The sequence below is a fragment of the Oryza brachyantha genome, chromosome 4 (assembly GCF_000231095.2).
Source record: "Oryza brachyantha chromosome 4, ObraRS2, whole genome shotgun sequence".
NCBI classification, from domain to species: Eukaryota; Viridiplantae; Streptophyta; class Magnoliopsida; order Poales; family Poaceae; genus Oryza; species Oryza brachyantha.
Genome location: NC_023166.2, coordinates 1,131,488 through 1,190,421, shown reverse-complemented (window position 1 = coordinate 1,190,421; position 58,934 = coordinate 1,131,488). Strand labels below are relative to the sequence as shown.

Below are 58,934 nucleotides of genomic sequence, written 5' to 3'. Positions count from 1 at the left end.
CTTTCTGGCTCAAAGCGGGGGTGTTACACCATCGGCTCCTCATGTCCTAGGGGATCTCTCATATCCCTGTGGAGCTAATACCTGGACCTCTCCCCTCCTGGAAAGTAGGTCGGTCCCCTCTGCTGTGAATCCTGGTTGGGGGCACCATCGGTGACTTGCCTGATTAGCCCCGACAGCGTGTTTACCAATACCCCTGACTGGTTGATCAGTGCATGGTGGACTGCCAAATTGACCATGTCTTGTAGATTCGGCGGGATCTCAGGGGGGTGGGTTGCTGGCCTGCCCCGGCTCTAAGGTTGGCGTTGGGAGCCGGGCTTTCTGCACGGGGCTGCCCCTGGTCATACTGAATGACTCGAGGCACAACTTCTCGCAATCATTCACATTTCCAAACTTGGGCACTTCTCGCAATCACTCACATTTCCGTCCCTGACCTCTCACGATCCCTCATACTCCCTTTCTCGCCGAATCAAGCCCTCGCTCGAGATCAACCCCTCATCGAGGATCGCCCCTACTCGGCATCGAAGGACTTCACCGCCTCAGAGCTTCATCGTGTCCTCCGTCGACTCCATCCTTGCACCAAGCTTTGACCGGCGGCAATGGCTTCACCAGTTTCTTCACCCGACACCCCCTACGAGATTCCTGAGGTAAGCTCTTGCCCTCCTTTATTTTCTCTTTTTGCCATTGCATGCCCTGTTCCATCGCCTAGGGTTTATCGCTGCAACTTTTCCGCCCGATTTCCTCTTTTCGTATTAACTTGATATACCACCTCGTTCCATCGGCCTGATAACTGATTTGTTCTAAAGACAGAGAGATCATTGGAGTTAAATGGGTTTACAAGACAAACTTAAATCCAGATAGCTCAGTACAAGAATACAAAGCAAGACTCGTGGCAAAATGTTTTAAGTAAAAGCCTAGCATTGATTACTATGAGACATATGCTCCTGTTGCAAGGCTAGAGACAATTTGTACAATAATTGCTCTAGTAGACCAAAAGAGATGGAAGATTTATCAGCTTGATGTTAAATCAACTTTTCTCAATGGCTATCTTGAAGAAGAAATTTATGTTGAATAACTAGAAGTTTTCTCAGTTCAAGGGGGAGAAAATAAAATATACAGACTGAAGGAAGCATTATATGGATTAAAACAAACACCAAGAGCATGGTACAATCAAATTGACAAATACTTTATTTAGAAAGGATTTGCCAAGAGCATAAGTGAGCCCACTCTCTATGTCAAGAAATCAGGTACGAGTATTTTAATTATCTCACTATACGTTGATGATTTAATTTATACTAGCAATAGTGAGAAGATGATGAAAGAATTAAAAATAGACATGATGAATACAAATGAAATGAGTGATTTAGGCTTACTGCACTATTTATTGGGCATGGAAGTATATCAAAGTGATGAGAAAATATTTATATCACAAAATAAATATGCTGAAAATATTTTAAAGAAAATTAAAATGGAGAGTTGCAAATCAGTCGCAACCCCTTTGTTGCCAAATGAAAAGCAAATGGCAAAAGATGGAGCTAAAAAGGCAGATCCATCAATTTATTGAAGCTTAGTTGAATGTTTATTATATTTCAACACGGCCAGATATTATGTTTGTCGCCAGCTTATTATCAAGATATATGTCTAGCCCAAGTCAGTTAAATTCCACCGCTACAAAAAGATTTTTACGGTATATCAATGGGACCGCATATTATGGTATATGGTATAAGCCAGTCAAAGAATCAAAATTAATTGGTTATACCGACATTGATTGGGTTGGATGTCTTGATGATATGACGAGCACATCAGGTTATGCTTTCTTACTTGGCTCATGTATGTGCTCCAGGTCTACAAAGAAATAAAATATTGTTGCTTTATCTTCCGCAGAAGCAGAATATGTAGCGGCATCAAAAGTTGTCTCACAAGCTATCTGGCTAAGAAGAATTATGGAAGATCTAACCGATAAGCAAAATGAGCCCATAATAATTTATTGTGATAGTAAGTCTGCTATCGCGATTAGTAAAAATCCGATCAGTCATGACAGGATGAAACATATTGCTATCAAGTATCACTATATCAGGGAAGCCATTAATCATCGAAAAGTTAAACTAGAATTCTATCGAACTGATCAAAAATTGGCAGACATATTTTATCAAAGGAAAAATTCATCCGAGACAGAGAGCTTATTGGAGTTTGCAAGAAATGAATTAAGGGGGAGTTTGCTGAAGCTAATTCATTTTCTTGAATCCTCTAGCTAACTCATGAATAACTAAGAGGCCAATGGATCTCTTAGCTTTTAGATCACTTATGCATGGTTCAGAAGCTAGTTTATTTCTTGAAACTTTTAGCCAACTCATGCATGGCTAAACCTCTCCAAAGTTAGCAAGGATCAAGCAATAGCTAGAAATGTATGAAAACATCTAGTTTCTCAAATATTCGTGAAACAATAGCCAAGTAGTAAAATTGTTTGGAATTCTCTAGAACAATATAGTATACATATGTATGTTGCATGCTTAAAAGACAAGGTCTAAAACAATCTAGTTAATTGTAGAGTAATCTAACCTAGCCATCCAATGTGTTGGATGATGACCTATAAATAGACACCCAAGGGTGAGTGGAGATGTATGTACTCTTGCATATCAAAGTGAATGAGAGATAGTTAACCATATACACCACTCAAGCTTCCCTTCTTAGTAAAACACAAAGAAAAGCAACTCCTTTATTCTCTTGCTCCTAACCAATTCTACAAAGTAATTGTCACGCCCAGAAATTTTACACCAAATTTCTGAACAATAGCATGTATTAAATCTCGGTCCAGGCATCAGCCTGAGTACACACTATGACAAATTAATACACAGTTCCACGACTTAAAAACAAATAAAAACAATTATCTATCGAAATGCAGCGGAAAAGGAAAACAAACTAAACCATCTAATCTTCAGCTTCAGCTAGCGATGACGGCTCCACACCACAGGTACTCTCGACGGCGGACTGAACCTTACTTCAACCTTCGGAACAACCTTCTTCTGACACAGGCTCTGGCACTTGCTCTGGTGGGGGAAAATTAAGCAAGGCTGAGTACAAACCACCGTACTCAACAAGTAACACCCAAGAGAGGAAGAATAATGAATGCAATAGGGTATCAAGGATAGGCTAAGGTTAAATTGCACAAAGCTACAGTAATTTAGCAAAGCAGTAGATAAAATGAACTGAAATAAAAGGTAAAGTAACATTTAAAATACTCATCTACTGTCCAACGTTACACCACGCTGCAACAGGCCCAAACCACTGTCGAACGTTACACCACGTAGCGACAGGGTCAACCCTCTGCCCAACGTTAAACCACGTTGCGACAGACCCAAACCACTGCCAACGTTACACCACATTGCGCAGGGTCAAACCAGTTCCAAGATTTGTAAAATTATTAAAGAGGTTCAACTAATCCCAGTGAGTCTGTCAGTTCGCCCAATAACCGCGGGCACGGCTATTCGAATAGTTTTACTCTGCAGAGGTGTACAACTTTACCCACAAGACATGGCTCCCAAGCATGTTCCCATGCCCCAACGTATCACCACGATACCTTAGTACGGAAACCATGATAAGACCTTTCACCTAACCCTCCCTAGACAATCGCACCACACTTCAGGTTTCACCCCCTCCTTTACACCAAGTCGGGCAGTCCCCTCTTGTGCCTTGGTAGATCCGGAAGCAGGAGAAGCTTTCGTTACACCACGATTGCCCGTCCATACTCCATCACGCCTACCCTTGCCTGGGTACGTCGAATAGGGACAAGCTAGATTACGAGTCTCACCGTTGCCCATTCTGGCTTGTGGTTAGTACGTGTAAGACCTTCAGGGTTTCCTGAGAACCGGTCCTTAATTGCCATGGGCACGACTCTCAAAACCATGCACCCACAGCCCACCATAAGCAATATTTTAGTTGTATTAATCCATATCGGGAGATTAATAATGATCAAAACCATTAAAGGTGTACCAAAGTGCAACAATAATTAAATAATAATTGGTGAGCTAGTTGAACTAAGCATGGCTAAGCATTGACTAACCCTAATTCTAGTCAAATTAACCCTGGGATGACAATAATAAATGGGAATCAACGGATATATAGGTAAATGCCCAATAGATAAATACAATAAATAGATTTGCATAAAGCAATGCATGTTTGAATGTAAAAGCGGGGGATTTTATAATCATGGGTTCAATATGATCAAAGAAGGGTGCCACTTGCCTTGCTTAGACCCACGAGGAACTTCGGTGACGACTTCGAGAACGAACGGCGCTTCGACGGGGTCGAAACCTACGACAAACAAGGCAAAACAAACAAAACAGGCTATAAAACTACTGAAACAGAGAAAGAAACTATTTTTAATGGATTCTTGGCATTTTTCTGGATTTAATGAAACTTGAATGGACCTAAACGGAGACTAGATGAATTACTTATGAATTTTAGAAGTTTTCTGGGTTTTTTAGCTAAACAGAAAAGTCCTAAATCAATTATTGCGCAATTAATGGGGCTGCTGACGTTAGCGAGGAGAGAGGGGGCTGACGGCTGACAGGTGGGGACCACCTGTCAGTGGGAGAGAGGGGAAATGGGCGGCTGACACGCGGGCCCGGGGAGGAGAGAGAGGAAGGGGCTGGCGGGGAACGGCTGACGGGTGGGACCCGTCGGTCGGCGACCGCGGAACAGAGCGGAGGGGAGCGGGGTCTGGCCGGGAGAGGGAGAGGGGCAGCGACGTCCGACGGCGGTGGACGGCGACCGGCGGAGGACGGCGGAGACGGCGAGGGCCGAGGAGAAAGGGGAGGTGGCGGTGGCGATGACCGGCGGCGCGAGGGCGTCGACGTCGGCGACATCGACCGGCGACCGAAGGGCGACGACGGCGGACGGCGAGGCAGGGGTCACGGCGAGCGGAGCGGTGGCGGCGACTGAGGAGGTGGCGATGGCGAAGGTGGTGACGAGAACGGCGACGACGAGTCGGCGCGGAGGAGGCGGAGATAGCGACAGGGTGCCGCGGCTCGGAGCGGCGACAAGCGGCGGGAGGGAAAGACGGTGACGGACGCCGGCACGGGGAAGAGGCGGCGACAACGCGCCAGGTTCGGCGGCGCTCTAGCGACGGCGGGGCCACCACGGCGACGGCGCGGCGACGAAGACGGCAGGTGGAGGGGCGATGGCGCCGGAAGGTGGAGGCGACGGCGGGCGCCGGCAGCGAAGGCTTGGTGGCCGCGCGACGATGGTGGCGAAGGGCGGAGATGCAACGGCGAGCGCTGGCAGCGCCCGACACCAAACGACGGCTCGCGGGATCGGGTGGCGGCGGAGGACGTCAGCCGACGGCGAGCGGCGGGGCGCACTTGCGGTCGCACGAAGAAACAGAGGAAGGGAGGAGGGCGGCGGCGAACGGCGACGGCAACAACGGCGTGACGACGACGACGAGAAGGCGACAAGCGGGCGACGCGGCGGACGGCGACCGGCACTTACCGATTGCACGGGGAGGTCGGCAGCGGCGGCGAAGAGGGAAGAAAGAAGGAGAGAGGAGCGGAGCGCTCACCAGTGGCGACGGGGAGCGGCAGCAGGTCGGCGAGGATGAGGCAGAGGTGGAGGCGCGGACGAGCGACGGCGTGCGACGTTCGGGGGCGAGATCAGCCGACGGTGTCGAGACGACGGGACACGACGGCGGGAGGGACGAAGGGGCGGCGACGAAGCTCGGCGACCACCGGTGGCGACGAGGGCCGGCGGAAGGTTGGCGAAGCCGAGGCGGAGGTGGTGACGCTGGTGGGCGGCGACGTCCAACGGCCGACGGGGAAATCGGCGGCTGACGGCGATGGAGGGGAGCTTCGGGCGGAGAGGGGAAAGTGGCGGCGGGGCGGCGGCGCGAGGATTTTATAGGCGGTGGCGTCGGCTAGGGCGGAGCGGCCGGTGGAGACCGAGTCGACGATGCGGCGAACTCGGCTGCGGCGGTTGCGGCGGTGGTTGCAGCGGCGGCGCGGCGGAGGACTCGGGGCGGCGGCGGACTCGGCTGGCGCGACGCGGCGCGGGCGCGGGCTGCTGACGGAACCTGGTCGCTGACAGGTGGGCCCCACCTGTCAGTGGCGCGAGAGAGAGGAGGGAGGCGGCGCAGACTCGCGGCGAGCGCGGGCGCGGACGCGCGAGCGAGCTGGGCCGACGGCCCAGGCGGAGGGGTGGCGCGCGCGGGAGGGGCGGGAGGCCGGAGCCGGTCGGCTGGGCCGGCTGAGGGGAAGGTGGGCTGGCTCGGCTGGGCCGGCCCGGGAAGGAGGAGAGAAAAAAGAAAAAAGGAAAAAGAAAAGGAAGGGAGGAAAATTGGACTTTGGCCCAATTTGAGAAGGAAGGGAAAAAGAAAGGAAAAAGGAGGGAAAAAGGAAAACCCCACTTTTGCCGAATTTTAAATTAATTTGTTTGGCCAAATTTTATACTTCTGCAATTTGAATTTAAATCCAGTTAATCGATTTGCGAGCCTCGATTTAATTGAATTAGGTTCTTTTTAGAGGGATTTTTCCTGAGTTAATTAAGCCAATTGTTGCTTACGAATTTCTTTTACGATTTTAGGCTTGGGATAAAACTCCGGGCGTGACAAATCCACCCCCCCTTAACAGAATCTCGTCCCCGAGATTCGGAGGAGCTGTTAAAGAGGTGCAGACAAGCAGCCTAGAGCTAGCAGAACTTACCTGGAACAAACTCGGGTGCAGCTTGAGCTTCCTTGGCTGAGACTTGGTTGACTTGGGCTTGCACGAATCCTGGTTTGTTGCGTCTTGGCTGTGGACACTCTTTGGCGAAGTGACCCGGTCTGTTGCAGTTGAAACAAACCCCTGGCTTCTGAGCTGGTGTTGTCTGGCTTGGCGGTGGCAGTGCTGATAAGTGCTGCAGTTGTCCTCCATTGTTGTCGTTGTCATGGGGGTTGTAGTTGCTTGGGTTGAAAGGTCGGTGTCGACGAACAATCAGTGTCGAAGACCCCTGTTGTTGTCCAAAGTGCAAACGTGGCTTCTGGTTCTTTCCTGTGTTGACTTGTTCCGCTTTTCTCTTGCGATCCATCTGGTTGCACTGGTCCTCCTGACAGATTGCTTTGTCTACTAACTTCTCAAAGTCTGCAAAATCCCTTGAGATCAGCTGCTTGGTCAGGTCATCATCCAATCCTTCAAGAAACTTCTCTTGTCTTTCAGCATCGGTGCGCACATCTTCCGGGGCATAACGTGCAAGGCGGTTGAACTCATGGAGATACTCTGTAACTGTCATATCCCCTTGTTGTAGATCACGAAACTCTCGCTTCTTCTGTGCCACTATTCCATCCGGCACATGAGCTTTCCGAAAACTATTGCAGAACTCGTCCCAAGTGATATCTGTAGTGGCAGTCCGAGTAGCCAGAAGGTTATCCCACCAAACGGAGGCGGGTCCCATCAGTTGGTGAGTCGCGAAAGCGACCTTCTCTTGATCACTGCACTCCAAAAGATTCAGCTTCTTTTCGATTGCATGTAGCCAGTCATTTGCTTCCATCGGGTTGGTTGTGCTCGCAAACGTCGGTGGTCGAACTCGAAGAAACTCTGATAACCTTGACTGTGCTGGTGGTGGTCCTTGGTGTTGATTCTGCTGCTGATTCATCAAAAGCTGCATCACCTGTTGGTGTTGTTGTTGCATCTGTTGCATCATCATGGTCATCATCTGAGCCTGGTTGGCTAGAACTTGGGCAATCGTCGGGTCCTCTTGTTGCGGCGGTGGTGATCCATTGCGCGAACCTTCATGGTTTTCTTGACTTCCAGTTGCTCCATTGTTGTTGCGGTTACTGTTCCTTGTGTTCACCATCTTCAGAGCAGAAGGAGAAAACAAAGGCAGAGGAGAAAACTAAGCAAAGGGCTTTTCTTGAATTACTCGACTGTAATTTTCTGATCTGGATTAAAACACTTAAAAAGAGCACTCAACTCCTGGTGGTACAACCATAACGCCTCCACTTGTTATGGTGAACCGCTAACCCCAAAACAAACCTACACACACAAAAACTACCAAGCAACGACTAAAAGACGATGCTAGGGTAACGTCTACGGCTCGAAACGGCTGCGACGACTAAAGAAGCAAAGCTTGACTCTTGAACGACTTGTCTTCATCTTGAGAGCGACGCTTGGAGTAGCGAAGACCTGACTCTTCACTTCTGGAAGAACTTGAATCTTCGGTCTTGACACTTGATCGGCTGAAGTCGTTGATGACTGCTGAGACGAAGGCACGGGCTCGTCGATGGGATGACACACATCTATAGAGAGAGGTCAAGGTTTGAGAAGCAAGTATGCTCAACTAAATTTTAAAAAACCAAAAGACTCGACTCTTTTTTTTTAAACGACTCAAATTTTGCAAAGCCTAATGCATATGACAGAAGGCTCCTAGGGTTTCCATTTGGCTCATCCTACGGTCAAGATTGGCTCTGATACCAACTTGTCACGCCCAGAAATTTTACACCAAATTTCTGAACAATAGCATGTATTAAATCTCGGTCCAGGCATCAGCCCGAGTACACACTATGACAAATTAATACACAGTTCCACGACTTAAAAACAAATAAAAACAATTATCTATCGAAATGCAGCGGAAAAGGAAAACAAACTAAACCATCTAATCTTCAGCTTCAGCTGGCGATGACGGCTCCACACCACAGGCACTCTCGACGGCGGACTGAACCTTACTTCAACCTTCGGAACAACCTTCTTCTGACACAGGCTCTGGCACTTGCTCTGGTGGGGGAAAATTAAGCAAGGCTGAGTACAAACCACCGTACTCAACAAGTAACACCCAAGAGAGGAAGAATAATGAATGCAATAGGGTATCAAGGATAGGCTAAGGTTAAATTGCACAAAGCTGCAGTAATTTAGCAAAGCAGTAGATAAAATGAACTGAAATAAAAGGTAAAGTAACATTTAAAATACTCATCCATTGTCCAACGTTACACCACGCTGCAACAGGCCCAAACCACTGTCGAACGTTACACCACGTAGCGACAGGGTCAACCCTCTGCCCAACGTTAAACCACGTTGCGACAGACCCAAACCACTGCCAACGTTACACCACATTGCGCAGGGTCAAACCAGTTCCAAGATTTGTAAAATTATTAAAGAGGTTCAACTAATCCCAGTGAGTCTGTCAGTTCGCCCAATAACCGCGGGCACGGCTATTCGAATAGTTTTACTCTACAGAGGTGTACAACTTTACCCACAAGACATGGCTCCCAAGCATGTTCCCATGCCCCAACGTATCACCACGATACCTTAGTACGGAAACCATGATAAGACCTTTCACCTAACCCTCCCTAGACAATCGCACCACACTTCAGGTTTCACCCCCTCCTTTACACCAAGTCGGGCAGTCCCCTCTTGTGCCTTGGTAGATCCGGAAGCAGGAGAAGCTTTCGTTACACCACGATTGCCCGTCCATACTCCATCACGCCTACCCTTGCCTGGGTACGTCGAATAGGGACAAGCTAGATTACGAGTCTCACCGTTGCCCATTCTGGCTTGTGGTTAGTACGTGTAAGACCTTCAGGGTTTCCTGAGAACCGGTCCTTAATTGCCATGGGCACGACTCTCAAAACCATGCACCCACAGCCCACCATAAGCAATATTTTAGTTGTATTAATCCATATCGGGAGATTAATAATGATCAAAACCATTAAAGGTGTACCAAAGTGCAACAATAATTAAATAATAATTGGTGAGCTAGTTGAACTAAGCATGGCTAAGCATTGACTAACCCTAATTCTAGTCAAATTAACCCTGGGATGACAATAATAAATGGGAATCAACGGATATATAGGTAAATGCCCAATAGATAAATACAATAAATAGATTTGCATAAAGCAATGCATGTTTGAATGTAAAAGCGGGGGATTTTATAATCATGGGTTCAATATGATCAAAGAAGGGTGCCACTTGCCTTGCTTAGACCCACGAGGAACTTCGGCGACAACTTCGAGAACGAACGGCGCTTCGACGGGGTCGAAACCTACGACAAACAAGGCAAAACAAACAAAACAGGCTATAAAACTACTGAAACAGAGAAAGAAACTATTTTTAATGGATTCTTGGCATTTTTCTGGATTTAATGAAACTTGAATGGACCTAAACGGAGACTAGATGAATTACTTATGAATTTTAGAAGTTTTCTGGGTTTTTTAGCTAAACAGAAAAGTCCTAAATCAATTATTGCGCAATTAATGGGGCTGCTGACGTCAGCGAGGAGAGAGGGGGCTGACGGCTGACAGGTGGGGACCACCTGTCAGTGGGAGAGAGGGGAAATGGGCGGCTGACACGCGGGCCCGGGGAGGAGAGAGAGGAAGGGGCTGGCGGGGAACGGCTGACGGGTGGGACCCGTCGGTCGGCGACCGCGGAACAGAGCGGAGGGGAGCGGGGTCTGGCCGGGAGAGGGAGAGGGGCAGCGACGTCCGACGGCGGTGGACGGCGACCGGCGGAGGACGGCGGAGACGGCGAGGGCCGAGGAGAAAGGGGAGGTGGCGGTGGCGATGACCGGCGGCGCGAGGGCGTCGACGTCGGCGACATCGACCGGCGACCGAAGGGCGACGACGGCGGACGGCGAGGCAGGGGTCACGGCGAGCGGAGCGGTGGCGGCGACTGAGGAGGTGGCGATGGCGAAGGTGGTGACGAGAACGGCGACGACGAGTCGGCGCGGAGGAGGCGGAGATAGCGACGGGGTGCCGCGGCTCGGAGCGGCGACAAGCGGCGGGAGGGAAAGACGGTGACGGACGCCGGCACGGGGAAGAGGCGGCGACAACGCGCCAGGTTCGGCGGCGCTCTAGCGACGGCGGGGCCACCACGGCGACGGCGCGGCGACGAAGACGGCAGGTGGAGGGGCGATGGCGATGGCGCCGGAAGGTGGAGGCGACGGCGGGCGCCGGCAGCGAAGGCTTGGTGGCCGCGCGACGATGGTGGCGAAGGGCGGAGATGCAACGGCGAGCGCTGGCAGCGCCCGACACCAAACGACGGCTCGCGGGATCGGGTGGCGGCGGAGGACGTCAGCCGACGGCGAGCGGCGGGGCGCACTTGCGGTCGCACGAAGAAACAGAGGAAGGGAGGAGGGCGGCGGCGAACGGCGATGGCAACAACGGCGTGACGACGACGACGAGAAGGCGACAAGCGGGCGACGCGGCGGACGGCGACCGGCACTTACCGATTGCACGGGGAGGTCGGCAGCGGCGGCGAAGAGGGAAGAAAGAAGGAGAGAGGAGCGGAGCGCTCACCAGTGGCGACGGGGAGCGGCAGCAGGTCGGCGAGGATGAGGCAGAGGTGGAGGCGCGGACGAGCGACGGCGTGCGACGTTCGGGGGCGAGATCAGCCGACGGCGTCGAGACGACGGGACACGACGGCGGGAGGGACGAAGGGGCGGCGACGAAGCTCGGCGACCACCGGTGGCGACGAGGGCCGGCGGAAGGTTGGCGAAGCCGAGGCGGAGGTGGTGACGCTGGTGGGCGGCGACGTCCAACGGCCGACGGGGAAATCGGCGGCTGACGGCGATGGAGGGGAGCTTCGGGCGGAGAGGGGAAAGTGGCGGCGGGGCGGCGGCGCGAGGATTTTATAGGCGGTGGCGTCGGCTAGGGCGGAGCGGCCGGTGGAGACCGAGTCGACGATGCGGCGAACTCGGCGGCGGCGGTTGCGGCGGTGGTTGCAGCGGCGGCGCGGCGGAGGACTCGGGGCGGCGGCGGACTCGGCTGGCGCGACGCGGCGCGGGCGCGGGCTGCTGACGGAACCTGGTCGCTGACAGGTGGGCCCCACCTGTCAGTGGCGCGAGAGAGAGGAGGGAGGCGGCGCAGACTCGCGGCGAGCGCGGGCGCGGACGCGCGAGCGAGCTGGGCCGACGGCCCAGGCGGAGGGGTGGCGCGCGCGGGAGGGGCGGGAGGCCGGAGCTGGTCGGCTGGGCCGGCTGAGGGGAAGGTGGGCTGGCTCGGCTGGGCCGGCCCGGGAAGGAGGAGAGAAAAAAGAAAAAAGGAAAAAGAAAAGGAAGGGAGGAAAATTGGACTTTGGCCCAATTTGAGAAGGAAGGGAAAAAGAAAGGAAAAAGGAGGGAAAAAGGAAAACCCCACTTTTGCCGAATTTTAAATTAATTTGTTTGGCCAAATTTTATACTTCTGCAATTTGAATTTAAATCCAGTTAATCGATTTGCGAGCCTCGATTTAATTGAATTAGGTTCTTTTTAGAGGGATTTTTCCTGAGTTAATTAAGCCAATTGTTGCTTACGAATTTCTTTTACGATTTTAGGCTTGGGATAAAACTCCGGGCGTGACAAATCCACCCCCCCTTAACAGAATCTCGTCCCCGAGATTCGGAGGAGCTGTTAAAGAGGTGCAGACAAGCAGCCTAGAGCTAGCAGAACTTACCTGGAACAAACTCGGGTGCAGCTTGAGCTTCCTTGGCTGAGACTTGGTTGACTTGGGCTTGCACGAATCCTGGTTTGTTGCGTCTTGGCTGTGGACACTCTTTGGCGAAGTGACCCGGTCTGTTGCAGTTGAAACAAACCCCTGGCTTCTGAGCTGGTGTTGTCTGGCTTGGCGGTGGCAGTGCTGATAAGTGCTGCAGTTGTCCTCCATTGTTGTCGTTGTCATGGGGGTTGTAGTTGCTTGGGTTGAAAGGTCGGTGTCGACGAACAATCAGTGTCGAAGACCCCTGTTGTTGTCCAAAGTGCAAACGTGGCTTCTGGTTCTTTCCTGTGTTGACTTGTTCCGCTTTTCTCTTGCGATCCATCTGGTTGCACTGGTCCTCCTGACAGATTGCTTTGTCTACTAACTTCTCAAAGTCTGCAAAATCCCTTGAGATCAGCTGCTTGGTCAGGTCATCATCCAATCCTTCAAGAAACTTCTCTTGTCTTTCAGCATCGGTGCGCACATCTTCCGGGGCATAACGTGCAAGGCGGTTGAACTCATGGAGATACTCTGTAACTGTCATATCCCCTTGTTGTAGATCACGAAACTCTCGCTTCTTCTGTGCCACTATTCCATCCGGCACATGAGCTTTCCGAAAACTATTGCAGAACTCGTCCCAAGTGATATCTGTAGTGGCAGTCCGAGTAGCCAGAAGGTTATCCCACCAAACGGAGGCGGGTCCCATCAGTTGGTGAGTCGCGAAAGCGACCTTCTCTTGATCACTGCACTCCAAAAGATTCAGCTTCTTTTCGATTGCATGTAGCCAGTCATTTGCTTCCATCGGGTTGGTTGTGCTCGCAAACGTCGGTGGTCGAACTCGAAGAAACTCTGATAACCTTGACTGTGCTGGTGGTGGTCCTTGGTGTTGATTCTGCTGCTGATTCATCAAAAGCTGCATCACCTGTTGGTGTTGTTGTTGCATCTGTTGCATCATCATGGTCATCATCTGAGCCTGGTTGGCTAGAACTTGGGCAATCGTCGGGTCCTCTTGTTGCGGCGGTGGTGATCCATTGCGCGAACCTTCATGGTTTTCTTGACTTCCAGTTGCTCCATTGTTGTTGCGGTTACTGTTCCTTGTGTTCACCATCTTCAGAGCAGAAGGAGAAAACAAAGGCAGAGGAGAAAACTAAGCAAAGGGCTTTTCTTGAATTACTCGACTGTAATTTTCTGATCTGGATTAAAACACTTAAAAAGAGCACTCAACTCCTGGTGGTACAACCATAACGCCTCCACTTGTTATGGTGAACCGCTAACCCCAAAACAAACCTACACACACAAAAACTACCAAGCAACGACTAAAAGACGATGCTAGGGTAACGTCTACGGCTCGAAACGGCTGCGACGACTAAAGAAGCAAAGCTTGACTCTTGAACGACTTGTCTTCATCTTGAGAGCGACGCTTGGAGTAGCGAAGACCTGACTCTTCACTTCTGGAAGAACTTGAATCTTCGGTCTTGACACTTGATCGGCTGAAGTCGTTGACGACTGCTGAGACGAAGGCACGGGCTCGTCGATGGGATGACACACATCTATAGAGAGAGGTCAAGGTTTGAGAAGCAAGTATGCTCAACTAAATTTTAAAAAACCAAAAGACTCGACTCTTTTTTTTTAAACGACTCAAATTTTGCAAAGCCTAATGCATATGACAGAAGGCTCCTAGGGTTTCCATTTGGCTCATCCTACGGTCAAGATTGGCTCTGATACCAACTTGTCACGCCCAGAAATTTTACACCAAATTTCTGAACAATAGCATGTATTAAATCTCGGTCCAGGCATCAGCCCGAGTACACACTATGACAAATTAATACACAGTTCCACGACTTAAAAACAAATAAAAACAATTATCTATCGAAATGCAGCGGAAAAGGAAAACAAACTAAACCATCTAATCTTCAGCTTCAGCTGGCGATGACGGCTCCACACCACAGGCACTCTCGACGGCGGACTGAACCTTACTTCAACCTTCGGAACAACCTTCTTCTGACATAGGCTCTGGCACTTGCTCTGGTGGGGGAAAATTAAGCAAGGCTGAGTACAAACCACCGTACTCAACAAGTAACACCCAAGAGAGGAAGAATAATGAATGCAATAGGGTATCAAGGATAGGCTAAGGTTAAATTGCACAAAGCTGCAGTAATTTAGCAAAGCAGTAGATAAAATGAACTGAAATAAAAGGTAAAGTAACATTTAAAATACTCATCCATTGTCCAACGTTACACCACGCTGCAACAGGCCCAAACCACTGTCGAACGTTACACCACGTAGCGACAGGGTCAACCCTCTGCCCAACGTTAAACCACGTTGCGACAGACCCAAACCACTGCCAACGTTACACCACATTGCGCAGGGTCAAACCAGTTCCAAGATTTGTAAAATTATTAAAGAGGTTCAACTAATCCCAGTGAGTCTGTCAGTTCGCCCAATAACCGCGGGCACGGCTATTCGAATAGTTTTACTCTACAGAGGTGTACAACTTTACCCACAAGACATGGCTCCCAAGCATGTTCCCATGCCCCAACGTATCACCACGATACCTTAGTACGGAAACCATGATAAGACCTTTCACCTAACCCTCCCTAGACAATCGCACCACACTTCAGGTTTCACCCCCTCCTTTACACCAAGTCGGGCAGTCCCCTCTTGTGCCTTGGTAGATCCGGAAGCAGGAGAAGCTTTCGTTACACCACGATTGCCCGTCCATACTCCATCACGCCTACCCTTGCCTGGGTACGTCGAATAGGGACAAGCTAGATTACGAGTCTCACCGTTGCCCATTCTGGCTTGTGGTTAGTACGTGTAAGACCTTCAGGGTTTCCTGAGAACCGGTCCTTAATTGCCATGGGCACGACTCTCAAAACCATGCACCCACAGCCCACCATAAGCAATATTTTAGTTGTATTAATCCATATCGGGAGATTAATAATGATCAAAACCATTAAAGGTGTACCAAAGTGCAACAATAATTAAATAATAATTGGTGAGCTAGTTGAACTAAGCATGGCTAAGCATTGACTAACCCTAATTCTAGTCAAATTAACCCTGGGATGACAATAATAAATGGGAATCAACGGATATATAGGTAAATGCCCAATAGATAAATACAATAAATAGATTTGCATAAAGCAATGCATGTTTGAATGTAAAAGCGGGGGATTTTATAATCATGGGTTCAATATGATCAAAGAAGGGTGCCACTTGCCTTGCTTAGACCCACGAGGAACTTCGGCGACGACTTCGAGAACGAACGGCGCTTCGACGGGGTCGAAACCTACGACAAACAAGGCAAAACAAACAAAACAGGCTATAAAACTACTGAAACAGAGAAATAAACTATTTTTAATGGATTCTTGGCATTTTTCTGGATTTAATGAAACTTGAATGGACCTAAACGGAGACTAGATGAATTACTTATGAATTTTAGAAGTTTTCTGGGTTTTTTAGCTAAACAGAAAAGTCCTAAATCAATTATTGCGCAATTAATGGGGCTGCTGACGTCAGCGAGGAGAGAGGGGGCTGACGGCTGACAGGTGGGGACCACCTGTCAGTGGGAGAGAGGGGAAATGGGCGGCTGACACGCGGGCCCGGGGAGGAGAGAGAGGAAGGGGCTGGCGGGGAACGGCTGACGGGTGGGACCCGTCGGTCGGCGACCGCGGAACAGAGCGGAGGGGAGCGGGGTCTGGCCGGGAGAGGGAGAGGGGCAGCGACGTCCGACGGCAGTGGACGGCGACCGGCGGAGGACGGCGGAGACGGCGAGGGCCGAGGAGAAAGGGGAGGTGGCGGTGGCGATGACCGGCGGCGCGAGGGCGTCGACGTCGGCGACATCGACCGGCGACCGAAGGGCGACGACGGCGGACGGCGAGGCAGGGGTCACGGCGAGCGGAGCGGTGGCGGCGACTGAGGAGGTGGCGATGGCGAAGGTGGTGACGAGAACGGCGACGACGAGTCGGCGCGGAGGAGGCGGAGATAGCGACGGGGTGCCGCGGCTCGGAGCGGCGACAAGCGGCGGGAGGGAAAGACGGTGACGGACGCCGGCACGGGGAAGAGGCGGCGACAACGCGCCAGGTTCGGCGGCGCTCTAGCGACGGCGGGGCCACCACGGCGACGGCGCGGCGACGAAGACGGCAGGTGGAGGGGCGATGGCGATGGCGCCGGAAGGTGGAGGCGACGGCGGGCGCCGGCAGCGAAGGCTTGGTGGCCGCGCGACGATGGTGGCGAAGGGCGGAGATGCAACGGCGAGCGCTGGCAGCGCCCGACACCAAACGACGGCTCACGGGATCGGGTGGCGGCGGAGGACGTCAGCCGACGGCGAGCGGCGGGGCGCACTTGCGGTCGCACGAAGAAACAGAGGAAGGGAGGAGGGCGGCGGCGAACGGCGACGGCAACAACGGCGTGACGACGACGACGAGAAGGCGACAAGCGGGCGACGCGGCGGACGGCGACCGGCACTTACCGATTGCACGGGGAGGTCGGCAGCGGCGGCGAAGAGGGAAGAAAGAAGGAGAGAGGAGCGGAGCGCTCACCAGTGGCGACGGGGAGCGGCAGCAGGTCGGCGAGGATGAGGCAGAGGTGGAGGCGCGGACGAGCGACGGCGTGCGACGTTCGGGGGCGAGATCAGCCGACGGCGTCGAGACGACGGGACACGACGGCGGGAGGGACGAAGGGGCGGCGACGAAGCTCGGCGACCACCGGTGGCGACGAGGGCCGGCGGAAGGTTGGCAAAGCCGAGGCGGAGGTGGTGACGCTGGTGGGCGGCGACGTCCAACGGCCGACGTGGAAATCGGCGGCTGACGGCGATGGAGGGGAGCTTCGGGCGGAGAGGGGAAAGTGGCGGCGGGGCGGCGGCGCGAGGATTTTATAGGCGGTGGCGTCGGCTAGGGCGGAGCGGCCGGTGGAGACCGAGTCGACGATGCGGCGAACTCGGCTGTGGCGGTTGCGGCGGTGGTTGCAGCGGCGGCGCGGCGGAGGACTCGGGGCGGCGGCGGACTCGGCTGGCGCGACGCGGCGCGGGCGCGGGCTGCTGACGGAACCTGGTCGCTGACAGGTGGGCCCCACCTGTCAGTGGCGCGAGAGAGAGGAGGGAGGCGGCGCAGACTCGCGGCGAGCGCGGGCGCGGACGCGCGAGCGAGCTGGGCCGACGGCCCAGGCGGAGGGGTGGCGCGCGCGGGAGGGGCGGGAGGCCGGAGCCGGTCGGCTGGGCCGGCTGAGGGGAAGGTGGGCTGGCTCGGCTGGGCCGGCCCGGGAAGGAGGAGAGAAAAAAGAAAAAAGGAAAAAGAAAAGGAAGGGAGGAAAATTGGACTTTGGCCCAATTTGAGAAGGAAGGGAAAAAGAAAGGAAAAAGGAGGGAAAAAGGAAAACCCCACTTTTGCCGAATTTTAAATTAATTTGTTTGGCCAAATTTTATACTTCTGCAATTTGAATTTAAATCCAGTTAATCGATTTGCGAGCCTCGATTTAATTGAATTAGGTTCTTTTTAGAGGGATTTTTCCTGAGTTAATTAAGTCAATTGTTGCTTACGAATTTCTTTTACGATTTTAGGCTTGGGATAAAACTCCGGGCGTGACAGTAATTAGCACCAACAAAAACGTGATTTTCAATTGATCTTGATGTTTGCTCTTTTTGCAATGTTTTGAGCTCATGGGTGCGATAATTGTCCTGTTCTTCATGTACTGATCAATTTGGTGATTAGCCTTGTGGTTCAAACTGTATTGCCAAGTTTTACAATGGCGGTAGATGTGTGCCTCTATGCTTTATCTCATAGAACAAATATATATACGCTATCAAATATATATTTTCTGTAGTTTAACTACCGGTGACATCGACTATCATAGGCCATGTTGGAGTTTTTGAGCCATTGTTGTGTACATGATTCTTCATTTGTGACATGTTTATGATCTTCTATTGTGCGTAAGCATAGGTTTTAGCTAATATTTTACTTTCTGTCAAAGCAAGTGGGAGCGGTAACCTTGCCTCAAAATTATGTGTGGGTTATTCTTTTTTGTTGCTAAATACCTTCATGTTTAAAACTTATTAAATAATAATTTCAGTTTAACAACCAGTAATATTGATTTTCTGCTGTTGACATAGCGATGTTAAATAAAAAATAACGTTTTTGGTGGCTTAGGGGGTGTGGGGAACTGGAGGCGGGGTAAGAATGAGTAGCGCCCAGCGGACTGGGGAGTAGGAATTCAGATGTGCTGGAAATCCTTTTTTCTTAAGAAAACTCGGTTTTGGTGCTGCGAACCAACTGAGGATTGCAGCTCCATTACTTATCTAGCATGTTTTACATTATCCTGCATTCACACTACTATGTCTGTAAAAAATTTTCATTCACACGAAATATAGAACTTTTTTTATTCGATGTTATATTACATGGTATAGTAAAAAAAATTTCATGTGTGTGAAATTGTATATCTAGATATAATTGTTTGCTTATCTCATGTTTTAATTGAAACAATATAAAGAAGCAGTTGCATTTGAGATGCCGAAGAATTGACTTAATCAAGGTGATCTTATTGACAAGATAAATGAGCGCCTACAGAAGACACAATTCAATAACATCGCTTAGAAAACTAAGGCATGAACTACTGATGGGGAAATGCTCACACATTAAAGAACTCAATAATGTCAAGAAGAATTTAAAGAGATTGAAGAAGGAGGCTAAGTAAACACAGGCAGAAGTGCATCGCGCAATTGGCATCTCTTTTCCTATGCCCATGTCCTTAAAGAATCCCTGAAGCTCTAATTGGCATCATGTTTGTACAGATTGGCATTATGTTTGTACTTTTGCATAGTGAAAGCATTAAACAAGGTAGTACTAAAAGTTTAATAATATCAACACTTAATCTCTCGTTTGTTCTCATGAACCAAGTCTAAATGTGATGAACATAAATGGATGTTAACGCAAATTTTTGTCAAAACATGATTATCAATTGATCTTGATGTTTGTTCTTTTTGCAATGTTTTGAGCTCATCGTTACGATAATTATTTTGTGTTCTTCCTGTACTCAGGCCGTGTTTGGCATGGATGGGATAAGTTAACTTATCCCTAACACGAAAAACATAGTAATAGATTAGTACATAATTAATTAATTATTAATTATTAAAAATATATAAAATAGATTAATATGATTTTTTAAAACAACTTAGATATAGAAATTTTTTGTAAAAAGTAGACCGTTTAGCTAGGGATGGCAAGTTTACCCATAGGTATAGGTACCTGTGGGTACCGACCCGACGAGCATGGGTGTGGGCATAATTTTTTGCCCGTGAGCATACCCACCCGCTACCCGACTACCTAATGGGTAGCGGCCATGTTTTAATTTTTACCCATGGGTAACCCGCGCCCGACCCGAATATATATTTTTCCCTAATTGGCCTATATAAAAACCATATATATTTCATTGTGATACTATGGTTTGTTCGTAGTTTACTATTTTTAAATGTGATACTATGATTTTGATATCATTTTTTTTTATTTATAATTTTGAGTTCATTGTTTCTTTTACTATTTTTTTATGTACATTGGATAAGAAATTAATGATATGTTTTATTTTAAAATACCCACTGGGTACCCAGTGGGTACCTAAGCGCCCGCCGAGTATCGGTATGGGTACAATATTTTGCCCGCTAAGCAATTTGGGTACGGATCGAGTATTTATGGGCGGGTATCGGGTCGGGCATGTTCTTGCTCCGCCCGTACCCGACCCGACCCATTCTCATCCCTACGTTTAGTAGTTCAAAAAACATGCGCGTGGAAAACGAGGGAAGTAAGTTAACTTAGGGCAGTCCCAACACAGACTCTATCATAGAGTCCAAAACCTTGTATTAATGATTTTTTGGTGATGTTTCACCCTTTTTACTGTAGAGAGAAGAAAATTGTAGACACCGTTTCTTGTGTGGACGTCGAGTCTTTGTTCCATCTGAGGACGTCGTTTCTTGTGTAGACTCCCGTTGGGGAGGGCGGCGTGGAGTCCTCTTGATCCCCTCCCCTTCCGCCCGCGCGACCCGTGCATCTCCCGTGCGCCCTGCGCTCCTCTACCGTGCAGCCCGTGCTCCTCTCCCGCGCTCGCTCGCAAACGAAGGCGTCGTCGCTCCTAAAATTTCGAGGCAGCATCCCTCTTTCCGGCCCCGACCCCTCCAACCCCTCCCGGTAAATCTCCATCCCTCTGTTGCCCATCTCCCATTGAGTTCATCCATACATCACTTCGGTTCCATCTCCTTCCCCATCTACTACCAAAAAGATCCCTGAATCAAAATGAATCGATTGCCCAGGACTGATGCATGGCGAGGCAAAGTCGCCCCTAGACCCCATCCTCGATCCGTCCGTGCTGGTGGGATCTGTGGTTCGGTCACCGGAGGTGATGGATCCCGTGCTCAACCTGAAGCCGCAGGTGTTCCTCAAGCTGATGGTGTTCATCGAATTGGTGCTTCTCCCGTTGGTGGATGGTGGCCAACTTCATCTCCTAGCGAAGGGTAAGTCTTCATATTAGTGGATCTGTGCAACGGGTAGATAAAATTGTGTTCTGGACCATTGCTTGTGAAAGATACTTCTGTATCAATTAATTAAGAAGCCATTTTTGTCAACTAGTTTACTGGACCTTAGCTTGTGAAAGGTACTCCTATATCAATTAATTTAGAAGCCAACTTTGTCAAATAGTTTACTGGACCATTGCTTGTCAAATATTTAACTGGACCATTGCTTGTCAAATAGTTTACAGATAGTTTTTTTTGTTGGTAGTATTTGTTTTCATCTCTCTATGCATTGTATCTGCAGGTTATACCCACCTGGAGGGTTCTCCAACTTTCTGCAGGGAAACCCATTTGGTAACCATCGTAATGCAAATGAAGATTTTCATTTTGTTGGGGCCAGAATGAGTCAATCTTCAGTTTCACCAATTGACATGGGTGTTACAAGGACTCCCTCTCCAGCAGAACAAACTGATGATATGGTGGAAGATTTAGATGCAGAAGAAGATGATATCATTAAGGAGTCTAGAAACGACAAGCGTCTAAATTGGTCGGTACCTGAAGACATACGATTGGTAGGTTCTAAAACATGCTATTTCCATGCACACTAGAAGATTAACAATTTTCTTTCTTTAAAAAAATTGTTTTTGTTTTGATGTTTCCTGTAGACCAGTGCTTGGTTGCATAATTCAAAGGACCCAGTTGATGGAAATGGTAGGAAGGCAGATTCTTATTGGGCAGATGTTACTGAAGAATACAACAAGACAACAGAAACTAGCCGTCAGAGGAACCGGAACCAAGTGAAAATACGTTGGGATCGTTGTAAGAATGCCATTGTTTGATTTTCATGGATGTTGGGTAAATGCCAGTAGAGTGTGACAAAGTGGGATGAGTGATGACCAGTTGATAGACAAAGCTTTAGAGATGTGGTCCAGTAAAAATAATGATAAGGCCTTCCATCTGTTGCATATGTGGAAGGTAGTACGTGGTGAGCAGAAGTGGTCAGCATATCTTGCTAGGTTAAAGAAGGGCAATGAAAAGAATGCAAAGGCTAATCCTCATCTGGTGAATTTAGAATTAGATGGAGAAAAGAGACCTATGGGACATAAGAGAGCAAAAAGGGAGCTTAATGGCAAAAAGAAGTCATCTGATGGTTTTGCTGTTTTTAGTGAAAAATTTGACAAGTTCATTAAAGTAACCACAAAGAATAGGGAAGACAGAGAGAAGACGACAGAAGTTCAGCAAAGCTTGGCTGATAAGAAGATTGAAGCGGCTAGGATTAATCATGAAGCAGCCCGTGAACAAACTAAAGCAGCCCATGAACAAACTAAGTGCAAAATGCTCGAGACTTTCACACAACTGATGCTTGCCCCTACTGATCAGCTCAGTGCAGATGCTTTGGCAGAGAGAAACTTGGCGCTAGAGAGCCTGAGACTTGCTTTATTTCCTAAGGTATGGTTCTTGTACTGATCAATTGCTAATTTCTTTGCTTGGAACTACTAAGTGATGGACTCATAATTTGCTGGAATTACTGATGCAGTAACAAGTGTGTGCAAATAAATGTGACCATGGAAGCAATTTCTGTAAGGTGAGTAGCTCATCCACTTCCAGTTGTCTTATTACACTTTTGGCCCATATTGAGAGGCTATTAGCAACTGTATATACATGCAAAACAAACTGTATTAGAGGGCTTTAAACTGTTGAGAATGAATAGTGAAGAACCATAGCTACTAGCTGACTGCTATAACTAAATTTGGTGAAACTTTGATCAAGCTTTGATGATGAGAGGTTGTGAACCAAGCAGTGGTCCTTCAACGGGCTCGTTCGCGATGGCCTGTTTGACTTCAAATTCCCTCTCTTCTTCTTTTTTTTCTTTTCGTGCGCACGCTTCTCAAACTACTAAACGGTATATCTTTTGCTAAAAAAATTTATATGAAAGTTGTTTTAAAAAATCATACTAATCCATTTTTTAAGTTTACAATAGCTAACACTTAATTAATCATATGCTCATGACTATTCTTGATTTGCGTGCGCTGATTAGACCGCTTGGAACTCATCTTGCGAACGAGCCCAGCTAATTTGTTCTTTCAACTGGCAGTAGATATAAAACTAGCAGCTCCCACTCAACATGGAAATCATTACCAGCAAGACAACAAAGTATTTGCACAGGGATCGAGCAGCTCCCACTCCAGCAAATTCATTTGAAAAAAACACTACTTTTCTATGCAATAGTAACTGTTTGAATTGCTATTTCCTGTATGAGTACGAATCCATCCAATAGTAACTGATATTTTTAATTCCTTACCATAGTAACTGCTATCCTTTTATTCACTGTGTGAATTCTATTTCAATTCCTTCCAATAGTAACTGCTATCCTTTTATTTACTGTGTGAACATGTAGAGAGCAGCAAGTGTGAACTGCTTGCACTAGTAACTGCTAATTTTTGTTCTCTCCACTACTGTGATCAGTGGCATGCAAATGTGAACAGCCACGGCAATTCTGACTACATATAGCACAACCCTTTCTATCCTTTCTACTACTATCCATTGCTATCCTTTCTACTACTGCCATCCCTTTCTTCTACTGCTATCCTTTGCTGCCATGGATGGAGATGGAAGCATTGACCCTGCTGATCTGTACTCCATGGATGACTACCTAGGGGAGCAAGAAATTCTAGATGATTTAGGTGATCATCTAGTCGCTGAAATGCAGTCATTTGTTCATGGAGTACAAGGTGGAAGAATTCAGCGAGGTCCTAGGAGATATGTGGACAGACCTCGTGAACAAGCCAGTCAACAACTTATGGATGACTACTTTTCTCCTAATCCAGTATACAATGAGACACAATTCCGTAGAAGATTTAGGATGAGGAAACCCATATTTCTGAAGATTGTTGAGGCCTTGAGTGGGTGGTCTGAGTATTTCACACAAAGACCGGATGCTCTGAATCGTCCCAGGTTCTCACCAATTCATAAGTGTACAGTAGCGATCCGTCAATTAGCATATGGAGGACCTGCAGACCAGCATGATGAGTAACTGAAGATTGGAGAAAGTACTGGTGTAGAGTGATTGAAGAAGTTTGTGCAGGGTATCATTGAAGTATATGGTGAAGAGTACTTGAGACGCCCCACGATAGAAGATGTAGAACGATTGTTGTAGGCCAGTGAGCGTCGTGGTTTTCCCGGCAAGGTAGGGAGCATTGACTGTATGCATTAGCACTGGGAGAAATGTTCCTATGATTGGAAGGGACAATATACTCATGGTGATCACGGTGTACCAACCATAATTTTAGAGGTCATTGCTTCACATGACCGATGAATATGGCATGCTTTCTTTGGAGTGGCCGGATCCAACAATTACATCAATGTGCTGAATCAATCTACTTTGTCTATCGATCAGTTGCGAGGAGAAGCTCCTCAGGTCGAGTACTTTGTGAATGGAAGACAATATACCAATCCTTATTATCTTGCAGATGGAATATACCCTGAGTGGACTGTTTTTGTCAAGTCCATACGATCACCACAGTCAGCTGAGCACAAGCTGTTCTCAGAATATCAAGAAGGGAAAAGAAAAGAAGTTGAATGTGCATTTGGGATCTTACAATCTCATTTTTGCATTTTTGCGTCGGCCGGCACGTCTATATGAACAAGGGGATCTTGAGAATATCATGTTAGCTTGTATAATACTTCACAACATGATCATCGAGGACGTGAGAGACATAGAAGACGATACATTTGACTTGAACGAGGAAGCAACCACAACTACTGTGCAGCAACCTACAATCATTCAAGCAGGTGATCCGGTGATGGAGGTGCTACCGAGAGATGCCAAAATTCGTGATCGCGAAGCTCACAAGCAGCTACGGTCTGATTTGATTGCTCACATCTGTCAAAAGTTTGGGAATAGAACTACTGCTTAGGTAGAATTATATATATATATATATATACACACACACACACACACTGCCTTCATGTTCAAGAACCTTAATGTAATGAAAAGATTTTTTTTTACTGAACTGTTAATTCTCATACTCCCTTGTAATTTTACTTGTACTGACCCATTCTCATTTTTTTAACAGATCTGCTTGGACGACGATGGACATGGAGTTCTGTGAATGATGACGATGGATGGCTTCTTATCTAAAAATTAGTATTATCTATTCAGTTTACAATTCGTATCTATGTTTCTATTACTATATAGTTTGCCGGTTCATAACATTACTGTATGCTTCTAGTCTATTGCCGTATGTACCGGTAAAATTCTTGAATTGTGATGTTTCTCTTGCTGGGTGAATGTGATGTTTCTCTTCTGATTGCTTCTGGTGAATGAGATTGCTTCCGGGTGAATGTGATGTTTCTCTTGCCGGCTGAATGGTGATTTTTTTCTGGTTCAGTTGCTAGCTGAATGGTTCTATGTGTTCTGTTTAAGTTATGTTGTTGGTGATAAAATTGAGAGGTGTATATTGGATCACATTGTTATGCCACAACTGATCCATTTTTGTTTGTGCTAGTAATAAATGTCTTTAGCTATAGAAACTACTATTACAAACTGTGCATTAGGGGTTATAGAGTCTTGTGATAGTCTTTGACGTTTAGACTATGGGTAGAGTCTGGGTTGGGACTACCCTTAGAGCCCCCAACGAACACTGACCTCAATTTGGTGATCAGCCTTGTGATTCAAACTGTATTGCTAAGTTTCACGTCGGTTGTAGAATGTGTGCCTTTGTGCGCTGCCAAATATATATTTTCCGTAATTCAACTACTGTTGATATCGACTATCATAGCCAAAGTTGAAGAGAATTAGTGATATCGACTATCATAGTCAAAGTTGGAGTTTTTAAGTTATTGTCTTCGTAAAATGATTCTTCAGTGTGACATGATTACAGGCTTCCATTATGCCTAAGCATAGGCTTTAACTAATATTTTACTTTCTTTCTAAGCAAAGAGGGAGCAACAACCTTGCCTTAAAATTATGTATGCGTTAAACGTTTCTCTAAGCAAAGAGGGAGCAACAACCTTGCCTTAAAATTATGTATGCGTTAAACGTTTCTCTAAGCAAAGAGAGAGCAACATCCTTGCCTTAAAATTATGTATGCGTTAAACGTTTCTCTAAGGTATATGAGCTAAATTATGTATGCGTTAAACGTTTCTCTAAGGTATATGAGCTAGATCAGGGCATATATTTTCAGATCCTTTAGACCAGGGCTTATATTTTCAGATCCTTTTGTTTTGACAAAGAATCAGGATACCTTAGTCTGAAGGTACATTAACGTGATTAAAGGAGATTTCATAAGCAGGAGTATCCTAAATCAAAGCCAAGAAACATAATGACACGCAGAAACATAATGACACGCCCGATGGCTCGGAAGACGGAAGGCACAAACTAACATTTACCCAGGAGTGTTATCTATACTACTCTAAAAGACGGTGGTGACAGATTCACAGTGAATCTGTCGTCCACCAACTATATTACATATTGTCTTACAAACTGCTTTATGTATATAAAATATTTTAAAATAATCCTATATTTTGGTTCTATTTTTTATTTTCAAAATAAAAAATACTAACATACGTATTATTCATATTTCTCATTCATATTTCTCAGTAGCAAAGCACAGTTATTTAGCTAGTATCATAATACATTCCCACTCAAACCGCTACACATTATCACATATCAGTATGAAGCATGTATTGCCAAATGCCAACCGGCAGGCTTGTGAACTAGCAAGTACCAACTTAACCAATTAGCGATTAGAGTGTCATGAAGTATAAACCAAAAAAGAAAAAGAAAAAGGATAAAACTTGAATTTTAAGTCAAAATGCTGACTCGCTAGTTAGCACGTCATAAACGTTAATGACTGATGGACCTACCTCTTAAAGTAGTATTGCTGCGTGGGGAACAATCATGTATCCTATTCTATGCTGTATCATTGCGAACACAAAAGCAAAGAATCTGATGTTCTCTCGGTCCAACTGCAGTACTTATTTCTTTCCGATTGATGCGGGATAGGGTAAAAAATTACTCCATGGTAGCTATTTCCAGGCTAGAAAGAAAAGCTCCAGATGAATTCACTTCTGTGGAGGTGATGGAGGTTGCGGAGGTGGTGTAGGTGTTGGCTGGGACTTGCATGCCTTGCAATCTACCGGCGGTTTAGGTGCTGTATTGTCTGGAATTGTCACCCTTATTGTTTGATGTTTCCCATCGTCAGTAGGAATATCGAGGATAGCATCCATTAGGAGTATTTCCCAGTTACTCTGCTGCAGAAAAGAAAACCAAGACCGATCTGCAAGAATAAGAATGTGACACAACAATTAGGCTCCTACCGCTTGGATCAAGACTTGTAGCCCACTCAAAAGTAGAGGATCAAAAGATGCAGCCCACCAAGAATTGGGGCATTGGAATTTAGTGGCACAAAATAAGTTGAAACAACAGAGCTAAAGATGCTATGCTCAATCATTGTGTTATTTTGGCCGATGCATGCATAACACTGATGAACTTGTAGTAAAAAGAAATGCTCTTCGATGTAATGTCATGGTCAGGATTACGTATTCACGGAGGAGGCGTGGCAACACAGACGACAGTGCGGTGGTGGCGCGCACTGTGAGCTGAGGCCGTGCCGGATGAGAAACAGTGCCACTTAATTGCTTGCATTAGTTAGTTTGGTAGGCCATTGATTATCCCTTTTTAGTAGTAGATTTAGGTCAGCTGTAAGGCTATTTAGAGCCAGGCAATTATGAGTAAAGCAGGCAGATTCAATCTACTCTTCTCACCTCCTCTCATTTATCTCATCTTCCGTTCTTCTTGTTTGTCACCACGGGGAGAACGTCCAAGAGGCTTCCAAGCCTCGTCCTCCCGTGTATCCCCTACGTTCGTTAGCCAGAGCTCATAACATGTACATGTGTGATGGTCCTTTATGAGCATCTAAAACTAGCATAATGTCCACCTAAATTCCATCAACAGTACTCTTTGTCCATATTTACAGCAGGAGACAACTCATGCAGCCTGCCAAGAATTAGGACATTTTATTGATAAGCAAAAGGTGTTCTGTTACCAAAAGAACTTTGGGTAGTGGAGAGAAATATTTTGCCAGGCTCTTAATAGTATCTAGGGTAAATGTGATGTGAGCACCAATGACTCGTACATAGTACTCGTCTAAATTCCATTAACTTTATTTTTTGTCCATATTTACAGCAAGGTGCAACTCATGCGGCTTGCCAAGAATTAGGACACTACTAAGGTCAATGTGGCATCACAGTACTGCTGCAAGGCCCTAATGGGTCACTAACTCAGTAACTCCAGTGGGTACCAACTCTGTTAAGAGAACAGTTATAAATACCTGCAATGAGCTTTCAAAAAAAAAAAAAAGGTCCATCCACTAGTTTAAATTAACAAAATATGACTCCCTCCGACCACAAATTGTTGTCCTTTTGCACATTGTCACTATCTGCAAAATACAATTTTGACGAGTTTTATTTTAATACAACCTGACCAGTAATTTCTATTGTAACAACTTCACAATACAAATCTGCATATATGCTTTTTCATATTTCCAATTAAGATATTTAAAACATGTTGAGACTGAAAAGTTTCATAAGTTTAATCCAAGTTATGTCCAGAACGACAAGCAATTGCCACCGGAGGGAGTATATTAGCAGTGTTGCAGGTAAACACACAACATGAAGTGCCATTTTTTTTCCTTAGATACATTATACTACACTTGGCGGAAACCCCATAGTGCTAATCTCTTAGTTTTTTAGTATGCCTGTAATATTAATCTGCAATGGTTTGTAGGTGCAGAGTTGTTTCAATGTTCAACAGTGAAATATTGCAGTTGTATTATGCAGCTAATAATTGCAGTGTGCCTCTCAACTTTCCACCATAGATATTTCACCTACCTCAAGAACTACCGGTAGTCAAAATTTGTGAATAAAGGAATTACTTTCTCTGTCCACAAATATAGGCATTCATAGGAGTTTGAGCATAAGTCAAACAACTTCGACCTTTGGTCAATATCTGCAAATAAGAGCAAAGCTATGTAGTGTAAATCTGTGTGCCTGTGTTTGGCTTTTTTCTTCTTTTTCTGGCTTTCTGTAGGTTGTCCCAAAAAAATATCCATTTGGTTCAACCATCTATCTCATTATTACCAATTGGGCAACTAACTCACTGGAACCTTTTCCAAAACCAAAAAGCGCGGCCAATCAAACCCCCACTGTAGTAAAAATTTTGATTTTTAGGAGAGCTCATGCTTAAGAGAGTTCAAATATGATCTTAACCCAAGTAAGCTGGCATGAGCCTATAAATGTCTTAGGCGCACCTAAGAGGATACATATTTTCAGTTAAATACCAGAAAACCACCATGGCCAGAAAATCCATCTAGAGTTCAACTTTGGGTTTGTACCAGATGTTGGAACACAATCACTAGGCCATCCCTATTTCACTTTTGCACATTCAGTGTTTGCAGGGAAAAAGGAATTTTCTATGTAGGCTTTTGGCTGGTGAGTTAAAGGGAGGCAAGCTATACCAACAAATAAGGTTTCTGGATTCAGATTACAAATTTACCATGAAGATCAGGGCCAATCCTCACATGTACAATTTAGATGATTGATAATGACTAAGTGAGTATAAAGCCCACCTTAACCGTTAGCATTATGAATTAGATTGACGCATACATGTTATCATATCACATAGCTATTATTTGTCAGCCTCATATTTCCGCTTATGCTTATATATAAGCCGAAATTTGTTGGTTTGGGTGGGGGGGGGGGGTATCGTAGTTTATTTTTTCAGCCTTTGCTTTTAGATCGTTCAAAACATGTGTATAAAAGTTTTATTCACAAATTATTTTTGATTTGCAAATATGCTGTTTGGCTTTTTCACCCCTTGTACCTATTGTAAGAGAGTTCTTATACCTACATTATGTTATCAGATAAGCTAAATCATAAACCACTCTTCTAATATGACTTGCTTTTCGTCCAAATGCAATGGGAACATGATGTGAAGCACTCGATAAATGAGGCAGACTACAAAATTTATGTCATCCCATCAATAAATTAATCTTAATGCAGTGTACACACTACAAGTTCAAGTGATTGCAAACAAGTTTCATGCAGACAGGAAAATTGATGAGTTAATCCAGCAAGCACTATCATGTATCCAGGTACTAATAACACATACCTCCCAAGCGAACAGCCTTGAATTTAAGAAGCCCATTTCCTTGGGGGGCTGACACAGGGAAAGTGCAGGACACAGAATGCCTCGCCTGGTTCACGGCAATGGAAGCGCTGTACCAGGGGCCCCGCACGATCGGCGTGCCAATGGCATTTGCTATTTGCTGGTTCTGGGAGGCCCTCTCTATCGCCTTGCTGCAAACAAGAGCATCAGCAGCAGTTAGCCTCAGCCATTCTCTTGTTGATAAGAATCAAATAAGAATGCAACAATCACACTGAGAGAACAAAGATTAACATCATCACCACGTTGCGCGCATACTCAGTCATGCGTATGTGTGGAGATCAATTACTGCACATAGAGCGGTACAAACAGAGGGAAAAAACATCAAACGCTGTTCATAAGTGTAGCTGGTCTGAATCCCCCATCGGGCCCATCCTAACCATCAGCTCACCCGCGTAGAGATGATGGCGACATAGAGAGAGGGAGGGACACAAGGGTTATGACCTGGAGCAAGAGAGGAAGACGGAGAGGTCGCTGACGGCGCTGGCGGCGACGGCGCCGGTGAGGCCCAGCAGAGAGAGCGCCCCCGCGCGACGGACCCACTCCCCCGGGCCCGCCGCCGCGGGCTGCGAGGAGAGGCGGCGGAGGAGGAGGGGCGTGGCGGCGGAGAGACGGCGAGCCGCCAACATTTAGGGTTTGCTGCGGGAGCGAAAAGCCCTACTACGCCTTGCTGCCTTGTCGTCTGCCCCAAAACCCTTTTCCCTTTTTTCAAGTGTAAATTTACAATTACTCCTGTTTGGCTTATGTTTATAATTAATACATTTGATTCTCCAATTTATTTTAAAAATTATGTTGAGTATTGACTGCGTTATAATTTGCACCTGTTTTATTTCAGGTTTTCTCTAGCAATAAGACCGAAATAAAATTATGTAAGTGCATTTTCGCATACGTCATAAAATCTCATTTCAATACTCCAATGAAACATATAAATTTTTACATGATTTTTATAGGAGTTGGCTCAAAATTAGTTCAAACCTATGAAATTCCTATAAATTTATTTTGTTCCAAAGAAAGCCACCGATTTGTAGGCTTGCGCCTTTGAGGCCAAAACCCCTTTCTTCTTTACAAATAAACTTGTAATTGGTTTTATTTGATTTTTATATAATTAATATACTCCCTCCTATTTGATTCACACGCCCGTTGACATTTTGATTATCGTTGGACAGTACATCTTGTTAAAAAATTACATAATTACTAATTATTTTGTTATGATTTATTTTATCACAAAATTTACTTTAAGCCTAACTTATAATTTTGTATATTAGAAAAAATGAATAAACGAACAACATCAAAAAGAATAGAGGGGTATTTGATTTCCCCCAATTTCTTTTGACTAGTGTTAGTGTTGTACTCCGTAGAAATTTGCGCTAATGTTTATCTCAGTTTTTCTTTTTCTGCACCAAGCGTGCAATAAAATCACGTTTCAAGTTTTTTATACACATGGACAGCAATAAAATCATGTTAAAGTCCTCTGGAACATGGAAATTTTACAAATTTTTCTTTAATACTTAATTCAATTCCTACGAGCTATTTAATGGTATAAATGATAACGAACTTCTATATAAAAACTTTTCAAAAAAAAATCGCTTAGCAGCTCACAAAAGTTAAGAAATAAAAAGTATGGCTCTTATTTTTTGAGTGCATACTTCCCAACACAACTAAACAGCCAGTTTTTTATTAAAAAAACTGTAAAAAATACTTTAGAAATCATATTGATTTATTTTTTATGTTATTTTAGCTCACATTAATTAACCATATGGTAATCCATCGCTCCATTTTTATGTGCCAAAGGAATCATTTTTCAACCCTCAACAAATAAGAAAATCAGTATGGTCTTTGATATTGCATTAGTTGGTGTAAGTGACCAAGTTTGGTTTGGCAAATTTTATCTTAATTTAAAATACGACTACAGTCTACAGTTTATATACCAAATGCAACCCATGAGGCTAACCACATCCAAAACCGATATCAGAAAATAAACTATTTGGTAGCTACCTGGACAGATAAAAAAAAATGTCAGTTAAATGGGAGCTCTCCTCCATTACAGGCAGCTAGATCATTAGTCAAAAATGAGTTTACACGACAAACTTTGGAGAACTCAATGCCAAAACCGACAAGACACAACACAAACTAGATATTTGAACAGCAAAAAAAAAGTAGAAAACGTACAGCCCATTTCCAAGAACACCAAGTTGTATACCTTACCAATGGTCACTGTTGCCCTAATTATTCTGATACAACAGCTGTATTTTCACTCAAGAGGAAATTAATCACAGGGACGAATATTAACAATAAAAACTTTGCTTGCCAGCGTGCTGCTGCTAAAGGGCAAGAACATTTTGGACAGCTGACCCGCGAATTAGTTCCAACTGTTTCGAGAGATTGGGAACTGGCAGCAACTGAGTCTGCAGCAGTTTACAACTAAGCCAAAAATTCGGATCGGTGATTCCCTTTGCTCATCTTCACTAGTTCTTTGCTCATCTTCACTAGCTCTGTGTTTGGCGGTGAATTTGGAGTATCCAGTCCATGTAACTGCTAGTTCCAGCCATCTGATCCTCAACCAAGTTAGATAGGAGCAAAAAGCCTTCCCTTGGCTGTTCTCCTTGACGTACAACACGACAGAGCTGGTGGTAAGAATGGTCCTTCTCCCTTAGGGTTCTTAGTATTTTCATAAAATTTCTGGAGTACTCGTTGTCACATTCTCTCAATTGAATCTGCAAGATGTCGCACTTAGCACGATTGCAACTCAAACTAGTTTGTAATTATCAATGTTAAAAGCAAGATCTCATTTACTGTATAAAGTGTTCAGTCCTAGCAGAGGTTTAATACCTTTTTAGGAAAATATAAAATGGAATCATTCTATGTTTTTTTTCTTTTCTTGATGAATTTATAACAAGCATTGCCATTGAGTGAAGTGTTAAAAGGCGTACCTTTGATAGATCAGGGAAGTTTGCCAAGCTGACTCCAAGAATGTTGTTCACAAGTTCAGGTGGGAGCATCCTACCTAACCATATTAGGAAGGTGAACCCATCGTCAAGAAGGTATAGGCCTCCAGTGTCTAAGCACTGCATGGTTAACGGCAACCGCTTCAACGATCCATCAATCCTATCTGGTTCCTGAAAATTCAACTTCATTAGCAGCTTAAGCTAAACAGAAAAGAAAAGACAGGGTTTCTAATATACCAAATGAAACAGCTTGGTGGCTGATACGTTCATTTCACTTAATAGCTCTAAATTCCAAAGTAAAATGAACCTTCCTTTCAAAACCACAAAAGTAAAGGTCTTCCAAACAAGCAGTTGAATGCTAGCAAGTTATTGTGCTGTTTGTTTCAAACACTACAAAGTTTTTTTTTTTTGCTTTAATATAATAAGATCTATACGGGTCAGAGCAAATTAACACAGCTCGGTGCGAAGGAAACATGACCTACCATTGGTAATACTTCATCAACCCTGTACAGTGATGGGTAAATAAAATTGAGCAGCCTTTTTGCAGGTAGTATCATCATGCTGAAACCAGCAGCACAGCGTTCATCAAGAGAAACATCTGCGTAACCACCACGAAGAGCAAGAGACTTGCATATGGATAGGATGTACAATGGCAAGAATCTTAAAGATTCTGGATATATCAATCTCCCTCCTATCCGGTGCTGTACAACATATAGGTTCCGGTATTCCTTCAAACTTCTCACCAACTTTAATTGTAATTGTTGCCGAACACTGTCCAGCTTATCAGACAATGAATTTTCAACAGCTGCCACATAAAATAAATCAAAACTATCAAGCAACACACAAATATCATATATATCTTTTACGAAATGAAGGGAGCATAAATCTAGAACTAACCAATTCTACTTAACAATGACACAATGGCACCAGTATCTGCTTGACGGTACATTTCACCAAGATCTGTGACCACAGGTGCAGCTGCTGTATGCACCCTGATACGCCTTTCACCAGAAGAGGATGTATATCTGGGGTTGGTTAAGAACACAACTACCATTTCATACAAAATTTGCTGCTAAGAATGTTCAAAAGGGCACATAACAGAATCTTCTAATAATAACTAAAATCAAGCAGCTAACAATTTCTAAAAAGCAATACTCCAGTGAGTCATGCAGGAAAGTATTGACACATCTAAATCTACTCCAAAAATGTTTGGGAAGAAACAGATTTTACAAGGATGCTATGTTATCAAGCTATCACAAGTTAACAGATGTCCCAAACAGCCTTTGGCTAACGATTTGAGGAAGGTACTAACTTGACATTTGTCATGCTAAAGTGTCCGTAGACCGTATGTAACATCATCTTTTTCTAATCAAAATCAAGATATGAATACAAATGTTGCATATTCAGACTGACAGAAAAGGATACAGCAATGCCACTTGGAAGTATACAGTCTGTGTGGTCATTAGGGTCTCCTCTAAAGAAAGTTGCATCGCAAATGCTTTATCAGAGTCAACAGCTGGAAGTGCTAATAAGTCGGTGGACCTTAGCATGAAATGACCATGATAAGTTGTGAAGCGCACCCCTGTAAAACAGGCATCAGTTCAAAAGTTGTATTGAATTTTAAGCTCATAAATAAAACTTTAGAATATTGCATGCATCCACAGATTTAGTTCAGAACCTTTTCCACATCTGATACGCATAACAGATTCCCATGCAGTCTCCCTGGTAAGGTCTCTGCTAAGCTCATGTTTAAGTTTATCGCCATGAGTAACTGCCTGGAAGGATGGATAATGGTACACCTGACCACCAGTGTATTTCGCAAGAGAACCTACAAAATATAGCAAAACAAAGAATATGAGGCAAGTAAAGAGCAATGCACCTTTCCAAGGTCTGGCAGAACACCCTCACCTAACGAAGCAATATCACAATATTTATCACTGAAAGAAAATATGTCCACTGCAATTTGATTTTTTGTGAACTCAGCAGCCATCTGTTTATAGAAGGGGTCTTCTGGTACCCTGAGAGTATGTTCCTTATCTGTTCCATATGCACGAACATCATCGCCTCGAAGTCTCAAGCGACCAACACCAAGAGATGGTAATGTGCTCTGGAATACAAGTAGCTTCCCCCCGATTTGACTCTACAAAAGATATGACACAATTATCCATATCTGGGTAGTGTGTATAACTAGTCTGACAAAAATGGCAAAAGAAAACCACTAGCAGAAGTAATTATAGGAAAGTTAGCATCTTACCATAACCATGAATGCTGCTTTAAGTGCTGGACCAAGAGCAGATTCTACATTTACATTGTCATGAAACATATTTGGCAAGCTATCAAGAAAAGAGTCGACAACATGCCTAGAGTCAACCAAATTAACCAAGAGGTCATCAGGCAATGGCAGGAAAATATCATCCAAATCGGCGACCACCATCATTTGAGGTTGTGATAAAGACGACTGATATAAGCAGAAAAAACAAGTCGCGTAAGTAACCTCACATAAATTGAACTCTAAAACTGGTATATTATTGCAGAGCAATGGATTAAACGATAGAGGGATATACCTTGAAATTATGAAAGTGTAATGTGCTGTCAAAAGTTAAGAATCCAATCTGTGTTCGTGGATACCCTGGAAGGTCATCAAGGCATGATTTGATGGTCTTTGCAACAACCTGAAAGAACAAAGGCATTAAAAATTGGTTTGCATCCAAACTAATCTATAATGCAGCGTTAATGCACATTAACGATTGAAAAGACAATAGCATGTACCTCAAGTAGCCCGCTTCGAACTGCAGATACTGACACATCAATAAGAAAGAAGTAGGAAGGTGGCATTGGTGGCCGCACCATATATTCAGTGGGAGCAACAAACTCTACTGTTCCCTTAGAAAGCTCAGGTCTTTGATCTGTATCATATCTTCTGCCACTAGCATCAAGAGCACAAAAGTACTCTCCAGGAACTGAATAAAATGGAAAAAAGTATTAATTTGCAGAAATTGATTACCAGGTAAGTGGTGTCAAGAAACCATCCAGCACTTAGTATTGTTAAATATCATATAGCAGAAGGCTGTACTTTATAATCACCAGTATTTCTATACACAACAATAGTTAGTGAAATAAACTGATAACCACGTCTATTAATCCATATGATACAACTACTAATACAAACACTGACATTGAAAAATTGCTGCTTAGACAAAAGCAGCCTATCCATGATAGCCTGTTTAGTTTGCTCCTTTGTCTTGGATTTTACAAGCACGATAAATGACCTAGAGCTAAATCATACAATATGTAAACTGGAGTAATTTATAAGCAATTGTAACCTTATAAGACCGATTGTCTGGCAGCAATAACTCTAGCCTCAGAGTGAACAGGACTTTTAAGCTTAAGAATTGTCTTTTTATGGCTGCTTTATAATTTGGCCAGCAAGTTAATCTTTTGTGCTACTGTACTATCTTAAGATTATTATGATAATAAATTATGTACTAGGGTAGGACAAGGGACCCACATGCAAGGTAGTGCCTAGAAAAGAGAATTCATGTGACTACAACATGTATTATTAATTAATACATTACAAATCACGTATTCACGATAAAAGCTGTGCATTTCATTAATATCTTTACTGTCATGCACTTGTGACTTGTCAGCTCAACCAGCAAGCTAACTAGCATCAGAGTCCAAAAGTGAATACAGGGATGGAACAAATTAATATATTTCTTAAGTGCCTTCTTATTTCAGTTAATAAATTGGATATGCTGCTACATACTCATTCCAAATATGATAATTCTCAAAATACTAGAGAAAGTTGGTTCAGCAGCAGGAAGCTTACTTGGACTGTTAACTACTTCACTGTATGAAAACAGCAAAGGCAAATATCTTTGAATCTCATAATCAAATAAATAAATTTAAAAAGCAGCTTCTGGAAGAGCCTTTTACGCATTTGTATGGGCCATATCTTGCAACTCTAAATACTACTATATCATGTGAAATCAAACCAAGCTTAAGACCCAAAATCTTAGATGTTTCCCTATCCTACTTTTCACATGAACATTCTCATATTATCAACTCACATATATATGTCATGGATGTTACCATCTAAAGAACAGGAATAAATGCAATACACACAAAACCACGCTGACCATAAATAAAAGCAGGTAAACAAATGCATTATTCCTGTCACCCCAGTGGAACTCACTTCTCATCAAAATATATCGTTCCAGTCACCCTAGTGGAACTCACTTCTCATCAAAATTCATTGTTCCTGTCACCCTAGTGGAACTTCTGATGAGAGATTCTGGATAAGAGTTCACAAAAGGAGCTAACCAGTTTCAAGGTCAGGAAGGGAAAGGAAGGAGCTCGGTTCTAGCAAACACGGAGACATTAACTATTTGTTTTATTCACTTTGATTTCAATAGGAATTTTTTTGTATCCATCGTATTTATTCGAAAAGTTTAGTCCACAACTACAGCACTGCTTGGGAATAAGACAAAGCATCTGCCATAATTATTATAGTGATACATGCATAAATATTTTTGAAAGAGTGCTACTGCTCCTAATGAATACTTTGTTACATTCTAAATCTCAACTGTAGCATGAAAAGTTTTGACACCCATTTATCGTACCTTTTTAGGAAAGCACCACAACATTGTGATATGTTTCAATCATCAACTCATTCCAAAACAACATACTATATTAATGAACCAATTGTATTCTCTTCTGTAGTATTGATATAATACCAACTATTAAGAATATTATAGTTCAAAACAACGCAGGCAATGGTATAATAGTTTTAAAATTCAGTTGCTGGAGAGAGCAGGAGAAGTGGTAATCAGAATAGAAACATCTTTTGGTTGATTACTCTCTATCAGTTATTCAAATATTCAATACTTATTGTGCTTAAAGTGAGTAATTACCATCATTGAGCAATGTGCAAAGATTGCAGCGCCATTTCCTTCCAGCATCTGCGAATGTTGCATAAGGGTTTATGTATGTTCTACATCTTCGACAACGGATTACACCAGCTGACCCAAAGTTGATAACGGGAACCTCCTATGATGAGAAACATGAATATCACAACAATTCTTTGAAAAAGTGGGTAAAAGATAAAGTGCCTAAAAGTCATTACCCCATCAGGTGATTCTGCAAGAGGATGTACCACAGCCCCAAGAGGCAGATGCCACCTTGAGACCAATGACTGAGATGCTGGAATCGCATGGGTAGTCAGCCGGAAGTACCTCGGGTGGCAGTTCACTGGATATGCCTCTAAAACCTTAACCGGCTCCTCGTCACCATCCAGTGGCCTTGGCAGCCCTTTGACGTCAACACCAGGGTCAAGTGATCCAGGTGCAGAACTAACTGACAGTGACTGGAAATCCTCCACTAAGCTCTGGAGACTGCCCCCTGTAGGAGGGCCACCAGTCGCATAGGCTGCCTGATTGCCAAAACCTGCAGATAGCCCCATTGGAGGGGGTGGCATGGTCTGCATTGGCTGCTGAAATGCTGGTCGTGACATCGGGAACTGCGGGTTTGCAGGAGGTGCACCAAGGTAGTACCCTTGCACAGGCGGTGGGGGCTGTGATTGTAGTGATTGCACTGGTGGTGGCCTCACATACGCTGAGGGTGGAGCCATAGCACTTGCCGTAGGTGATTGTGGCTGCTGGAACGAAGGCGGAGGGCGAAAAGGTGGCGGAGCGGATGCAAAGGGGCCCTGAGACGGCGGGCCAGTGGCAAAAGGGCCCTGCGCTGGTGGCGCGGTGCCAAAGGGGCCCTGAGACGGCTGTGGAGCTGTGGCGAAGGGGCCCTGAGATGGCGGTGGAGCTGCGGCGAAGGGGCCCTGAGAGGTTGGTGCACTGGCAAAGGAGCCCTGCGGGGGTGCCGCGGCAGCGAAGGGGCCCTGTGGTGGCTGCCCCGCGCCCAAGGGACGCTGGGGAGGCGGGGGACCCCTATACCCAGCCATTGCGGCAGGTGGCGCGGCCGCGAACGGCCCCGCAGCGGCCTGCGGGGGAGCCGCGCCCGGCGGCGCGAACGGCGGCGGCGCGCGCGGGGCGGCAGCGGCCCCGAACGAGGGCGGCGGCGGGGCGACGGCGGCGCCGGGCACGAAGGCGGAGACGGGCCTCCCGGGAACACCCTGCAGCGGCCTCTCGTTCCCCATCGGCGGCTGCATCGCGGTCGTCTAGGGCACCTGCAGGGGCAACCAGCAGCGAATTCAGGAGAGGATCAGGACTGCTACTCCCTTGATCCGCGGGGGCGTGATCTGATCCCCCCACCCCCGCGGAGGCCGGATCTGGCGTGAGCAGCCACGCGCGCAGGGCTAGACGACCCGAGGGGGGCGTACCGAGATCGGGCCGCGGCGGCGAGGGGAGTGGGGGGCGCCGCGGTGTCGGCGCGGAGGCGGGCGACGAGGGGAGGACGCGAGGGAGAGAAGAGGAGGTGAGGTGGGGCTAGAAGAGTAGAAGGAAGAAGGAGGATGATGACGTGCGTGGGTTGAGGGAAGGAGAATACGGTGCCGGCCGGCCCTCGTCGTCTGCTCTGCTGTCATGCCATTGCAAAATTGCTATCGGACTCTTTTTCTTATTCCAAATCTTACCAAATTCCTTGATTTCTCGCTTGTCTTCCAAATTCCACCTATCGATTATTTCTATATTTTAACTCAGTTTCGAATTTTCTAAATACCAACTATTGATCTTGTTTTGTATATTGGTCTACTCATATATTCTAAAAACTATAGCAAATGGTATCGTAGAGAGAGCGGTGTTTCTTATTTATTGTTGCCATGCATCACACGCTTCCAATCATCTTTACTTTTGTTCAATTGAGTCATGATCAATCTCTCATTTAAGGTATTAAGGTGTTATTTGTACACTTTGACTTTAAGTGATGAAATTTAAAGGGATATCGAGTTGAATCTAGATCAATATAAGAAACATTTGGCTAGTTCATCCAATGATGAAAGATTTTAGTCTTTCGAGCATGTGGTAAATGATGATTTCTGATGCATCGATTTGGTCTACATGAATATACACAAAGAAGACGCATAAAGGTTTTTCTTTTACTTGAGTCATAGGGAAAATCATGCTATTAAGAGGGATCTCGCTTTAAAATATATGGATAAATTTTAAGTGTTGACAACTAAATGATTTAATCACACTCAGTTGTGGTAGATCTAGAATCATTTATCTTGCTTGCAGGTGTGCTTTTGCTTGATCTGTTGGAAATTCGGTTGGTGATCAATGAAAATTTTGTCCAATAGAATTTCCATCAGAACTCAACATAACTTCCATCAAGTGTGGTTGCTTTCGTTTTAGTTTAATTTTGAAATTGCTTATTCAGCCCTCCTTCTATGCCTTAAACAACTCTTTCGCGACTGAGGTCAACATATAGCTATAGGGTATTCTAGCCAAGTAGATAATTTCAAGTTTTGTATTTGTGTATATCTCGATGTCATCATATAAGAGCAAAACCAGTTGAGCCTGAGATGAGTACGCCTATTACTTGATGGGCTCCGAACCTATATAGAAATTCCGGTGTCTTCTTCCCATTGCTACTATCTCGTGTCTACCTTGGCACCAATCTAACCATATTTCTACAAATGCCATAGTCAAATCATTGTCCGACGACAGTGATGCGCCAGTTACAGGGTGCATGGTGTTCCTAAGGTATTCCTCTAAGACGACTTTGAGAAGTGACACTCTCGACAAGGATACGGGTGATAACTTGAGCTTGGGAGATCCAACCTAACTAACGGAGTAACCGTCACCAAAATTTAGATCGGAGTCATCACAAAAGTTTGTTGTATCTATCGCCAAGGGGACAATTCCAACAAGGTGTTTTTAAGTACTCCTAGTGTACATGGTACCAGACAACAAAGGGTGACATGTTTATATGTTTTTACATGCATGCATTTAAAATTTATACTTTGCATCCTTACATGTGTGCCTTTTGAATGCATGCATAATCACCTAGTAGTCGAGGCACGTTAGGGGGTTTTCATAGTGTTTAGGTTATGTAAATTGTCAAAGTACTATTTTTTATTAACATTTCTCGACTCCATGAAGGGTCTAGTCTTAGAATATCTTGTTTTGACTACAACCATACAAAGGAAAGAAACATGATCATGTCTGGAATGGTCTAGTATCCGTAGAGTTTGCAGTCGGAATGAGATGTATAGAGGAGACGAACTGAGATTGGTCAGAACTAGAGATAGTAATAGTTTATAAGTTAGGACAAGTTGCATCTCACAAAATTTACTTGCTTTTATTTAATATATATCTTGAGCTACCTGATTACACTTTGGGGAGTTTTAACGTTTGCTAACTTATTCAAGTATTTCAAAAGAAAGAAAAAATAGATTGGGTACTCTACCGACATCTTGTTAACTCTCTTCGAGACTTCAAGTATCAAAATCATCTACGATGGCTAAAGTCACTAAGAAGTCAACTAGAGGGGATGAATAAGCATTTCTGAAAAACACTTAGTATCAACGTTTAAAACTGTCGGACTGTCCAGTTAAGTGGGCCAGACCATCCGGATGGCTTTCTCGGGTGAGACCGAGAAAGCTGATAGGACCATCTAGTCTAGAACATCGGACCATCTGGCTTTGAAAAGAATGGATTAAGCGAATCACCTTTTCAAGTGAAATTCTTATGAACCCGAGGAGAAGATGCGTGCAGTGAAAAGATCAAAAACTTATGCATAACAAGACCAAAGCGAAATAACAAAAGAGATATACAAGTAGTTTTTCCTGAAGTTTGGATTCAAAAATCCTACTCTCCATTGAGGTGCTCATGAGAGTGTATCCCTCTTGATCCTTTTTCTCACCTAACTCACAGCCACAAAGTCAACATAGGTCTCCAAATCAACACCTATTGATTGATTGATCCTAGACCGACCACCAAGATCAAGGTCAAGCGATCAATCCAACCCTAGGTGTGATTTTCTCTACCCTACAACTTTCTAGGAGAGGGCTAGGAGTTTCACTATCACAAGTTATCTCTTTTTATTCTAGAGGCAAGGTGGAGCATTCACAAACTTCCTGGATCAACCACAACAAATTGGCAGCTACCAGGTGATGCATCTACGAACTTTCTTAAGATCACTCTAAGACTCTCCCATGAAAAAAGTCGACCCAAAATCTCTAGATCCACTCAAGAATCAGTCCTATGATCAAGGAACTAGTTAGGATGAGCTAAAAGGTCTTAAAAGAACCCTAGAAGAATTTTGATTTGAAGTGGGTGACTAACCAATGGATAGGGGATAGGGAGGTTTAAATAAAAGTTGTCTTGCTTCATGTTTTTGTTAGGAAAGCATGTGAACCTAACCGTCCGGCCGTCCAACTGACACTTAGGTTTACACCAAAAGAAGGTGGCCGGACTATCCGGATACAACCAGATTGTCCTATCTAAACAATCTGGAAAGCTCAACCCACAACTCACCTAAGTGATCTTGAGCACTTTTATGAATGCAGAGCGAATGTTTGCAACCCCTCTTAATAGTACGACACACGTAAGACTCAAGCAAAATAAAATGAAAATATCCAAATCTTCTCAGTGTCTAAACAAATAGTCCCTACAAAAAGCTCATTAGTTCTTTAATAGCATTGTAATTAATCATCCAAAACCTACTTAGGGGGCTAGATGCGCTTTTAATGAAACTTGCTTGGATCAATGATGTCAGTGTAAGCTACTCGAATAATTGTTGACGCAAAATCTGCACCAGTATGATGCAAATTATGCTAGCATACGCGAAGGCCTAGAAGATGGGCTTAACTCCAATGCAAGTCTTAAATTCTCAGGTTCAAGGCGTGTCTGAAGGCGAGGTTTCACCTTTGAGCTTATTACTTTTGGAGGTCGTCCCCCTAGCTAGCTAGGCGTTGCCCATGAGCATCTGGTCATTTTGGAGATTTATAGATAGAGGTGGCTAGGTGTTGCACGTTACCTCAACTCCACAAAAAAAAGGCAATGTTAGCCTAAATGGTAAATGCTAGTCGGGTGGTTACCCATTGTCTAGCGTTTAAACGGATTAAAGGCCAATTAAATGAATTAAACGATTTAAACGGTTTTTCTACTTTTTGCACAAAAATACATGTTCTAAAACAATATCCAATGTATCACATGTTTTGTTCATGATTCTAAAAGCAACAAATATGAGAATGATATGAGGCATACCTTATTCTGGTCCTCTAGAAATATGAAACATCAAAAAAATGTAACTTCCATGTCTAGAAACCCTCAAACAATAAATACCAATTATATACCTACAAAGGAAAAACAAGGCTTATGTGTACTGTATGGAAAAATAAAGCATCTCAAATTTAACAAAGCATGAAACTATGAAATAAAACTATAAAAGGATAAACACAAAATAGAACATAGCCCATAAATAAGTTATAAAACTTAGTCCACAACATAAATGAGTACATGACTCAACAAATCATTACATCACAAAGTTCTCACGAGATATCATAATAGCATAAAGCAGTACACTACATAGTCTCAGAATCTGACAAACATAAAGGAAACTGAAAAAATCCACACTCCACGTGCATGAATAGATCATAGAAATATATAATACTAGAATAGAATAGATAGGTGGTAACGATTAAGTGATAATATGATCTAATCATCACTTCCCCCTCCTGTTCACAATCATTTGTTGGCATCACTTCATCTTGGTCGGACTCGAATTCCATTTCTTCTTCCTCATTGGCATTGCTTGGCTCTTGTTCGACTTGCTCTTCAATGTCTTCGTTAACCTCACTCATTCTCAACCTTGCACTTCTATGAATTTGTGTGTATTGCTCAGCCCCACATGCCTCTTCAATTATTTTCCATGTTAAACCGGTAACAGGCTCAACATCAGATTCCTCATCTCTACCTTCAACCGTCCATCCTTGAGCATGACGAGCTTGTGCGTCAGTTGTAGAAGGGGATCCATTTTATTTTTCTTTTTTTCTCTTATTTCTTCCATGCATTTTGTTATTGTATTGAACAAAAACAAGTTGATCAAGATGCTCGGTAGTTAACTTGTTTCTCATCTTTGTATGATTGTAAAAATAAGGAATGAAAGAAGAAAGGCATAACAGATGAAAGGAACAATTCCAAAATTAGAAATTGACACTTCTTTACTTCTTTAGTTAATGTAGATGTCTAACCGATTCAAAGCAACTCCAATTCCTTTCACAAGCAGAAGCACTAGCAGTCAAAGAAAGAATTCTTATGGTCATACTCTGTAAAGTTGGAACACCACATCCATAATTTCCCCACCATTTGGCTACATATATTTGCAAGAAAATAGGAATAACAAACAATTGCATACTACTGCAAATAAATAAGAAATCATGTTGTAAAGTACAAGTTTAGTTCATACCAGGGCTAAAATCATAGTCCTTGCAACCCGCCTTTGCAATTTGTTTCCCCCAAAGTGGCCAACTTTATTTTTAAATTGGTCTAACTCTTCATTCATCACTTTCTCTTGCTTGTCATAGTCACCATGGTAGAAAGTCTCAAGGGTAGTGAAGAACCCATCTACAATGTGTTGATCTAAGAAGATTGATGGATCATTGTAGCTATAACATGGATTCAAGAAGTACATAACCAAGTGCAAAGGGGAGTCAAGTCTATCCTTCATCTTGGTGTGAATTATTTGTATCACACTTTCATAGAGCTTCCCGGTCTTGTCTAGGTTCCCTATGCCCACCAATATGTATTTTGCCTTTTGAATCTCTACATATATAAATGCCATTGGCAGTTTTATATCACCATCAACCATGCGGAGGACTTGGACTAATGGCTCAAACACCCTCAAGGAAAGGCCTACACCACTCTAAAAAGAAGCTTCCACTAATGTGCCTGTGGTTTGCACACCTTTAGCACTCTTCTTAACTTGGCTGAAATTTTCCCATTCTTCACATTGAGACATCGCTCTAAGTTAGTTTTTCTTCTCATGCAAACTTTGTAATGTGAGAAAATTGGAAGCAAACCTTATCACGCCAAGCCTCACAATATCTCTCTTCTTTGTGAACCTCCTCATCAAAGCCAATGTCCTATGGTGCCCATAGATAAAGATGGTCAATGCCTTTGCTTGGTCAAGTGTCTTCTTGAACCTAGCCAACTTGCCAATTCCTTCAAGCATCAAGTTGATTGTGTGTGTTTCACATGAACTCCAAAAAATGTTTGGTCTTTTCACATATAACCTTTCATTCGTTGCCATGTTGTCGGATGCATTATCTGTCACAACTTGCACAACATTATGGGCACCCACTCTATCAATGAAACCATTCACATAATTGAATATCATCTCTCCGGTGTGTGGTTCATCTGAGACTTGTTTTGACTCCAAAAAATTGATACCGACACTACAGTGCAAACAAAGATTCATAATGCTTCTTCTCTTTCGATTAGTCCAAGCATCTATCATAATGGAGCACCCACTCTTAGCCCAATCTTCTTCTTGCACCTTCAACAACTTCTTGGTATTGTCCACTTCTATTTGCAACAATTTCTCTCTTAGCTCATGCTGATTTGGTTTCTTCCCTTTAGGACCATAGCGACCAACATCTTCTAGCAATATATCAAATTCTTCATTGTTGATGGCATGGAAAGGTATTCCTAAAATTAATTACATCAATCAAGATGAGACTGACTAAATCCAATGGTAATTGGTAAAATGATATGTGATGTATTAAAGTTGTGAATACTTACCATGCACATACACCCGCTTGGCAATGAAGTGCTTCAATGCATGTTGCCTCTGCTTCACTATAGCTAAAACTTCTTTGCTACCTCGTTGTCTTTGTGTTCACCAAATCACCTGGATCCACAGGAGGGTGAACTTATCCATAGGACCTACATTCCGGTGTGTTGGTCCGCCAATCTCATCAAGTCCTTCTGCTTGAGCTACTTCATCTTCATCTTCGACACTGTCTAGGTCCACACTATTTCTCACATCCTTTTCTCTCTCTCTCTTTCCTAGCCTTCTTAGTTAGCACAATATGTTCTAAGGCAATCTTGCACTTCTGTACTGCCTTAGGAGGAGCACTTAGGCACGATCTAACTTGACCCTTTTTCCAGCTATGTGACACTTTAGCCTATATATCCTCGTTGTCACAATCTATGGGCAGAAGTTACACTTGATTATATTTTCATTATTTGGATCAACTAACTCACCAAACTCCCACCCTATATCATTGGAATCCCTCTTCTTCCTCTGGTTTTTATTTTTAATGGTCACAACAGAAGTAGTAGTACCACTAGGACCAAGTCCAGATGCAGCTGATGACATTATGAATTTATGCCACCTGCACAATCGATTATTCAGAATTCCTTCATTGTACGAAAATCAAGTATGCTACTACTGGCCTACTGCATACATCCATCCACACTTCTGCAGCTACAAGACTACAAGTTCATACTAGCAAAGTTCAATACAATTATACAATTACATCCATCATTAAACAACATGGCTGATTGCCTGATTCAATCATTCAAAGCAATCATTGATTCAAAAATTGGAACATGTCTGGAGTGGAGCTGTGGAGGCCTTTACCTAGATTGAGTAGATTCCTGGAGCAGCAAGAACTGAACAGAGTAGAGGGGCGTGAGGAGGAACTACCGAACTAGAGCAGCAACACCTGGATTTCGCCGCGTCAGCCGTGAGGAGCAAAGGGGCAGCGCCGCTCTGACCGTGGGGAGAGGGGAAGTAGAGGGGAGGCGCCACCGGCCGTGAGGAAGAGGTGGAGCAAAGGGGCGGCACCGCGTCGACCGTGGGAAGAGGAGCTTCAGATGGAGGCGCCGCCACGCCAATCATGAGGACAAGATGAGGGGGGAAAACGTGCGTCTTTGGCTCTATGCGAGAAGGAGAAAAATGAAAAACGGTCTGAAACCCTAGCACCCTCTCTAGAGTAATTTTTGGCTCCCGCCTTGCCTAGCGCGACGCGTGTTTTGGCTATAAAATTTTGGTTCACTGAGTCGTCGTTTAGTCCTCTCTCCTACCATCTAAACAGGCCGAATATCGTTTTGTTTAGCTCGTTTAAACAGTTTCGGCCCGTTTAAATGACCAGCCCATTTAAATTACTGTTTAGGCCCTAAACGAGACAGATTTGCTCTGTTCACTGTTTATACGTCGTTTAAACGGACTGAATGGTCGTTTAGGCGAACATTGCAAAAAGAGGTAAGTTTAGTGGAAACTCACCTTGATCCTAGGGATTGCTAGATAGAGTAAGCTTCATTGGAGATAGTAGCTCCCGTTGCCTTTGTATGACCTAAGTGGTCACTCGGGAATAGAGTTTTGCCTTAGTAGTTGCTTGAAGGCCTAGGCCTAGGCTTAATTCATAGTGCGAGCTTGCTGAGGCTCGGGATCAACTAGGATCTAACTCCTTGGAGTTCCTCAATGGAGAGTAGGATCTCTGTGATCCGAACTTAGGTGCAAAATCGTGTCTTCCACTGTCTGTCTCTCTCTTGAATATTTTTTTATGATTTTCTTGCTTGTTACTTGTTCCTACTTATATCATGTTGTTTACTTGCTTTAGGCCCTGTTTGATTTAGCTTTTGATTATTATAATCTGACATATTAGGAGTAAGCTGAATAAACATATATTATTGTAACATATTATTACAATTTAGAGTCCAGGTTACTGTCATCCGATAAGTTCATCCAAAGATGCTTATTTTAGATTACATGTTGTTTTAGACCTACTACTCACTTTAGCTTATAATAATTTAGCTTAAAGTAATCTGACTCAATGACCCATATTACAATAGTCCTAGCTAAACAAATAGGGCCTTACCTCTTTCTTGGTATGTGAGAGTTGCTCGTGTTTCATCTTTTTCGAGGGACTGAACCCGAGGACCGAATCAACCTTTTTTGCGAGGTAGAGAAGTCCGACCGAAACATTTGATTGTTTTAATTAAAGTTCTAGTGAGTAATTTAATTCCACTTCTAAGTTTTTCAGGAACATCTATTCACCTCTCAAGATGACTCTAGTTCTTTTAGATATAGAAAAATGGTGTAAGCATAGGAGACGGCAACTCAACCCATGTCCAATCGTAACTCAGTGGTGCAGTAACTATCCGTCTCGAGTTGGTCGAGCACCTAGGTTGCTAGGTGATTTGCGTGCTCGTCATTGATGTTCTCAATTGCTCCTAGACTAGTGCCATTGATTTGAGTGTAGTAACCATCTGTATGAACATAATTGCATCCGCACATCATGATATCAAACTTCGTTGACAACGCTATTTGTATTAAGGCGGCCCCTTGATTGAGCAAGCTTTCTAACTACAAAACTAACCCAAACAAAACTAGACCAAATCAACCCAACCCATCAACCACACGTCGGTTTGACGAAACTATGTAACCCACTATAAACTATGGATGGAAAGCCCTAGTTGGCACTTTGGAACCTACCGAGATATAGGGCCTGTTTGGGGGAGCTTTAGTTTCTGAGAGTAACTACTTGGTACCCAGTTTCTAAGAATCTGAAAAAACTCCTAAACCTAACTTCTCTAACTTCTGGATTCTTAGTTCATTTTATAGAATCTGTAACTACAGATTATCAGAAGTTGTGAACCGTTTGAAGTAGCTTCTAGCAGAAGCATCTTTTGGGAAAGTTGCAGCTGAGAGAAGCTCCCCCAAGCAAGTCCTTACTAGGGTAATAGACTAAACATAAACTTCCCAAATCCACCCTATCAAATTTAACAATTTTGAAATTTTCCATCCTCAAAAATCTCTAGTTCTCTACCGAAATTTCATAGGGCTTCTGGCTTCAAACCAAATACATTCAATATCACCAAAATTTGATAAAACCCAAATTTTATAGTATCAAATCTTGGTAGGATTGGAAGTGGCTACAAAGTGGTATTTGCATCCACCATCCTCTCTATTCCTCTTCCCTCACCCCTCACTACTCCCCCTCCTCCACCGCCTCCGCCGGAGCCACGGGCGCCGCCGCCGCCGCCGCCGCTGCCGTGCCCCCCCCCCTCCCCGTCTAGCGGACGCGGAGGGGCACGACCTCCTCTCGTTCCCCTTCCCCTAGCCATCTCCTCCGTGCGGCCCGCCCTCCCTCGCGCGCACGGCCGGCGAGCGTATCGGCCTCTCGGGTTCCGATCGACCTGAAGGTAGCTGTTCTTGCCTCGTGGACCTCTTGTCCCACCCATCGTCATCTGCGCCACTTCGTGCGCCGGCGATGGCAGATCGTAGATCCGTTCGGACTTGGATGGGATTTCCCCTCCTCTAAATTGAGTAATCAACACGGCCAGTTTCGTCCCGATTTGGTTCATCTGTTGCGTGGTTGGTGCGGTGCTAATAGCAGTTTCGTTCCCCCAGAAAGAAAAAAAAAGGAAAATCCATGTGCTCTCTTGTTATTACTAATTGGTAAAGATAATAACCTGAAGTATCAGAGATGATTTCTCTTGAAATGCAGTACTAATACTCCTGTGTCATGCCAAATAAAAATGCAATGCTTTAGCCATAGTTTGAACCTGCATATTCAGAATTAATGGCTGCATTTCTGATTCAATGTTGTGCGTGCATGTGTTTTTAAAGGTTTTGTGAACAATCTCAAGATTGCGCTCGCCTGTTTGTTTCAAAGGGCGATCTACTGCTTTGGAAGGAGACGGCAGGTTCTTGGCATCACTGGGCTATTATCATTCAGGTACTTTTTAGTCTTTACCATTTGGATATGCTGCTGCCCTTATGCAAATATTATATCATTGATGTTTCTTATTGTGCCGTAATCATTTCCACCCACATATAAATCTGTGTTTGTCAAGCAAAACATCTGTATTTTTCAGAAGAATGAAATGCGTATACCAACCACAAAGTGATCGGAAAGGTATGCTATTGGAGAGCATACCCATCAGCAACTGCGAATAGTGAACATATTAAAAAATGGAAATTTATGTGTATATGCTGCACTACCTTGATTCACGTTTACCATATTGAAATCAAATACAAATAAACAATGTTTTTGGTGGCTATTCTGATAAAGTCGTCTCGATGTTTTTCCCCTGATATGGGACTGTTATCTCTGTTGGAATATTCTACCGCATACCAACTTTTAGGGTTTACTGAATGGTATCCACTATTTCGTTTCAGTAGCCTAAAGAAAAGAGCGACAACATAAACTACTTCTGCGGTAAATTGCATGGGATGAGTACATACAAATGTTGTGCAGGAACCACTGAACATATGTCTTGAACTTAAGAAGGAATAAGTCATATCATATATTAAGGGCCTATTTGATTAAACTTGGAATTATTATAATCTGGCTTATTAGAAGTAAGCGAAAACAAACAAATAGATTATTATAACAAATTAGTATAATCTATAGCCCAGATTACTTATAATCTGATAAGCTCATTCAAAGGTGCTTTTTTCAGATTATTGGGTGGCTTTAGACTCACTACCCTAGGATACTTTAGAATAGTTACTTATCTTTGTCACTTGTTTCTACTTTAGCTTATAATAATCCAGCTTATAGTAATCTGACTCAATATTTCAGATTACAGTAATCCCTAGCTGAAACAAAGGCCTATAAACATCTCATTTCTCTCATATAAGTTCACCGAATCTGGCTTAGTTATTTTCACCCCTCTGACTTGAGTCACTCACTCTTGATTTAATGTATGAATTCAATGTCATGGCTGTTCATTCAATATATGCAAAGTAATGTTCTTAACTGAAATCTGAACTGTCCACGCTCCATATTATTTTATTAGAAACTTGAGGCTGTGTTGATTGAATGCTAAAGTTGCTTGTTGTATATACAAAACTGGATTAACACTAAACGTTGTTGACAGCGGTTAGTCTCTGCCTTTGTCTGCTTGCATCATATGGGCATTTTTCTTGTAACAAACTATGCGTATTATGTAATTAAAGTCTCAATGCTGACTACAGATGCAGCAATTGTTAGATATGTGTGCTCAATGCTAGCTTATAACTTGCTATTACTTTTCAGTGATCCCTGAACAAGATTGTTGAAGATGCCAAATGCAGAGAGCAGTTTGTTCAAGATGCCAACTGCAGATGCAAATATTGCTGCCCTGCACAAGGAATGGGATGATGCTCTGTGCCCAATTTGCATGGACCATCCCCACAATGCTGTTCTTCTTCTGTGCAGCTCCCATGACAAAGGATGCAGATCCTATATATGTGATACAAGCTATAGACATTCGAATTGCCTAGACAGGTTCAAGAAAATGAAAGTAGATCACAGTGACAGTTCTTCACAGCCAAGCTCGTCCTTGCCTAGGGACATGACTAACGAAGTTGTTGTCCAGAGATCTCGTTTTGATCTCTTTGGAGAAAACCGTAGTCTACTAACACACACATCTGAATCCCATGAAGTTTTCAATCAAGATGCTACCGAAACCTCTGCTGCCATGTCTGGTCATCAGGGAGAAGGTAATTATAATCAAGATCCAGATTTGACATTGGTTGCTCAGGAAGGAGAGGGCAGTGGACCTGTGGAGTCTAGTGAAGCAACACACGTGAATCAATTGGCATGCCCTTTATGTAGGGGCACTGTCAAAGGCTGGAAGATCATCAAAGAAGCCAGAGAATATTTGGATGAGAAATCGAGAGCTTGTTCACGGGAAACATGTGCATTTTCTGGCAACTACAGGGAGCTCCGTAGGCATGCCAGGAGAATCCATCCGGCAACAAGGCCTGCTGATGTGGATCCATCAAGACGCCGTGCGTGGCACCGCCTGGAGCACCAGCGTGAATATGGTGACATACTGAGTGCAATCAGGTCGGCTATGCCTGGAGCAGTTGTGTTTGGTGATTATGTTGTTGAAGGGGGTGATGTGTTTTCATCTGACCAGGAAGGCAGCATTCCAAATGAACCAAGTGGATCTTTGTTGACAACTTTCTTTCTGTTCCATATGATCAGTAGTAGTCCAATGAGATCAGGAGATGAGACAAGAGGTTCATCAAGGGGGCTGAGAAGGCAGAGGCGCCGTTATCTATGGGGAGAGAACTTACTAGGTCTCCAATATGAAGACGAGGACGAGGACGATGAGGAAGATAACCTAGATGAAGATGTTCAAAGACCAAGGAGTCGCAGGAGGTTTGTAAGATCAAGGTCAGAGGAGCGATCCTAATGCTCGGTAACCTGGGTAATAAGCTTCGTTACTTGTGAAGTTCGATCCCCATGAACTGTTGATGAGTCCTTCCACGGTCTTAAAAATGTCAGTTGGCTAGTGAGATGCAGGTGGTCTGCTGCTGTGAATGGTAACATGTGTTGTGTCATCCAATGCAGTGCAAGGGCCAAACCAAATGTGTTAATCGGATAACCTAGGTGCATTCCAAATGGGTTGTGTTCACAAAGCCTTCTGTAATGATGTAGAGAATAGCCGAAATTGCCATGCTTAGAGCTTTGGCACTTGCTCAACGAAAAATGCTGTAAGCTCTCTTGGTGTTTGGAAATGCTGTAAGCTCTCTCAACAAAGCTTGGTATCTTCCATTTATTGTATAGAGTATCTGAAAATACATTGTACGGCGTTCGTGATGCAACTTTTCTTGTTGATATCTTTGTTCAATGGGAATTTGAATCACATTTCGTCCAAATAGTTGTGTGCGGTTGATGCAGCCTAGGCCGCGTTCTTTCGTATGGGGATAAGTTAACTTATCCTGGCACGGAAAACGTAGTAATAGATTAGTATATGACTAATTATTAAAAAAATATAAAATAGATTAATATGATTTTTTTAAAACAACTTTTCTATAATTTTTTTTAAAAAAATACACCGTTTAACAGTTTGGAAAGTATGCGCGTGAAAAACGAGACGGATAAGTTAACTTAGGCGTGTGAATGAATGGGGGCATAGATCAGCAAACTAACTGAAATGGTCCTTTTCGAATATGAGTGCTGCTATACATACGCAATTCTCTTTACGATGTTTGTACAATGAACGACATGCATCAGAAAACACTGACATGGTCCATAGTCCATGTTAGCCATCCGTTTGATCGTAGGAAGATCATACTCAAAATGTCGTATGCATAGCAATATTGTCTCGAATATATACATATATATTCACTCCTATCTTTTTCGCTTCTGTTTATAAGCCAAACTTTAAATTTTTAGCCTTAAATATAGTTTTTTTACCAAAGTTTATTATTCAGCTTTTACTTTTAAATCGCTAAAAATACGTATATAAAAATTTTATTTACAAATTATTTTTTGTTTATAAATATTTCGTTTGACTAATCACGCCCATTGTGACTGTATATACTCACGTGTGCTGCAAACTTTAGAATATTGGTGCTAATTGTTGGCTGATGATTGTCTGATTATCCATTTTAACATTCTACCAAAACTGTAATGACACTTAGCTATAAACCACCTGATTAGTCGTTCAGCCACTTACAAAGTAGTCAACTTATGATAAAGATTTATCGTGAAAAAAGAAACTTATAATAAAGATAAACTAGTCCATGTAAGCTTGCAACCAGTTAAAAAACTTCAGGGCGTCACCGTGTCAAAACCTTGAGTTTATTGGCAACTCTCTGGTTTGTTATGCACTAATATATAACATTCAACTAATCTTGCATTCACTTGTCGGAGCAGATGGTTTTGCAGGGGAACGCCAAGACTGTTACTTCTTCACTAACTAATCAAAGTTCTTATTACAATTGCGATTGCACAGCAGACCAAGCTGGATCAATCCCAATTCTAATATAAAGTCGTGCTCTCCATGCTTGCCTCTAAATTTTCCTGCGAATGAAAATAAACATGGTCAGAAAAATGTCAATTTAATAGGAGTTACACATTTCCGTGTTCCTATTTGCATTAATTTGCAAAGCCGTGCTTGCACTGTGTTCTTGTCCGATGCTAACAGAATGCTACCTTCGTCCCTAATGTGACTTTTTTATAAGCGTTTGACTATTCGTCTTATTCAAAACTTTTTGTCAAATATGTAAAGTTATATATATGCATAAAAATATATTTAACAATAAATGAAATGATATAAAAATAATTAATAATTGTGTAATTTTTTTGAATAAGACGAATAGTCAAACATGTATAAAAAAAGTCAATGACGTCAAACATTTAGGGAAGGAGAGAGTATTTCCCAGAAAAGATGGGGAAATTGTTGGCCTATCCTCTTAGGTTTGTCTTCTTTTTGCATCTTCTGTAATTTGTTTGGTTTCTGAATACTGAGTCATCACAAACTCATGCATTCTGCATTCCAACAATAGTGCAGAAAACAATTCGACTTTGGCCTTATGGACCAAAACTCACATTCGTGAGCAAGGGCAATTTCCAACAGAAGCCTGCTGCTACCTGCCCCTGCACTGCATGCAACTTTTCTATATTCACAGTAGGCCATTTCAGTAAGATGTTTATATAAATGGTTTGCATAATGTTTCTTGGATCTATGTAATGTTATGTGGATTTGAAAAGCAGCTACACCATAAGTGAAAAAAAAAACTGTTCTCTTTGCATGCCTCCATTATTAGAATTATTACTTAGGTTCAGTTTTACGGTTGCTATGCCAATGCCATGCTAACTGAGCATGTTTTTTTAAGTAACTGTAGATTTGTAGTCATCATACAAAACAAACTGAAGTTAAAATATGATACACAACTGCCACATTTCTCGACTCTCGCAATTGTCTTTGCAACATAAACTAAAAGAGAGTTTACCAAATGCCAAAACCTCTACATATCATAATCCACCTCAATGGCAAGTAGAGTTTTAGTTAGCATCACACAGATTTAAAGAAAACATACCATTGATTTGAAGTCATCAGAGAGTCTAGATGCAGTTCCAAAAAATGAGAGCCTAGCTTCATGTATCGAGTCTGCATTTCTACCCTTTTCGGCACACCGTGCATTTTCCTTTTCTTCATAGAAATTAAAATCATCAAGAAGTGATGTTTCGTGGCAAAAATCCTTAAATATTTGTAGCATTTCCAGACCCTGGGGCAGCCCAATCTACATGAAGGGGAAAATGATATCAGATAGAAAAGGTTTAGACAGTAAGAAATTACGATTAAGTGAAAGAACACATATTAGAGAGAATATGATATAAGATAAAATATAAATGATGAAAATACAAATGCCTTTATTCACAGGAGGAATCTTCAGTAAGTTCATTACAGAACAAGCTTATCTTGAAGTGGTGTGCTATTGTACCAAAATAGGGAGGGGGATGCATTTATAAACTAAACAGCCACACATTAACAAATACTTCAGTGCAAATGAATAAAAAGGTGGAAGCAGGGTACCTCCTGAGTGTCCCTGCTGAAAGTAACAGGTCTGTTGTCATTGTTTTCAAGAGTTATATGCCTGAAGAGCTTATTTGAAATGTCTTTTATAATGTGCCATGTTACAGGGAAAAATCCATTCCATCTATCTTGTTTCCAGAAGTCCATGGTCTTCTTAAAATCAACAGGGCCTAATATTTCAGCCAATCCTACAAACTGGCCACTGGAATTAACCTGAAATAGGGAACACAGGAAGTGACTATCTTGAAAATTTGCCAGGGGGTGAAGGGATTCCTTATATAAAATAACCATAGTACCATACAGTGTATGCACAAAGTACATGCAGTGGACTAATTCTTCTATTATGGAGAAATTAATCACAAAATTAAGGGCCGACATATGTGGGATGTAATTTCAGGTAAATGGCCTTGTAAGGAGATTTAGTACACGCTACACAGTTGAATAATCAACCCAGAGAATATAAAAAATAAACAAAAAAAATATTTAGAACGAACAGAAAAGCCAACATCATGCTAGTAAACAGCAGCTTAATCTCCTTGTAGAAACATGCCATTATGCACCGATGTTCTTCCTAAACTATCTTGCTCAAACATCCATTTGATTGGATATGGATTTGAAGCCTACAGGCATGTGTTCTTGTTTCTTGTATGCAGTGCTTTTTTTTCTCCATGGGTGTGTTAAAGGACCTTGCACATTTGTAGAGTAATAGATTACACTATACTCTATGGTGTCATATCTTTTTTTTTAATAGTGTGGTGTCATATCTTTTCATAGCCATTTGGATTACATGCAAGAAAATGAGGGCACACACCACATGAAAAAATGGACATATAAGAAGTATAGAATTTGATCTTTACTAACTGAAAAGAATAGGAAGACAGGGCATTTTTTGTGCTTCTCCTTCATTAAAATCTGAGCTTCACGAAAAGCTGCATCCAGTTTATTGTTCCCATGTGGTGTACTTGCCCAAACATTGTATTTGATACCTTTGTGAATATCATCTTCACTGAATGACTTTATCATAAAAAACTTGGCCTGTTCATACTCAACTATGAAATCTGGTCTGTTAAACTGATCCCTACGGACCAAAGGATTTATGATTACTTTCTCTGTATTGGATGTTGACGCATTTCCCGATTTGTTTGCACGGGGACCACAAACTTGCTCCAATGTATCACCTGAATTCCTCCATACATTATCCTCCTTAATAGACCTATGATGATCAGTTCTTGTGACATTATGTTTGCTTGTAGCCATCTTGACTCTCTGATTATTAGCAACACTACTGAGAAAGCTGTCTCTTGAGTGATAATTCCCATGAGAAGCACCTCGCTGGGTTCGCTGTGGATGTGCCTCAGCACGGAAACATTGACGATGATGCAAAGGTATCCTATCTTGGTAGCATTGACGGTGAGACAGTGATGGAATCTCATCGCCATAATTTTGTCTGCTTGAGAGCGAGTACCAATGACGAGAAAGTGACGGAATCTCATCACCGTAACTTTGTCTACTTGAGAGCGAGTTACAATGGTGAGAAAGCGATGGAATCTCATCACCATAACTTTGCCTACTCAGGAGAGAGTTACAGTTGCGAGATAATGATGGAATCTCATCACCATAACTTTGTCTACTTGAAAGTGAGGGGATTTTGGCACCATAGTCCTGACTAGACAGAGAAGGAATCTCATCGCCATACTGTAGCCCTCTTGGTGGTGAAGGGCCCCAATTGTCAAAACACCATTGACTTGAAGATGAAGTAGTCTCATTCATGCAATTGGCCGGTCTAGGTATATCAACTATCTGTTTTGACGATAAAATTAAAATTAGTAGAAACTAGAAACATGCACACACAGAAGCCTTTAATAGTTTACTAGACATACCAAATACAGAAATTGTATATGTATACATAAAAGCTTCTTGTAACACTAAAAGGATACACAAACATACCTCACTGTTGTGTTCAATAGATTGACCATTGCAGTTTGAAAAGACAATAGATTGATCGGATCTTCTGAACCTGTTTTCTGAATAATACTCCATGTTAAAATCAGCTTGACCTTCTGCTGCATACAACCTTCTTACGTCAGGACCAGTAGAAGGATATGAAGCAAGGTGATCCGACCTTGGCTCAATTCTCATTTTCCCAACCGTGTTTCCTGACGCGTCTGGAGTACTTGGTGCTGATTCAAATTCAGAAGAACTTCCAAGAGAACAGTTTGATGAAGAAAAGCAAGACTTCTGCCTATGATACATACTTCCTGGCGATAATTGTTCCTTAGAATCTGTATTTGACCCACGGGAAATAGCACAACTGAATTTTGAAGAATCTGCTTGATAATCCTGAGAAGGGAAGAGTTGTTTGTATGTAGATAAACAAAACTGTTATGTTTAGATCTAGGGGATGCTATGCACAAATTGCATGTCTTCACTAAAGCATACTTGTCTTAGCACATAACTACTGACAACAATTTTGTTCACTGTTCTATCTTAGTCAAGAATACATCCTATATCTGATGGAGCGATGGTACATCCAGTAATCTAGCTCCAGATTTATTTGCAACCAATCGCGCCATTAGTACAATAACTCTTGGGGTGCTATTATTGACTGATTTAGTTTCTTTACTTAGTCACTCTAAATTATTTATAGTTCAGAAGACATAACACTTCAGGTAATCTGATCACTGGTAGCAGATTAATGGAAGAGATCGTGTTGTACAAAAAATAACGATGAGTAATCACAGAGCAAACCAGTACCAGGTTTGAAAAATCCTCATTTTTATGAGATGTGAAACGGGTATCCTCTTTGCATGTCATACCGTCCCCTGCACAACAAGAAAGAAATTGTCCACAAAATAAAATATTACACAAAGGGATTGTCCAAGCTCTTCGTCTTTTTTTTTTGGCAAACAAAACTAACTACGATGACACACAAACATGGATGAGATGAAGAAGTGGAATCTTGTCCAGAAACTGCATCATTCCTGTTGCTGTTTCTCGTGCACCTGGAAGAACTATTTTCCAGGGGCGGTAATGTGGGGCATTGGGGTTCAGTTGAACCCCAAATTTTTCGGGAACAAAAAAATATCTTAAAGGAAAATTAAGCCAGATCCAGAAGAGAACCTATCTAGGGATCATGAAGCAGATTCCACAAGAGAAAAAGGAAATAGAGTGCGTGGATAGAGATATGAGAAAAGAGGACGTGGATGGATGGATGGATGCTCACCGGTGAGGATGAAGGACCAACAGTGTCCCTGCTCGCAGCGCAGGCGGTGGGAGGAGAAGGAGAAGCCCGTCCTGGGCCGCCGCCGCCGCAGGGGAGATGATCTCGCCGCCGGCTGTCCCTGCGGCGTACGGAGAGGGAGACGACAGAGAAAAGAGAGAGAGAGAGAGAGATTGGTTCATCTGGTTACGTTCAATAGAAAGTGCTGGGGGTATTTTCGTCTTTTCAAGTGGCTGGAAATTTGTAAACATTTTTGCTATTTGGCAGTCGACTGCCTTTTTTTTTATGTGTCAGTCGATTTTTCCTACCATCGGATTTACTTTAAATGCGTGCATGCTACTGGGCTTCGACTGTTGTGTCTTTGGTAACGGGCTAAATGTCTCTCCCTAGCCCCGTGTTGGAGATTTTTTCCCCTC

General features: G+C 43.6%; 4 protein-coding genes, 1 long non-coding RNA gene and 1 other non-coding gene across 7 annotated transcripts; 2 read left to right on the top strand and 4 right to left on the bottom strand.

Moving 5' to 3' along the window:
* The first annotated feature begins 21,217 nt into the window (after positions 1–21,217).
* Positions 21,218–25,356, top strand: LOC107305503. Its single transcript, XR_001551751.2, has 4 exons — positions 21,218–21,470; positions 21,564–22,347; positions 22,436–22,483; positions 24,975–25,356. It is a non-coding gene; the product is annotated as an uncharacterized LOC107305503 (long non-coding RNA).
* A 1,136-nt stretch (positions 25,357–26,492) lies between these two features.
* Positions 26,493–30,815, bottom strand: LOC102710553. Its single transcript, XM_040523452.1, has 3 exons — positions 30,569–30,815; positions 30,071–30,258; positions 26,493–27,179 (listed from the first exon to the last, which is right to left on the bottom strand). The coding sequence occupies exons 1-3, from the start codon at positions 30,751–30,753 to the stop codon at positions 26,965–26,967; spliced, it is 588 nt and encodes a 195-aa protein (XP_040379386.1). The 5' UTR covers positions 30,754–30,815; the 3' UTR covers positions 26,493–26,964.
* Positions 27,791–27,897, bottom strand: LOC121054337. The gene has a single exon (XR_005811741.1). It is a non-coding gene; the product is annotated as a small nucleolar RNA snoR103 (small nucleolar RNA).
* Positions 30,816–32,321: 1,506 nt separating the features above from the next.
* Positions 32,322–39,594, bottom strand: LOC102710266 (protein transport protein Sec24-like At3g07100). Of its 2 annotated transcripts, XM_040523099.1 has the most exons (13): positions 39,404–39,438; positions 38,195–39,250; positions 37,983–38,118; positions 35,839–36,029; positions 35,634–35,741; positions 35,324–35,527; positions 34,978–35,209; positions 34,748–34,897; positions 34,495–34,651; positions 33,967–34,094; positions 33,552–33,874; positions 33,055–33,240; positions 32,322–32,838 (listed from the first exon to the last, which is right to left on the bottom strand). In XM_040523099.1, exons 2-13 carry the CDS (start codon positions 39,230–39,232, stop codon positions 32,611–32,613), a joined length of 3,081 nt encoding a protein of 1,026 aa, XP_040379033.1. In that variant the 5' UTR covers positions 39,233–39,250; positions 39,404–39,438; the 3' UTR covers positions 32,322–32,610. The 2 variants fall into 2 exon arrangements, with proteins under 2 accessions (XP_040379033.1, XP_015698966.2); XM_015843480.2 differs by having other exon boundaries at positions 38,195–39,594.
* A 9,364-nt stretch (positions 39,595–48,958) lies between these two features.
* Positions 48,959–52,578, top strand: LOC102709426. Its single transcript, XM_006664886.3, has 3 exons — positions 48,959–49,178; positions 49,606–49,714; positions 51,020–52,578. The coding sequence occupies exon 3, from the start codon at positions 51,045–51,047 to the stop codon at positions 52,164–52,166; it is 1,122 nt and encodes a 373-aa protein (XP_006664949.1). The 5' UTR covers positions 48,959–49,178; positions 49,606–49,714; positions 51,020–51,044; the 3' UTR covers positions 52,167–52,578.
* A 735-nt stretch (positions 52,579–53,313) lies between these two features.
* Positions 53,314–58,659, bottom strand: LOC102709138. Its single transcript, XM_006664885.3, has 7 exons — positions 58,522–58,659; positions 58,053–58,120; positions 57,246–57,638; positions 56,160–57,098; positions 55,299–55,511; positions 54,802–55,005; positions 53,314–53,782 (listed from the first exon to the last, which is right to left on the bottom strand). Exons 2-7 carry the CDS (start codon positions 58,110–58,112, stop codon positions 53,741–53,743), a joined length of 1,851 nt encoding a protein of 616 aa, XP_006664948.1. The 5' UTR covers positions 58,113–58,120; positions 58,522–58,659; the 3' UTR covers positions 53,314–53,740.
* Positions 58,660–58,934: the final 275 nt, after the last annotated feature.

Excerpts from the sequence above, each read along its gene's own strand:
- LOC102710553 (XM_040523452.1), bottom strand. The coding sequence starts at position 30,753 with ATGTTGGCGGCTCGCCGTCTCTCCGCCGCCACGCCCCTCCTCCTCCGC. Across the intron at positions 30,259-30,568 it reads GTCTTCCTCTCTTGCTCCAG|CAAGGCGATAGAGAGGGCCT; the intron begins GTCATAACCCTT and ends TCTTGTTTGCAG. Across the intron at positions 27,180-30,070 it reads CAAGGCTGTTCGCTTGGGAG|ATCGGTCTTGGTTTTCTTTT; the intron begins GTATGTGTTATT and ends TTATTCTTGCAG.
- LOC102710266 (XM_015843480.2), bottom strand. The coding sequence starts at position 39,232 with ATGCAGCCGCCGATGGGGAACGAGAGGCCGCTGCAGGGTGTTCCCGGG. Across the intron at positions 34,898-34,977 it reads TTGTGATATTGCTTCGTTAG|GTTCTCTTGCGAAATACACT; the intron begins GTGAGGGTGTTC and ends TATATTTTGTAG. Across the intron at positions 33,875-33,966 it reads GTCATTGTTAAGTAGAATTG|CTGTTGAAAATTCATTGTCT; the intron begins GTTAGTTCTAGA and ends TTTATGTGGCAG.
- LOC102709138 (XM_006664885.3), bottom strand. The coding sequence starts at position 58,112 with ATGACATGCAAAGAGGATACCCGTTTCACATCTCATAAAAATGAGGAT. Across the intron at positions 55,512-56,159 it reads CTGTCTTCCTATTCTTTTCA|GTTAATTCCAGTGGCCAGTT; the intron begins GTTAGTAAAGAT and ends TCCCTATTTCAG. Across the intron at positions 55,006-55,298 it reads TCAGCAGGGACACTCAGGAG|ATTGGGCTGCCCCAGGGTCT; the intron begins GTACCCTGCTTC and ends CCCTTCATGTAG.
- LOC102709426 (XM_006664886.3), top strand. The coding sequence starts at position 51,045 with ATGCCAAATGCAGAGAGCAGTTTGTTCAAGATGCCAACTGCAGATGCA.